Source organism: Phymastichus coffea, unplaced genomic scaffold, assembly GCF_024137745.1.
Source record: "Phymastichus coffea isolate CEN01 unplaced genomic scaffold, Cenicafe_Pcof_1.1 PCOF00020, whole genome shotgun sequence".
NCBI lineage: Eukaryota > Metazoa > Arthropoda > Insecta > Hymenoptera > Eulophidae > Phymastichus > Phymastichus coffea.
Genome location: NW_026706831.1, coordinates 405,740 through 477,828, shown reverse-complemented (window position 1 = coordinate 477,828; position 72,089 = coordinate 405,740). Strand labels below are relative to the sequence as shown.

Sequence of the window (72,089 nt, the reverse complement as noted above, 5' to 3'; positions counted from 1 at the left end):
AATTATCGCCAATAGTGTCGTCAAAAGTTATTAACTAATAAAGTTAATTAACGTGATATTACATTATTTACAATAGAAAATTATTAAAATTTCATATAACTTTATAGTTAATTAATTTTGGAAGTATTTTCCAAAATTAATTATTTAAATTAATTAATAACATTTGAATTATGACTAATTTTTCATATTTGTAACGGTTTTCTTTTAATTTTAATATGCGATTATTAGGTTAATTATATAAGATTTCTAAATCATAAAATTGTCATTATCAAGTATTAACTTAATATTTTCGTTCTATATATCGCTTATTGTTTAAATAAATTATTAGTTGTTTATTTATTAATAACAGTTGTTATTTAGCTGTTATTAATGAAACCAATTCTTACTCATGTTCTATACTTATTCATTTTACATATAAATTATTTATATTTTTCTAATATTTCATATGTTAATAAATAAATTAACTTTACATATCGATATTCGTTATAAATTTATGATTGAATAAGATATTGTGAATCTGTATGTTAAAATCTATATAATTGATACTTTGTTATATTCAAATTATCTATAATTAACATATTTTTCTCAATATTATGATTCATTATATCTATGTCTATTATTTGTGACGTCACGCTATTTGTTTTGACTCGACTCTTATTTGTATACAGTCGCGTAAACAGTGAGGTAGCTTAATGTATTGTTTTGACTAAACAGATTAATACGTTAGACTAGTTGCAGTGATTTAATAACAGCTCATAAATAGGACCGTTACAAACATATAAATAACATATATATATAATATATATCATATAAAAATCATATATTTAAATAAAATAAAATAACATATATAATATAAAAACATATACAGGGTGTTTCATTTTAATCCGACCACGCGCATAACCTAGTAAAAACAAACGTTATCAAGAAATGACCGCTACAAAAGTTGTAGGGGACTGAGTGGACTACCAAATGCTATCATCAACTTTGACCTTTAATTCGATTTTCAAGGTCATCTGAAGGTCAAAGTGCTTTTTTAAATTGGAACCCTTATTTTTGACGGAATCGTGTAGAGCGGGAAAAAATTACATTCAAAATGATATTTCAAGTTTGTATTTATGACCTGAGAAGGTCAATTGAAGGTCAAATGCTCAAAAAACCTCCTAATAACTAGTTTTTTTCATTTTTTGGTAGAATAAATATTGTCAAGATACCTTTTGAAAGTAATTGTGTAACATACCATGCTCTCTTTGAAGCCATTTTGTAAGGTCACTTGAAAGTCACAGTGCTTATTGTAACAGAAAATTTTTTTTTCAAGGATCCGAAAATGGAAAAATACACAATTTGAATATGACAATGCCCTGGACCCTATTATCGATATTCAAGGTCATTTGAAGGTCAAATTTTTATCCTACTATTAGTATCACCCAAGAACAACGACGTGGACTTAATAGGATTGGGGTGTTTGATCAGAGTAAGTCCTCTTGCACTTTTCTTCAGAATTCAACGTAGGTTTTCAAAGATACCATTTTCTTGAATACATAATTATATTCGCTGCTGAAATTGTTCTACTGTTCTGAGTTATACAGCCCTTGGGATGTTTTCACAAGCGGTTCGAATTCTTTGCATCATGTTATCTCTTGTTTTTGGTTGGTGTTTATAAACAATATCTTTTAAATATTCCCACAAATAAAAATCAGATTATGTTAAATCTGGAGATCTTGGTGGCCATCAAACATCAAAATCTGCACGCTCGGTGCGTTCAATCCACCTGTCACGATAATATTGATTGAGATATTGTCTTATTATTCGAGCGTAGTGTACAGGAGTTCCATCTAATTGAATTCACATTCTTAATCTTGTGTACAAATCTACTGGAAGATGGTGTCTCAGAAACTGTAACAAATTATGCATATTTGTGTTTCGTCGTCACAATGTATGTGTGCGAATGTGTGAGTGTGTCGGTAGGCCCACGCAAAGGCGACTAGGCGGCGTCACCGTACGGGCTTGATTCCCATGAGTTGTTACCGGCGAGCGAGAGAGCGCGTGCAAACTAACAGTCAGTCAAGAGCAAGCAGTGATCGCGTGCGCAGCTCTCATCTTTACCTCGCGAACGGAGTCTTTGTTCGTCGTGTCCGTTGGTTTTCTGTTCCAGGTGAGCAACAACGAGAACAACAGTCAACAATTCTGGCAACAGCAGCAGCTTACAACAGATCATCAAATGATCAAACAAACGAGAAGCTCACGCTTCTCAACTGGCGAGAAGCCCATGCTTCTCAACTAATCAACAACTTATTGTTATTGGTCTCCACATCGCCAATAGAACTTGTTCGGCTTCACCGAGTCGAACATCATCGTGATCATTGTCACCTTGATCGTAAAATCAATCGTGTGTGAAAGTGTGTGCGTGTAAGAGCTCTCGGTGCGTGCACGGCCACGTGGCCGGTGAATTTCTCCTCGCGCATTCTTTCTCTTTGTTCTAACAAATACCGGCGTACGTACAAGTCACTTTGTGCGGCGTTACTCGTTATTCAATCTTCTTTCGTCATCCAATCTTTGTATCAATCATTTCAGCATCAGTGCATTTTCAAATAAAAGTGGTTTTTTATGCCTTGCAGGCTTTTTCCCTAAATAGTGTCTTATTTCTTTGTCTTTCGAATAAACAATTTCATAATTAAACTTAAACCAAAAAATCGTGAAAAATTCCAACAATAAAAAACAATTGACCAAATACCATCTAAGGTATTTGGATATTATCATAACATTTGTATTTCCATCAAAAAAGTACGGGCCTATAAGGTATCCATTAATATTTCTACACCATATGTTAAGGCTCCATCGATTTTGATTATCTATCTGCCTGTGCCAATACGGATTAACATCCGACCAATAATGACAATTATGTCGATTAAGCTTAGCAATATGGAATTGTGCCGCGGCGCTTATTTTTAATGATATCTTTGATAATAACTTTTGAAAAAGACCGTTAATGTGTTTTAAAACGCCATTCGCTTCAGAATCAAATAAGTTTCATTTAGTCAAACTTTCGTGAAATTATAATGAAATTTTCTATATTATTTCTCAAAAAAAATAAGAAAAATTCACTCTTTACGGAGAAATACATAGAAATCAATTTTTATAAATATATAATTAAAAAATAACAGAAAATTTCTTTAGAATTTCGCAAAATTTTGACAAAATGAAGCTTATTCTATGCTGAAGTGTTGGATGTTTTAAAAAATATAGATAGTAGTCTTTTTCCAAAAGTTATTAACAAAAATATCATTAAAAATTGGCGTCGTGACGAAACGTCATATTACTATATAACTTCTATAATTTTTTTCTAGTTAATATGAAGACTTCATATTTGATATGTGCTTACTTGGAGTTTTGAAAAACAATGTAATAATAAAAAAATTGAAATTTCAAAAATTCTTAACAGACTTTCGTCTATCGATATTTTGTAGCTTTCTAGGTTATAATTTTTTATAAACAAACAAATAAAATTAGCGAAAATTGTGTAAAACCGTAAAAAACTAGGTACCAAGAGGAATATTTCCAATTTTTTTCATTTCAATATATAAATATCTTTCGTGATAATAACAGAATGAACTCAAGGACTTTGGTGGCGGCTGCTCGAGTGCATGCACGTGGCTCGAGCGTCTCTCGACATTTGATAAAAGTTTATTGGCAATGTGAGTTTAGAAAATTGTAGGGACGATGTAGGAATACGTAAGAAGCTAAGAAGAATAGAGTGAGTAAAAAGTTTTCGGCTTAAATAAAAAGCTAAAGTGACAAAAAGGAGTTGGCCATCGGAGCGAGGTTTGGAGGTTAGAAGGCGACGAGAGAGGTGACGAAGGCATGGCAAATAAGCCGGCCGAGGCAAACGCAAGTGAGAACGGTAAATTAAATCCTGCTTTAAAACTCACGAGACCGACAATAAATACGAGACAAAGACAACTAACACTCGAAAGAACGTTAAGCAAAACGTAAAAGAAAGTAACCTTTAGAGACGACGAGATGGAGGAATTGAAAAAAAAAGTAGAGGATTTAGCAGATCAAAATGCGAAGCTGAAGGAAAAGTGTATAAAGGAAAGTAATAAACGAGATCTGGAAAACAAAGAGATAAATAGGCAGATAGAGGAACAGAAAAAGGAAATACAGGAACTAAACGAAAAATCGGAAAAGTTAGAAGTGAAAGTTGAAGAATTAGAGAAGACGCTAAAAGAAGTTTCGGAAAGGTTAGCATCGGCACTCGCAACGGCGAACGAGACGGAAGGGGAGGGAGACGACGAGTCGCAGCCTGCGAGCGGAGATATACATAGAGCGGCAGGCTCGGTGTGGAGCACGACATGTACAAGGAGCAGACGAACCGCAAAGAGTAGTATTAGGAGAGCGGACAGCCGTGAGAGCACCTGGGCGAGCGGTATATCAGACGGATTCACTGATAAAGAGGTAACGCAAATGAAAAAATTATTATATAATAAAGATAGGATAGAAAGAGCATGCAACATAGTCGTGAAAGGGGCACAGAAAGAAATAGAGGAAATAGAGAAAAATGAAAATGAAAATTTGAGAAATGATTTCAAGGGATGGGTAGAAAAATTTTTGAGCATAAAATTAGGTATCAAGCTAAAAATAATTCACGCGAGAGTGGTAGGGGGTCGAGATAGGGTAATTATTGCTAAATTGGAGAATGAAGACGATAAGAGAAAGATTATGACAAATAAATCTAAGCTTAAAGGATCAAAAATTTATATAGAAAGTGATTTGAGTTTTGAAGATAGAAGAAAACAGGAGGAAATAAAGAAATGGTGTTATGACAGAAGGGTTAAGGGCTGGAAGGTCAAAATTGGGGTAGGCAGGGTATGTGTGAATAACCAATGGATAAAGTGGGAAGATAAAGAGAGTATTAGGAAAATTGAATACGAGGAAGCAAAAAATGACGTAGTAAGACTGCGAAGAGAAGTGCCGGAGATAGCTGTGAACCGGGTAGAAAACAATCAGAGTAAGGAAACAAATACGACGGAAGCTAAGGAGGGAAACGGAACGCGGCCCCGAAACGGACTGTAGAGAAAGGAGACGAAAGAGGAGAGAGAGGAGGGGAGAGTAGTCGTACTGAAGTAATAGTAGAAATTAACGATAGGAACAAAGGGATAGATAGAGAATTTAGGATTGAAGAGTTAGATAAGGAAACAAGGATAGCCATAAATAAAAGAGCTAGGAAAAATCTGATAGGCAATGGAACTAAGAAAAATGCGATAGGTGAAGAAACTAGGAATAAGGAAATCAATAACCAAAAACTAGGATTAGGGAAGAAAAGAGTGTTGTTTTGGAATGTGCGAGGCTTACTAGGTAAAGATATGGATTTTTGGAATTACGTAGTTAAAAATGATGTAGTGAGCCTGTCAGAAACATGGATAGAAAAGAAAAGATTTGATTACGTCAAAACGATACTACCACATGAGTTTGAATGGGAAATTATAGAAGCGAGGAGAAAATGCAAGGAAGGGAGAGCATCGGGAGGTTTTGTGATAGGAGTAAGAAAAGACTTGATAGGAAGCGGTCACACAAGGACAATAGAAATAGAAGAAGGATTGGTAAAAACGGAGATTATTAGTGCGGAGGAATCGTTCACCTTCTGGTCAGTATATAACTCGAAAAATACAGAAAAAATTATGGAAAAACTAGAAGAAATAGAAGTTAACGAAGAAGGAAAAATAATCATAGGAGGAGATTTCAACATAAGGATAGGAGAGAAAGGTAGACACATTGTTCTCAGCGGTAAAGAGGACTATATCTATAGGAAAAGTAAAGATAAGAAATGCAGCAACAACTGGGAAAAGATAGTGGACCTATGTGAAGGTAAAGGATGGAAAATATTGAATGGTAACACACAAGGAGACAGAGACGGAGAGTTTACATATATAGGAGATAACGGGGTTTCGGTAATTGATTATGTAATGGTGAATGATGAGTTGTGGGACGAAGATTTAGAGTTTAGGATAGAAGATAGTATCGACTCGGATCACGCACCCTTAGTACTAGAAATAAAATCAGAAGAACACGAAAAAATTTATCAAAATTACACAGAAGAAAAAAAAGAGATCTGGAAAAAAATGACAATATGGAACGAAGAATCAATAAAGCAATTTAAAGAAAAAACCAAAGATTTATGTAATAAGCTAGTAGAAAAAAAAGAAGATAGCGTAGAAGACAGATGGAAAGATACAAAAGAGATTATAGGAAAAGCTTGGACGATTGAAAGGAAAAAAATTAGAAAAAGGAAGCTAGGTTACAAAATATGGTGGGACAAAAACTGTTCAATATTAAAAAGAAGAGCAAAGGAAAAATATAAAAGGTGGAAAAAGGGAAAGATGCAAAAAAGCCATTACCTAGCAGCCAAGAAGGATTGGAGAAAGACATGCAAAGAGAAAGAAAGGAAGTGGAAAGAAGAGCAACTAGTGGAACTAAAGAATCTCAAAAATGAAAATCAAGTATGAGAGTACATAGGGAGGTTTAGGAGAAAGAGAAGAAGGGTAGAAAAACCGAATAAAATCACGGAAGAGCAATGGAAAACGCACTTCGAAAAACTATTGCAAGGATCAAAGGATAAAATAACAGGCGAAAAGAGAAAAACAGAAACAGAAAGAAAGGACGAGGAAAAAATTATAGAGGCAGAGATAAGAGCCGCCTGGAAATCTCTGAAGAAAAAGAAAACGCCGGGCTGGGACGATATCCCAAATGAGGCATGGATTTATGGGAGCGAAGAAATTAATAACAAACTGATAGCAATAATAGGAAAAATATGGGATGGGGAAGAAATACCAGATAGTTGGAAAACAGGAGTTATTGTCCCAATTTTCAAAAAAGGAGATACTAATGACACTAACAACTACCGAGGAATTACGCTGCTGCCCACAGCGTATAAAATTTACGCGCAAATTATTAGGACGAAACTCGTAAAAGAGGTAGAGGAAAAGAAACTTTTGCCGGAGGGACAAGCTGGATTTAGGAAAGGAAGATCAACGTTGGATAATATCTTTATTTTGGATCATGTGATAAAAAGGGCAAAAAGAAAAAAAGAAAAACTATACGCGTTATTCATAGACCTGAAGGCAGCATTTGATACGGTAAATAGGAGAAAGCTGTGGACAATCCTAGAAAGGATAGGAGTAAGTAAATACTTGACCGAAAGGATGAAAGGAATATATGAAGAAACGAGAGTCAGAGTGAGGACAACAGACGGCACAACGGAAGATTTTTGGACGGAACTAGGACTACGACAGGGATGTGTTTTGTGCCCGATTCTGTTTTGTTTATACATAAGTGAACTAGAGAAAATGTTCAAAGTGAGAAACGTTGGAGGGATAAAAATAGGTAATTCGAGAATATGGACCCTAGACTATGCAGATGACATAGTACTCCTAGCTCTAAATAGGGAAGCTATGTTAGACATGATAAGCACACTTAGATTATTTTTAGACGAGAGGGATCTAACTTTAAGTACAGAAAAAACAAAATTTTCAATAAAGCAGCAAATGAAAAGAAAGAAATTTGGAAATGGAAAGGAAAAGAAATAGAACAGGTGATAAATTTCAAATACTTAGGATTTACGTTCAATGCTCAAGGAAATTATAAGAATCACATCAAAGAATTAAAGAAGAAAGGAATAACTGCAGTTAAAGAAGTATGGGGCCTAGGAGAAAGAGCGATTAAGGGAGATATAGGTAGAAGAGAAATGTTGTTCAACTACTTAGTGAGAAGTGTGATAGAATACGGAGTTGAGCTATGGGGATGGGAAGAAAGAAAAGAGCTAGAGAATATACTCTTGACGTACTGGAGATGGGTATTAGGACTAGATTTTTGCACTGCTAGGTATTTAATATATAGGGAAATAGATATAGAAAAGATGAAAGGCAGATGGGGAATCAGGGCACTAGAATTTGAAAAAAAATAAGAGAAGACGACGAAAGCAGATTGACAAAAATTTGTTGGCTAGAAAAAGAGAAAGAAAAAGAAGAAGATGACTACATGAAAGAAAAAGAAAAGTACCTGAACACCTTAGGACTGAGCTCAATAGGAGTACAAAATCTTGAAGAGAAAGAATTAGACACGAAAGAAGAGATTTTAAAGAGGGAAAAAGCTATACAAGGACAGATAATAGTGAAAAAAATAGAAAATGCGAAGTATAACAAGAGGTACAAGGAGAGTATAACGATTGCCAGACCAGAATACTTGACCAAGGGATGCAGACATTACAAAGAACTAGCGAGGTTGAGATGCGGAAACTTAGAACAGGCAAATAAATATTGGTTAGCAGAAGAAAACAGGCTATGCCACATATGCGGTATAGGACTAGGTACGCTTCAACATCTAATTAACGACTGCGAAGTAATGAAAGAATGGGCAAACTCTCTAGATGGAAGAATAGAAATTAGGGACTTCAAACAAGTATGGGAAGGCAAAAATAATAATAGGGTAGCAAAATGGGTAAAAAAAGTAGATACAGATTCAAAGAAAAAGAAGCGAATGAAAGACTTAATAGACGCGGAAGATTAGAATAGAAAAGTTGTAGGGAGGAATGGGTAGATTAAAAATTAGGTAGACTGGGGAAAAGTATAGAAAGAATAGTACCTTATCATCCTCATCCCCCTCCCCGCCCCCCTTCACATCCCGATATAAAAAAAAAATGTACGAAAAGACTGAGATAAAAAAAAGCACATAAACGTAAAAAAAAATTATATATAGATATGCTCACGCAAAGGCCTGTATTAAAATATATGTAACAGTTCCCAAATATGTTACAAATATATGTACACAAGAATATGTAGCTGCAATGAGATAAAAATAGGAATAGTAATGCAAAGCAAAAAAATAGAAACATGTAAAAATGTATAAAAATGTATAAAAATGTAAAATTACAAAATGAAAAAATGTAAACAAACTCTGTAAAAATAAGGTGAAACAAAATGTGACTTATGTACCAAATATATTTTTGTGCTGCTGTTGTAAAGTATGGAAGATTGCGAACATGAGATACAGATTAAGCATATTTTTGTACGACTCAACCAAGTCCATTTCTGGGCCATGTAATAAGGCTGAAATCAATAAATACATACATACATACATACAGAATGAACTCAAGAAGTGCTTTTTTATTTGCGGAACCGCTATGAGAATCACTGCGAGTGAGAGATCATCCTTAACAGAATCTGTTTATCAGAATTTATTTAGTTAAAATTCTGTAGTGACTCCAAAAATAGCCTGAAAAATCGCCTGTTTTGACGAACTCGTAATTTGTTCTAATTTATGTTGGAGCTTCTTATACATGATTAGAACATGATATTTACAAAGGTTGAAGTTGAGTTCAACTCTAGTTTTGGAGTTATAAGCTATACAATAAATCGTACTCAAAATTATACTAAATACTAATCTACTTTTGAATTTACACTATACTCCAATGATTATATATTTAAAAATATATTGAAATTAAATATATTACAGAAGAAAAAAGTTAGTAACACAGATAAAATGTTTAAACTGTTAAGATTTAAGTGAAATGTTTTCTTCGGTGATAGTAATTTTCTTCAGAGTTTCTTTCCTCTGTCGCCTGAAATCTTTAACTGTCAAAAGGAAATTGCCATGATTATCGTGTTATTTTCAATTTTGCATAATGATCTGATCTCAAGTTCGTGATAAGCTACCACAAAAACCTAAATGTACCACACTTAGCATTAATTTTTTGATTTGAAAGTAGCATTGTCTGTCTTAAATCAGACATTTCGGATTATGAAAATCGAACTTCTGATTCGTAATAAATTCTTCAAAGGGTCTAAAAAACCACTCTGATTTTAATTATAGGTCATCAAAAAAAAGTGTATTTTAAAAATTTTAACTCCATGTGTAAGATATGCCAAAGTAAGTGTACGACGCATTGTACAGCTTATAACTCCAAAACTAGAGTTGAACTCTACTTTAAACTTTGTAAATAACTTTTTCTAATAATATACAATTGGTTTCAACAGAAATTGGAATGAATTACGAGTTCGCCAAAACAGACGATTTTTGAAGACACTCTTTAACTAAAATTTAATTTTTACCTGTAATATAAAATAAAAAAATAATTTACCTGGTCTGTAGATAATGAGTTTTTCTTCGAAAGTATAGTTTGCTTCAGAGATGCAGATGAAATTCTGAAAAATAATAACAAAGAATCAAATTCTTTACTACCAAGTTACTAATAGACATGGAATTTACAATACTAATCTGAAATTTAACATTTTGGTCGTTCGCATGAAGAAGCGCATGTAGCAGAGGATAAATTTGTCGGATGCCAAGTATATTTTCGAAATGATGTTATCAGTCATCGTATCTGAAAAAATTTATATATATAATATTTTCTAAATAATCGATAAATATAAAGATCAATGAGGACTAAAGTTAGACTAAGTTTAAATAAATAATATGCATAGAGTATTCTGCAGGGATGGAATGATAATGAATATTTACAGAAACAATTTCATAATAATTGCTTTACACAAACTGATACGACAATAGCAAAGTGCTACGAACTTCCCAAGATACACAAAGTAATATTTCATTGCGACCGATTATTACTTCGATTTATAGCCCTACTCATATATGATAGCCAAAATTTTATATAGTTCTCTAAAACCAGTTAAAATAAAGCCAGCGTCATTTATCAACAACGGTATCCATTTAAAAGAAACATTAAGCAAGATCAATCTAAAAGATAATGTTTCTATTTTCTCTTTTTAAAGTGAGTTCGTTTGAAACAATCAACTATTGCCATTCCAAACAACATGAAAATATTCAAAAAGTGTAAATAAATTTTGCATAAATGTAACATTACATAGCTTCATTATTAAATAAACCTCTTTGAGGGATAATACGTCTAGGAAAAGATTAGTCCAAATTAACAGACGGAACAGGAATAGTTTACAAATTTCATTGTAAACAATGTTCCGCTACTCATGTTAATGAAAGTAAAAGATCATTAGAAACGTGATTGAAAAAACACCAAAGAAATATTAGAGGTGACACGGTTACTACACAAAAAAATCCTTTGCACATGATTTTGTTGAAACGTTGTTTTTTAAAATTGACTAAAGATTTTTTATTTCGTCTGATTTCTGCTCTCATAGAATGTTATATTTATAGATTATTTGTGAAACATGGAGGGTGACAGCCAAATTTTAATTGAAATAATTTTTTAATTTTTAGTCGTTAAAGACGGCGACCTCGCCTTTAACTGTGAGGCACACTGTTATTGCCCCTCCAAATTTTCGTTTACAGGTGTAAAATTTTATTATATTGTAAATTAGTTAGTTTATTTATTTACAACTTATATGTTACATTTGGTTTACATTTCTTATATTACTATTTGTGTCTCGTATCCAGTTTGTGTAGTTGATTATGTATGTGTTTTGTGTGTGTGTGTGTGTGTGTGAGTGCGCGCGTGAGAGTGTGTGTGTGTTGTGTAAATATGTGCATTTGTAGGTGTGTCTGCAACTCTTGTGTCCCTGTCTTCTGCGCCTGCCTGTTCCTCTTTTCTTCTCATCTTTCTTCTGATTAATCTTCTCTTCCTCTTTCTCTCTCCAAGATCTGCCTTTTCCGCTCTTCTGTGTTTTTCTCTTTCTTGCATATTTTCTTTTCAGCTTTTCCTTTATTACTTTCTTTTGCCTTTTCATCTTTGCCTTTCCTTTACTTTTGCTCTCCATCTTGCTAATCATTTCATATATCTTTCTCCTTATTAAGGCTTTGACACATTTTTCTTGTTTCCTATTGCTCCCTCTGCCTTTCGTTTCCTCAACCTTAATTATTTTTCCTTAGTATCTTATGCTTTGTCTTCTAGTTTACCTTTTTCTTTCTCTTCTTCGATTCTTCTTCTTTTCCATTTTGCTCCATCCTCCAATACCTGCTTCCTCTCGCTTGTGTAGTTGCTGTTACTTGTGTCTTGTGTGTGTGTGTGTGTGCATGTGTATGTTTATGTTTGCGCGTATGTTCGTGTTTTGTGTGTATGTGTGTGTATGTATGTGTGTGTAGATGTGTCTGCGAGTCTTGCTTCTCTGTCTTCTGTTTCCGTCTCTCCTTAGGGTCTTGCAGCTTCGTCTTCTTGCTTTTCTTTTTCTTTCTTCTCTCCATTTCTTCTTCTTTTCCATTTTATCTCCATCATCCACGCTATCTTTTCTTTGCTTCCTATTATTATTTTTTCCAATTCTTCCCCTTCCTTTCTGCTTTTTTCACATTTTTGTACCATGTGCTTCCAATTTTCTTCCTCTTTCATACACATTCTGCATCTCTTATTTTCTTCTTTTTCCCAATACCTGCTTCCTCTCGTTTCATTACCTAACCTAAACCTTTCCCTTATTTGCAGGCCTTTTATTTTTCCCTTTCCTTGAATTTCCTTTAACCTATACCTTTTCATTTCTTCTGTCAGCTCTTTCCACTCGTTTATGTATCTTGATTTTTCTAGTTTTTCTTCTAGTTCTTTTTCATCTTTTTTTCTTTAGCTCATCTCTTATTTCTTCCCAAAACTCTTCCCTCATTTCATCTCCCTCTTCCCTCTCTCTGTATATTTTACTTTTTTCCAGCCTTTCCTCTCTCTCCTCCTTCTTACCCTTTTTATCTTTTTCATTTCTTTCCCTTTTCTTTAATTCTCTCCATGCTTCTTTTTTTGAGCCATCTTTTTCTTCTCTTATTTTGTTTTCATACTTCATTGCTCTTTCTAATGCTGTTCCTTTCATTTCTTGTCTTCCTGTTTCCCATCGTATTAGGTAACTTGGCGTGTTTCTATCTAATCCTAATACCCACTTTATGTATTTTAGTTGTAGTCTCTCTATTTCTTCATATCTCTTCCATCCCCAGATTTGTGCTCCATACATAATAACGCTTTTCGCCACTGCATCGAACAGGTTCATCCTTAGCTCCCAATTTTCTCTAAATAGCTTTTCTCCTAGCCCCCATAGTCTTCCGAGTCCCATATTTATTTTCCCTTCTACCTTCTTTATCTGCTTTTTATTTCCGTTATTTCTGCTTATTACATATCCCAAGTAGTTGTACTCTTTAACCATCTCTATCTTCTCACCTTCCCATTCGAATTCTTCTTCCTTCCCCCTTCCTCCTCCTCTCCAGCATTTCATCATCTTTGATTTTCCTACATTTAACTCTAATCCCCTTTCTTCCAGGTATCTTTTTAATTTTTTCAGCATTGCTTTCATTCCACTTTCACTCTTTGCCATCATCACTATATCATCTGCATATCCTAATGTCCATATTTTCTTCCTTCCTATCACTACCCCTCCTTCCAGCACCTTACGCCTTTGTAAGTCTCAAACTCCCCAATTATTTCTCCTCCAACTTTTACCTTACTCCCTGTTTTCTTGTATATTTCTTCTATTCTTTTCCTAATTTTTCTATTTATCCCTTTCTCTTTCATTGTTTCCCATATTTTCTTCCTCTTTATTTTATCAAAAGCGGCCTTCATGTCTGCAAAGAATACGAACAGTTTTCCTCCTTTTTCCCTTATTTCCTTCCCTATTATTGTTTTTAATATATATATTGCGTCCATTGTTCCTCTTTTCTTCCTAAATCCCATTTGCGTGTCGCTTAGCGTTTCTTTAGCTTCTAGTTCTCTTTCCAGCTTTTTCCTCAGTATTTCCGCATATATTTTATATCCCGTATCCATCAGCGTTATTCCTCTATAGTTTCCTACTTCTTCTTTCCTCCCTTTCTTATATATTGGTACTATTATTCCCTTCCTCCATTCTTCCGGATATCCTACTCCGTTCCATATTCCGTTGAAGCATTTTGTCATATCTTTTATCAAGCCTTCTGTGCCTTCCACCCACGCTTCATTTGCTATACCATCTGCTCCTGTCACCTTTTTCTTTTTAATTTTTCTTATTACCTCTTTTACTTCTCTTTCTTTAATTTCTTCACCTTCCTCTCCTTCGCTGTCTTCGGTTTCTTCCCCTTTGCTTTCTTCCTTTTCTTTCTCTCCCAATTGTTCCTTGAAGTGCTTTATCCATTCTTCTTCTCCTATATTTTCATCTAATCCAATTCTTTTCTTCCTATTGCCATTCACTTTATCCCAGAATTTTCTTCTCGTCTTATCTTTTCTTATTTCTTCTGCAACTCTTTTCCCTTCATCTTCTTTTGCTTTTCTTATTTCCTCTCGGTATTCTCTCTTTGCTTCTAAGTATTTGCCTCTGTCTCCTTCCCCTTTTCTTACCTTATTTAACTCTGCCATCACCCTATCCCTTTTTACCTTACATTCTTTTCTCCACCAGCTTTTTTTTGATCCTTTTTTTTTCCTTATCTTCTTTTTTACAACTGCGTTTTTCACTCTATTTTTTATATCTTTCCATTTTTCTGTTCCCTCTATTGCGTCGATCCATCTCTGATACTCCCTTATACCTTCTTCGCTCCAGTCGTCTATCATTCTTTCTTCCTCTTCTTTTCCTTCTTCCGCTATTTTTTCTCCCAATTCCACCTCTATTGGTAAGTGGTCCGACTTTACCCTCTCCTTTATTTGAACCCTTTTTATCGCCTCATCACCTTCCTCGTTACCTACTACATAGTCTATCGTTGACATTCCTCTCGCTCCTATATATATTATTTATCCCTCTTCATCTCCTTCTTTCCTCCCATTCGTTATCACTAAGCCCCTTTCTCCTAGCCATTTTATCATTTCTTCTCCCTATGCGTTTAACACTTTATCCTTGGCCTTTATTTCTTCTAGGTTTTCTTCTGTCTCCCATTCTCTTCCTTCGTTTCCTGTTCTTGCGTTGAAGTCTCCTCCTATAATTACACAGGCCGACAGAATTTGACAAAAATATTTTACCAAGAACCCGAGTATAGTTTTCCGAAGGTTTTTTGCGCGCTGAATCCGAATCCGAGGTCAGAATTACTCTGGTGGCTCCGGTTTTCGAGATATCCTAACCTTAAAGTGCAAAAAACGCGATTTTTGCCTATATTTGAGGTTATGTAGCAAAGAAAAGAAATTTTTTTTCAAAAAACTGTATACATCAAATTAAAGTATGAGTTTTCTTCTTTCAAATGCCGTTGAGTATGCTCGGATATCTTTTTTTTCACGAAGTTACACAAATTTGAAAATTTCAAATTTTATGAATTTAAAAAGCACCACATCATTCAGCCCAAGCTATCTAACAAGTAACCATATTAAAGAGCCACTCATCAATTTAAACCAAACTTGGAAATATGACAAAACACTAAAAAATATTGTGAGCATCGTGCTTCTATTTACAAAATGCTCTCTTACGGGTAGAAACCACCCCTGCCAACCCCTAAACAGGCTCACCCACATAACCCTGGGTAGAGCAAGTTTAATTAACTGCTTTTTGATAAAAAAACTCATTTTCTAATCACAGGTATGCGTACTAATATGATCTAGATAGCCCTCATCCCCAAATACCTCCTCAACCCTTTAAAACCAGCCCTCCCAACCCCTAAGCAGGCACACCCACATGACGCTGGGTAGAGCAAGTTAGCCAAGTGCTTTTTATTTCAAATTTGTGTAACTTCGTGAAAAAAAAAGATATCCAAACATACTCAACGGCATTTGAAAGAAGAAAACTCATACTTTAATTTGATGTATACAGTTTTTTGAAAAAAAATTTCTTTTCTTTGCTACATAACCTCAAATATAGGCAAAAATCGCGTTTTTTGCACTTTAAGGTTAGGATATCTCGAAAACCGGAGCCACCAGAGTAATTCTGACCTCGGATTCGGATTCAGCGCGCAAAAAACCTTCGGAAAACTATACTCGGGTTCTTGGTAAAATTTTTTGTCGGCCTGTGTTATTGTTTTTCCTCTGTTCTCCTCTATCTCTTCGCTTAGGTATTCATAGTTTTCCTTCTTCTCATGTTGCATATTCACCGATGCTATCATGTATTCCCTCCCTCCGATCTTTATTTCTCCTACTATTACCTCACTTGTCCTTTCTTTCTTCCATTCAACCTTACTCCTCCCTTTCCTCTCTCTTACCGCCATTATTCCTCCCCCTATTTCTCTCCCCCTTCTTCCTTCCCTTCTTGAGTCCCTCCACTCTATGCTGTACCCTTTCAGTTGTTTCTCCACATCAGTTCTTGCCCCTTGCTTCTTCACCCAGGTTTCCGTTAGCCCTATTATGTCGAATTCCCTAACATATTCTCAGTCGTCTTCCTCCATGTTCCTCACCCCCGCCACGTTCCAGAATAGTATTTTTACTGCCTTTCTCCCCTCTCTCTCCCTTCTCTCCTCTCTCTCTTTTATCCCTATTGTTTTCGAAACCCTTCCACCCCCTTTCCTACCATTTTTCCCTCTCTCTCGCTCCACCACCATTCTTCTTCCTCTGACTTCACCCCGTTATGCCATATCTTTACCTCTTTACCTTTACTTTTTATTTCTTTCGCTTTCCTTCTTACTTCCTCTCTTATCCTTCTCTGCTTCCACGTCCAGTCCTGATCTATGTTTATCTTTTTCTGTGCCAGATTCTTTTTCTTCTTCATAATTCCTTCTTTTTGTTCCCACGAAGCGCATCTAATTTGCCACATATTTTTTCTTCTTTCTCTCCGATCATCCCTCTCCGCTGTTCCTCCTATTCTTCAATTCTCCAATTTTGACGAGTTTTGATCTATACACTTCTGCAAACAACACAAACAACAACACAGCCTCCACTCCAGGACCGCTACACTCTACACACTACACACTACACATCTCACCGAATGCAACACTTCCAACATTTTTGCTGCTAAGTACCAGTGTCAACTATTTTTACCGTTATCCACATATTTGAATCTTCTCGGAGAGACTCCTCATAGCCGGTGCTATTTCTTCGCCGCATCACTACTCTTCACTTAATTTGTTCTTGCGCTCAGTCATCGCGATGGCTATTTTAATTTTAAGCTTATTTTAATTTATATTTATTTTACAACATCTTGTTTTGTTTTATTTAGTTTTATTTAATACTGTTGTATTTTCATCTAGCGCTATCTACACGCTAGACAATTTTATTTTTAATCTTAATTTTAATTTTATTCTATCGACTGTGTCAAATCGCGTTTACTTTCTTACTTTTTCACGTAATTTGTAATGTAATTTTTCTGCGTTCGCGTCATCAATCATTTTCTCTCATTTCATTCTTGCGTCTAAGTTACTCATTTATTTTTGCGTTTCAATCATCTCTAGGTTAATTTGCGAATTCCCTTACCGTCTCTTGTAAATGGCATCATTTAACTCCCGTGTCTCCCGCCAATTTTGATCCTTAACTAACTGAGTTGGTGCCACTGAGGCGCCAATTTTCAAATCTTTTAAATCCAAACTTTTCACAACTACCGTTTAGGACTGGTCAGTGACTCAAATTTTCGCGCGAAATTCAAACTGCTCAATTTGTCGTGTCGATCGGTCCTTTAAACTATCTCACTTGTTACAGTTTCTTGCGTAGTTTTGAGATCCGGAGAGGAGATATGGGAAACTTTTTTACACAATCTATGAATTTTTATTTTTTGTTTTAACTAGTAGTTTAATTTTCAAACCTTTCACTTTTATCAAATGGTCTTGTCTTCATGCGCCGAGTGTGGTGAAGCGCTGAGTGATCTGGTGCTAATATCTTGCAGTGCGAGTCCTGTGACAGATCTTTCCATCGTCACTGTTTCCATTTAACCTCAAATCCTGATCTTGCGACCTTTACTTGTCGTGCCTGCTCTTTTCAGTCCGCGGTTTTAGCCAACTCTCGTCAGTCCGGTGGCGATTTTTTTTGGAATCCCCTTCTTCCACCCAATTTGACTCTGCTTCTGCTGGTACTTTGCCTTTTATCGAAACCTCAGGCCGTAAGAGACAGGCATCTCCTTACGAGCTTTTCTCATCGAAGACGTCGAGAGTGGAATCCCAGAGTTACTAAAACTATAAGTATATGGATGTTATGCGTGTGTGAAATAATGTATACTCCGAATGTGTATGCGTGTGACAAAGATGGCAAACAGGGAGAGCGCCAGCAGCGCTGTGCTCCGCATCGCGGCTGTCGCCACGCCTATGACTTGACGGAGAGAGCTGGTAGAAGCCTGACGCGCTTGTTGCTACTTGAGTGTATTTCTTCGCGTACGGCTGTGAGCCGTATACTTCATTGTATTTCTTTATATCTGACCTAACTTATTTTGCTACAATAAAGATAACTCCACATACGTGTCCGCTGTTTATTTAATAATTCTCACTAGACGAAAAAGTCCGTTTAATAAGAGTGACTTCTGTGGTGCTGACCGATCGGCTGTCCTTCCCACTGTTTCTCCCTCCAGTGAGGACCAAACCCACTTGCTGGATAGTATGGCATCTACCACGGGCGACAAACCGCCAGCATGGTTTTCTGGCTTCGTGAATAATGAATTCACTGAATTTCGGAACGAGATCAGAGCCACCCAGACCTCCATTCTAACAAAAGTCAATCGTGTTGCCGACGAGGTGAAGAGCCTCAAGTCCGTGGTGGGTCTCAAGGATCGTTTCGAGCTCCTTATTATGGGCCTATCGCAGGGTTTCCAGGGTTCGCTGGAGGATGCCGCCGGGATGCTTTTTGAGGCGATTGGCTGCCCAAACGCTGGTGGTCGCACAGTGGCCACCAGAAGATGGACTGCCACTCGCTCTCGTCCAAATCCGACCGATACGTCCACTTAGGTCGTGCGTATCGACTCAACGGTGGTGCGTGATGTCATACTGGAGCGCTCGGGCAAGCTCGCTGGGAAGACGGCGAGGGACATTTTTAAGTGCGGTCACGGAAATCCCGTCTTCATCCACCAGCTGTTACTGCAGCCGATCCACAATCTCTTTGTAAAGGCGCTCGCGCGTAGTCGTGAGCTGGGTTTCGCGCGCCCTTTCGTCTCGGGCATGGTCGTCCATATGCGGGAGAACACACGTTCCACCCCGATCCCAATCACGTCGGAGAGTGACCTTGACACCTGCGCGCCTTTGCCTACTGGTCAGCCTCCTGCCCAGGCCGCTCCGCGCTCTGGTGCCATGTCAGTGGCTGCCACTCCGATCGGCACTCGCAGACATGCTCCACTCAACCTTAACTTCGCGCCCCAGGTTGTCAAATCGCGACCTACTGCCTCCATCCCAAAAAATCCGGCTCCGCAACTTAGCAAAACAGACGGTTGTTTCAGCCCGACAGTGTCTGTCTTTCCGGCCCAGCTATCTCAAGCCATCCCAACTTCGTCTCCTCCAGTTTCTGGTCCATGATGCCAACTAATCTTGGACCATACCCCGCCCTTTGCTTCCTTCGTTGTCGGCCACATCAATATTAACAGACTAAATTCCCCCTGTCACTTTGCTCTTCTCGAAGCACAAGCCCTTTCTACACATTTTGATGTCATAGCCATTACTGAAACTTTCCTCTCGCCTGATATCTCTGACTCCCACCTCTCTCTCTCCGATTTCAATTTTTTCAGACTTGACCGAATTGGAAAGCAGGGTGGCGGTGTTGGTCTGTACGTCAGATCTCACCTTAAATTCAGCTTTCTAGCTACTTCAGATCCAGTTTTTGATAACACGCCTGAATTCATCCTAGGTGAAATAAAGTCCGACAACACCAAGCTTTTGATGGCGGTGGTTTACAGACGTCCCTCTGCTTGCTCTCCCACACATTTTTTCAACTGCTTGGCCACTTACCTCCCCCTCTGTACGGAAATGTCATCATTACCGGTGACTTTAACGCGGACCTAGGTTCCAGCTCCCTGTCAGACGTTCGAGCTTTGAGATCTCTCGTCGACCTGCACAACCTCCACTTCGTATCCACTGCTCTCACACATCACTATCTTGATACAAATCCCCCTTCTCATACTACTCTTGACCTCTTCATAGTGAAAGACCCAAATGCTATCCAGGCATTTGGAAAGTCTGATACTCCTTTTATTGCTGGCCATGATTTCATCACTATCGCTCACCTATCGCTTCGCTTCTAACAAGCATATCACCAGAGTCATTAGGTCCCGCGGTTTGAATCGGGTGGACGAAGCAGCCTTAAATGGGACCCTCAGCGGCCTTCTCTCGTGTCTGGTCGACAAATCTTCAACACGACTGCAGCACTCTTTTGACCCGTCGATCGAAGCCGACGCGCATTCCCTTGACAACTTGGTGCACTCTTTCACTGAAGTCCTCATAAAATCCTTTAACGAGGTAGCCCCTCTCAGGTGCATCAGGTTGTCTTCTAGGCGTAAACCCTGGGTGACTCCGAGCATTCTTGCCCTTATGAAAAAGCGTGACGCTGCCTATAAACTGGCATCCTCCTCCCGCTCGGGCAGTGACGTCGCTGGGTATCGAAGACTACGCAACGAAGTCTCAAATGCCCTCGACTCTGCAAAAAATTCGTGCATTTCAGGCAGACTGTCTTCCGCAGCCACCAGCAAGGCTAGATGGAGAGAGTTACGAAACTTGGGAGTCACAAGGCGCGCTCTTCCATCCCCGTTTCAATTTTTTTCCCCAGCCGTGCTAAACACCCACTTTGCCAACATAGTCAACTCGTCCCCTCTATTAACACGTGACTTTTTGGACGCCCTTTTAGTGAGTCCCCCAAACGCTCCTCACGTCCACTCCCCATTCAATTTTCGTGAGGTCACTTGCCGGGAGGTCTTGGATGCACTAAACTCGTCCACATCCAGAACATTCGGTCCTGATGGTTTGTCTGTCAAGATGCTTAAACTCGTCTCCTCTTCTTGTCTCTCATCTCTCACGCATCTTGTCAACAAATCATTACTGTGCGGCGTCTTCCCGACCTCCTGGAAACAGTCTCTCATCACCCCTCTTGCCAAAGTACCTTCGCCCGCTCTTTTATCGGACATCAGACCGATAGCAAGGTTATCTGAGGTATCAAAGGTGCTTTAGAGGCTCGTTCATTTACAACTCTCGTCTTACCTGGACCGCCGCAAGCTGCGTGATCCACGGCAGGCGGGTTTCGTGCGGTTTCACAGCACCCAGACTACTCTCCTGGGTGTCCTGGATGACGTCCGCAGGGCTATTGAGGAGCGTAAAATTACAATCCTCGTCCTTCTGGATTTCTCCAGGGCTTTCGACGTTATACCCTATGGTCGTCTGATGGTCAAGCTCAGGGACCTATGCCTGTCTGATACTGTCTTGGGATGGTTCTTCAGCTATCTGACCGACAGGTTTCAGGCTGTTATGGGGGAGGATGGCAGGGTGTCGGATTGGCTCAGGGTTGCTACCCGAGTACCACAGGGTAGTATCCTGGGACCATTGCTATTTGCAATCTTTATCTCGGACCTGCTTTCTGTTCTCTCCTTCATGAACTATATGCTATATGCCGACGACACGCAGGTCTATCTCCATTGTCATCCTAGCAGCCTTGCGGAGGCTTTGGGGAGGGTGCAGCTTGATGTGCAGGCTATAGCGGATTGGGCACTAGGAAACGGTATCTCCCTTAACCTCACCAAGACCAAGGTCATGATACTAGGCAGCGAACAGTATGTTAGGGCTATCAACGTGAATGACATCGTGAAGATCACCATCAACGAGGTTCCACTCGACTATGTTACTAGTGCTCGTAATCTGGGTGTGACACTTACTCCCACGTTAAACTAGTCCGAACATGTGAGAAGCGTGACGAGGAGGGTATACAGCTGTCTGGCTTCACTCCGTTTCCACAGGAAATCTCTCTCGACTACCCTCAGAAAAGTTCTCGTCGAGCAACTCGTTTTCCCACATTTCGATTACCTCTTAGTGGTTTGTATTCAGCTTGATGGAGAGCGCTCGTCTAAGCTTCAAGTTGCACAAAACGCCTGCGTACGCTTCGTAATAGGATGGATCCCTTTTATACCCTCTCTATCCTTAAACAGCCACATTACGCACCATAGTCTAGCCCTGGGCTGGCTATCCCTTACCCCAAATAGGTATAGAGCCCTTGCCGTTCTGGCCTACTCTGTTGTGTCCAGAAAATTGCCGCACTACCTGGCTAGAAACCTGTCTGTCCTGCTCGATGGCGTCATTATCCGGCGCTCGGGTCGCCACCCGCCGTCGGCGTTTGAATACAAGGCCCCTCGAACTGAGGCATGGAACCATTCCTTCGCTATCCTTGCTCAGAGAATACTAAACTCACTGAGCGTGACTCTGTTCTCCATCGATCGGATCCCTGACTTCAAGGTTTGGACCCGTGATCTATTCTTAAACTACAAGGCTGGAGCATGGATTGAGAGGGCGACTCGCGAAAAGTTAATGCCAGTGCCGGCACTGTCCGATTACACTCGCATACCAAACAGAGTCAATCCAGTCGCGTTCTCCCAAAATTACCCATCGTCTCACACTTACCCCGCTATCGACCTATGGTTCATGAAATAGCTAATTGAACGGTTATTTTCTGGCCAAACGCACGTCGATCCACCTTCTCTCTCTCTCTCTCTCTCTCTCTCTCTCTCTCTTCTTTCTGTCTCTCTCTCTCTCTCTCTCTCTCTCTCTCTTCTTTCTGTCTATCACTCGCGTACGCGCTCTTCTTCGGTCGACTCTCTCTCTCTCTCTCTTCTTTCTGTCTATCACTCGCGTGCGCGCTCTTCTTTGGTCGACTCTCTCTCTCTCTCTCTCTTCTTTCTGTCTATCACTCGCGTGCGCGCTCTTCTTTGGTCGACTCTCTCTCTCTCTTCTTTCTGTCTATCACTCGCGTGCGCGCTCTTCTTTGGTCGACTCTCTCTCTCTTCTTTCACTCAATCACTCATATACGCGCTCTTCTTCGATCAATTCACTCTCTCTCTCTCGTGCGCTCTCGTGCGCTCTCGTGCGCTCTCTTGTAATGTTCAAATGGCAAGTCTACAATTTACTTTTCAAATTTTCATGAACATTGCTTATTGATGAGTATGCTAATGTAAAAAAAGTTTTTTGGATGATTAATACATATCATTTATATATATTTTCTTCTTCTTCTCATATATTCAAGTACTTCCATAAAATAATGGCCTAATTCCACTAATTATAGTTAAAAGTCTATCAATTCTCTATTATTTGCCATCTTATAGACTGCAATAATGTAAAGGTTAGATAGGCGTTCATTAAATGTGGTCCGTTCGGCGCTACAGTTTTAAACAACAGTCACTTTTGCTCACTACCGGTAGTGTTGGTAATAAATAACCGAACTAGATATTTTTAGTGATGTTACTAGAGTTGCGATTCGCGTCCGTATCCGTCCGCATCCGTACGTACCTATGGGACCGGGGCCTATGGGATCCGTGCTTCTCCCCGACCACGGGTCCGTCCCTATATGAGTTTCTGTATGCGCACACCATCTCTATAATTTCGAGTTCAGTGGTGAATTTCATATTGAATGCGAGAAACACATCTATGAAGTTGTTATACAGGGTGTTCCAGACCACCCGTACACCCCCTCTAGAATCCAAAATAATGGATTAATCAAAAACTGCTTCAGACAAAAGTTGCTGGGCTTCGAGGGGGACATATCCGTACGACCTTGGCTTTGACCTTGGAGGTCATGTTCAAGGTCATTTCAAGGTCAACTTTGTTTTTTTAAATAGGAACCCCCATTTTTGACCCCGGATTCGGAAAGAGCAGGAAATTTTACGTCCAAAACGGTATTTTTAAATTTTTTTTCATGGCCTTGAGAAGGTCGATTTAAGGTCAAATGCTTGAAAAACTGCCTAAAAGCGTTTTTTTAATTTTTAAGATATCGAAAAATGACCTCTACAAAATTTGTTCAGAATAGAGAGGGCCACCCAATGCACCAAAAACCTTTGACCTTTAACCTCATTTTGAAGGTCATTTCAAGGTTGAAGTGTTTTTTGTAATGGAAACCCCTCTTTTTGACCCCGGATTCGCACATAGCGCGAAACTCAACACAATACCTTATCCAAACGTCGGATTTCGCGCTATGTGCGTATGCGTTATGTCATTGAGAGAATGTGGAAGTCATTTACAGTTTAATGCCTACAAATTATTATACTTATTTGTATTGATAGATGTAAAGTACTTCGATTTATTATTATGATCGATTTACTCATAATTGTGACACACGTGTTAAATTCAGTCAATCAGGTCATAAATAAAATTATTCCACTCAGCATCACTTTTTCATATAGGAAAATAAAAATATATAGGGTTAGATACACCTTACGCGTTTTTACCTTCTTTTTTATTTTTTATTGTTATATGAATATTTAACAAATTACTTTTTTCAAAGGTAGATTTTTCAATTTTTTTTAAAAACCCATATCACAGCGGAAAATGTGTATTAGTGATGAAACACGTTTTCAAATTTATGATTTATTATATCAAAAACTGCAATAAATATAATCTTATACTATTTTTTTCTCAACGGGTTAATTTATTATTAAACTTTTATTCTACTTTTTGAGTAAAGATTGCAACATTACAACTTTTATTTTACACATTCAAAAACCAAATTTTCGATTATTAATAGAAAATATTTAGAGCGATTTCAACCTATATTATTTGTATGAAACGATTTCTTCGTTTTTAGTTTCATATTATGAGTGTGTAAACAATATTATAGTCTACTTTTTTTACTGCCTTATCTTCAAAATTATCCGTATGATAAATTATGATGATTTGAACTTTTATTAGTAAAATCACAACTCAAAACCATACCTATATGCTTATTTTCCGCCACATAAGTATATCACGCAATTATATCTCAGCCATCAGATCACTATATGCTTCAACGTGGCATCCATCACTTTTTTATAAGGGATAAAACTGATAAACAATGCACTACATTATGATCATAATGGAAGAATGAAAGATTATATTTTTTATATTTTATTTTTTTGCGAAAAACAAATTTAATTAATTCTAAAATAAAAAATCAACTAAAATCAATTTAAATTCTCGCCTTTTTTTTTTTATTTGGGCCAATCAGGTCACGAATAAAATGCTTCAATATGGCTTCCATCACTTTTTTATAAGAAGATATTGTATTACTGGGGAATTCTAAAATAATTAACTATGTATTTAGCTATGAGTGGGCATTTCTAAAGGCTGTAGGGGTAAGTATGAGGACGTGCGACAAACGAATCTTGGCATGCATATAGATCTAACCAATATCTATTAGAAAAACCATCTTTAGAAAAAAAAATTGTGTTGCTAGGAAATGCTATAAATAATACTTTGAAATTCGCTGGAAATGGCCGTTTGAAGTAGCTGGAGGGGTGGTTCTTAGGGAGTGCGACAAACGAAACTTGCCGCGCAAGTAGATATTATTGTTATACAGGGTGAACTATTTTAATTGAGGTGGCCAATTATTTCATTTCGGAAGCATGATAGCGAAAAAAAGTTCGGATAAAAGTTTTAGGGTTTGGAGGGGGACAGCCGATGGTGACCTCCAACTTGACTTTAAACTTGAGTTTCAAGGTCATTTGAAGGTAAACTTTGTTTTTTTTTTAATGGAAACCCCCTATTTCTTATCCCGGATTTGGATTCTGCGTTAAATTCTACGATCAAATCATGTAATATGTGTGGTGTCCAAATAACCCCCACCCCACTCCCCAATCGTTTCGAGGTCAACCTTATTTTTTAAATGGAACCTCTCATTTTTCGTCGCAGGTTTGTATTCTACGTGAAATTGTACGTTCAGATGATCGAATAATTATGGGGTCCGAATGACCCCCACCCCACCCCCAATGTCATTTCAAGGTTAACCTTACTTTTTTAATGGAAACCCCTATTTCTCACACCAGATTTGGAAGAAGCGGGAAATTATTCGTCTGGAATAATATTCAAAATTCATATATTTTACCATTATTTTATTTAACCTGTTAACCGGGGAAATCCCTTTCTAATTACGCAACATATAACAGGCGCGTCCTTTTCCACTAAGACGTGTATGAATGACGTATTACCATAGTAGTAGTAAAATATACGTCCCGCCCGTTCCAGGGCGCAATATAAATATCGAGGACGTATTTATATGTCCTATCCATACCCGATATTGTTTACTTTTGACGTATTTATACGTCCCGCTCGGTTAACAGGTTAATATAGCATCAACTGTACTTTATAAGCACTCATTTGTCATATCTACAAACTGGTATTTTTTATTTTCATGTCGCCTATATCAATTCATGTCTTAATCAATCAATATTTTTTGTTGACAATACCGCACATTAACTCACGTCATTATATTTTTTTTCACGAATAAGTGTGCTAAAATATTTTTAATAATAATTGCTGAAACTGTAAGCAAACAACGTAATGGTATATTTAGACAATCTTCATTGTCATGTAATGTTCCATCTGTAACATAATTATAATTAGAATATTAGCAACTAATAGTACTAATTCACATTAAAATAATGTACTTCAAATTGGAATTGAAAAATATTAATGAAAAACTTTAAATATCTCACTAATCGTACGTCGTCACATCACGTGATCCCTCAATCGCCTAACGCGAGCGATGTGACGATACGCAGAAACGGGCGTGCCGGTATTGCGGACAACACACTCCGGATAGACAACGCGACAACTTCGAGCCCCCCTCGCTACGTCCCTTCCGATCCCCTCGTCAAGATCCCAATAACCACCTCTTCAACTAACGCGGTGAAGCGCTCGCGAGGGAGACCTCGCAAGTACGCATTAACCACACACACTACACCACATCGACAGAATACACGGGCTCCCCCTCCCATCGTCGGGAAAAGGAAGAGGGGTAGACCACCGAGAACGCCAACCGTAGATGCATGAGGCCCAGCGAACGAAGGACCTGGGAGACCGACGCCAAGGACCCCACCTTCAACCCCGGCGACGAAGGCCCTGGGCAGCCGGACAGGCGCCCACCTTCGATACCCGAGCAAAATATTCTGGACACTGATGTGTGGGATTGTTACAGGATGCGGTTCACGCTCGAGCAATTCGAGCAGGCGGCGGCCGCCCTCATCGGGCTAGATTTGGGCCCCGCCGTAGAAGGAGTGGTCCACGCCGCTCTACACCTCCTCAGCATCAGGCTTGCTCGTCATCCGTGCTTATAGAGAAGCTCCCCACGGATGAGACCACCACGCGCGCGTCGATGACGACCGGCATCACGCGTGTCGATACCGTGCCGCTACTTGGGCCCCCAGCGGAAGCCATCCCGCTGAAGGCCCCACCAACCTACGTTGGTACCCAAACGGAGGAGGGCTTCGCCAACGCGACCTGGCGCCCCAGGTTCACCAGCCAGACGCCCTCGTCTGTCAGACGAACCTGGGAAGAGATAGTGGAGGGGTTGAGGGAGGTCGAGCAAGGCTGGACGACTCTAAACGCTCTCCAACGAGCCGTGTACGTAGAGTATGACGCGTACACGGCTGCGGGACACCGCCCCGATGATATGGACCATTGGAGTAAGGTGGTGTCCCGCCGACGTCAGTTCGCGCTGACCCTAAAAGGAGTCCAGCGCCGTCACCGCCAGGCCCTCGAGGGCCCGGCGAATGACACACCCGTGGACCTCTCCCAGTCTCCAGTCATCGGAGCCAGACCAACGGCTCCGGGGGCTGGGTCGGGGGCCAAGACGCACCAGGGCCCGCGGACGTGCGGGGTGAACCTGGTGGTTAATGTGGACGGCAGCAATGGGGGTCAAGCAACGGGACCCATCCACATTAACCTTGTGGTAGGGTCCACGGGTGAGGACCACACGGTCGAAAGGCCGTTGTGGTCCGCCCCGAACCGGCGGGACGGGTTGCTACTGACTCCCAGAGAGTGAGGCCTCCCACGGGGCACCCTCTCCCGCGCTCAGTGGGAAGGGTGCAACGTGTGCCATTACCCCGGGGTGACCCGCACAGACCGCATGCCTCCGTGTACGGCAACACGCCGACCTGGTCCAGGAGAGGCTGGGATGGGAGGCACGCGGGCGTCCTCCGTTAGACGATGAAGGCCGGGAGGAACCAGCGAGACCAGCCAGGTGATCGTCCCCTGTTCCCGTGGGTAGGGCCGCACACGCCCAATTTCACCGAATAAAAACTGTTCAAAATACCACATGGTCTACGGCCCTTTATTATCCTTTCTCCTCTCCACCTCGGAAGGGACAGTGCTAATATGGCTATCGTCGGTATAATAGGTAGGTCCAGACTGGAAGGGGGCTGTGACGGTAAACGTCAAATTAGCGCTAATAGTCCAACCTAAGTGCTGCCTGCGGGGGCAGCACTTACCGGGAGATGAAAAATGTAACGAAGGAATTCGGCACACGACGAGGCGGAACGTGCGCGATTGAAAAACGAACCAGTACAGAACTAGCTACCGGCGCGGAGGTCGCGAAAATCGAGACTCGCAAGCTAATTACCCGTGCGCACCAGTGAGATCGAGTGGTTGTCTTTACCAAGTTATCCGGAGGGTCGACCGAGTCAGCAGAAGCAGCGTCATCTCCTGCGGAGTCAAGAGTGAACAAGGTGTTTCGCCATAGAGGGGAAAACCACGTGCGTGCGAATTCGCGATCCGCGATAAACAAAAGACAGACTTTATCGCAACGAAAATGTGACTTGTTATTCTGCCCTGCGTACGACTGCTAAAAAGGTAAGCTGGCCAGCTTAATCTCGCGACCACGATTGCCTGCATGATGATTAATTTTCCGTACTCGAAGCGAAGCGTGCATGTAATAGCTCTGCTAACAAAGAGTGGCGAGCGATTCGACTCTGTATGTCGTCGTCGTGCGAGCGCCACTGTAAACATAAACACGCGAGCCAATTCTAGTGTAGCATTTAAGAGATAATAAAAGATTCCGTCAGCGATATTAACCTTATTCACGCCGTGTTGATTTCACTCCTGTAGATAGTTGGTTGACTGACACCTGTTCCCCTTTGCTCTTCGACTTCCGTATTGAATATAGATAATTACGTGCGTTTCTTAATACGATTACGCGGATAAAATTAATTAAACGGTAGCAACCCCGTTACACACTATAACATTAATTTTCATTCTATCACTTCTTCCAAAACTTTATAAATATGGACCATACTTTTTTATAATGATTGTGAACAGTAAATTATTTATTTGAATATTTATTTGAATAAAATTAGCTATGCTAAAGTTAACTTACTATTCAATAAGTTATGTAGAGCATCTGAAAGTAATTTTTTATAGCATCCGTGCCGCCTTTGGATAGATTTCACTACTTTCAAAGCTTTAAAAACAATATTTAATCAAATTCGATATAAATGGTTATTTCTGAAATAAAGTAACGCCACATTTTACTTTGTAAAAATTTGTTGGGATTGAATAAGATAGATAAAAAATAATATACTTCAAAGATAAGTAATAAAAAATTGTAATTGATACTATTACTATTAAAAATGGATTTAAGTAAATTAATTACTTAATTTTATTCAATAAGTTATGTAAAGCATCTGAAAATAATTTGTTATAGCATCCGTGCCGCCTTTGGATAGGTTTCACTACTTTCAAAGCTTTAAAAACAATATTTAATCAAATTCGATATAAATGGTTATTTCTGAAATAAAGTAACGCCACATTTTACTTTGTAAAAATTTGTTGGTATTGAATAAGATTGATAAATAATAATATACTTCAAAGATAAGTAATAAAAAATTGTAATTAATACTACTACTATTAGAAATTGATTTAAGTAAATTAATTACTTAATTTTATAATTTTACAAAAGCATTCATGCAACTTTTTACTTTGTTAAAAGTGTTTTTTGTTAGATTTCACTTATCTCAAAGTAAGCTCTAATTAATAGATTCATGTAAAACGTAGTTTATGGTTGTTTGCTAACTAGTGAATTTTTTTGTATAATTATTAATTTATTAATTATTAATAAATTAATATAAAATTAATTATTAATTAACATTTTTTAATTTTACTTTGAAAACTACTTAAAAATGTTAATTGATTATATATTTTTGTTATTACATTGCTTTTTTCAATTATACACTGTAGAAATATTGAAAAAAGTCGTACATAAATAAACACATATATTACTTAATAGAATAGAAAATGGAAATTTATTAAAAATGCATGTTTCCCTAAGGAAAAAAACTAAATATATATGATAGAATTTTACATAATAAATCATAGAAATGAAATTATAATTATTATGTTCTTTACAAAATTAATCACTTTTTTTTTGGTGCTTTAATTTGTTCTAAAAATATTATATATATATCTTTCGAGCCTTTAGGCCATGATTTTTTTATACATTTGGAATCAGAAGTATGAAACCAGTAAGTTTCTTCGCGTAATACATTAAAATAATACCCACTTTCCAAACTTGGTCCAGAATGAAAAATTGCACTTATTACCCTAAAACATTTATTATCAATAAAAAGTTTCGTCTTTGGCACATCATTAATCTTGAATCCGGTGAATTTATTATTGTGAGAAAACAACGACAGCCTAATTATTAAAATTTTTTCCAAATCGATACTGAGATATACTTTTTTTTGTTTTTTATATTTACAATTATTATGATAATTTTCTTGAATGTCGCGCCATACATTAATATTTTCATCAATAATTTGCTGCACCGTACACTGGACTTTACTTAATTCGCGACGCGGGAAATTTAAAATTGGAAATAAGCTACGTCGTTTGAGCACCACTGTACCCGACCGAGGTTAGATCACAGTTTTTACCTATGAAGATGCAAGGTTTATGCTTCAAGTATAATAGGCTATTCACGAGTTTTGGTTGGCAAGAATTAAGACAAATTTGGCGCATAGATTAAAAGAGAAGCAGCAAACAGTGCAGGGCAGCAAAGGACCAAAGAAGAATTCAACAGTCAGATAAGTATCATTAATTCACATTATTACAAAGTTTCCAAATAAGATAAATTTACTTTGTGTGACTTTGCAGGTCTCGAACGGAGAGAGTATTTAGAAAATATAGAGCACTTGGTACCAGCAATTCCTGGCAACAGATCGATTCTCTGATTAAGACTAATCAGAGTCATTCAAGAAAGCCTAGCCATATATCAAGAAACTGTCAGTGGTAGTAGCAGAGAGAGAAGCAAATAATGGAGAAGATAATGAAGAAGACAGTGAATCATTGGAGAAAGCTGTGCTTCAAGACTTTCTAAACAACAGCAATGCTTCAGAAGAAATAATTGAATTTGTTCATAGACTGTAGAGGGATTCGTGTCAAGTACAATTATTATGCAGTGTATTTGTTATAAAAATGTACGACTATATTATGTGGTTAGTGAAAGTATGAGTGACAAGTTAGTGATAGAAAATGTATCATTTAAATTACGTTATTTATTTCTTAGCTACCTTTTATATGAAATAATAGAATACATTTTGAATGCATGGACAATGAAATCTTGTTACATTTAGAGTGATCTATCTTTGATGTTGTAGAATTCTTGTCCATGCATTCAAAATGAATTCTATTAGTTTGTATAAAAGGTAGCTAAAAGATAAATAACGTATTAAAATGATCCATCTTTTTATTACTAACTTTTTTATCACTGCATAATAATTATGCTTGACTCGATGCTCTCTACAGTGTATGAAAAAATGTAATATACTTCTCTATGAAACACATTGCTAGAAGATTTTTCAGTGTTGTCACCAGGAGTACTGCACATGGACAGTCTTTTCTCTTAAATCTTAAATGCCTATGAATTAATTAATTATTAAAAATCATTTGTCAGTGAGTGAAAGCTCTACTATTTAGCTCTAGAAACACTAGAAAAAAATTCCATTTGTTGAAACTGGAACATATGTTATGAAATGTATCAATATTTGAAATAAAACACTTACAATTCTTAAAAACGTGTAATATTTATTCTTCATTAAAATTACATTTTGCAATTTAGTTTTTAGTATAAGGTATTTTGAATTAATAAAACATTTGACCACGTAACTGTACTTTACATAAAAATTTTTTGTATATCAATATAAAATAATATATCAAATGAACATTTAATTTATTTAATCAAATTCTAATTGCGCCCTGAAAAATATTTGTTGGTTCATCTCACATAATCCAGATAATGAATGAAAGAACATCCCTTATATCCCTATTGGTATCAAGTAAATTCTCAATACTGTTCGCTCTGCAGGTGCTTCTGGACTGGAACTTCAAGCTCTGTATACAAATATAACAATATATTAAGTTTTAATAATTTATATTCGGTATGCATTAAATGCTTCATAAACATACTTTGGTGCGGTACAAAATTACGATTCCTGGGGCCATCTATGCCCGACAATCCTTTAATATATTATTGGATTATTTTATTTAAAATAAACCGATTTTTTAATATTTTGTTTGTCCACCTGATGCATCGATGGCATTTTGAAACCTTCTTGGCATCGAGTCAGTTAGACGACGAAAATATTCTTTATCGTCAGCTAAGGCTAGCCATGCATCGACTACTTTCTGCTGTAGTTGTAGTTGTTGCTCTTGCGGTGTCCAGTTCTTAACCATTTTTGCCCAAACATTTTCAATATAGTTGAAATCGGGGGAGTTAGGCGGGTGAGGTAATCGCACAATATTTGGATGCTCCTCGTACCAACGTTTATTATTCGAGCTGTTACGTCGCAACACGATACATATGTATTAACGCATACGTATACGACTCAGACATGTATTTTTAAATTAAGTTAGCTGCGCGCGCAGCTAAAGCGTGTCTGTGTGTGTGTGTGTGTGAGGTGCTAGGGCCTTAAGCCTAGCGTGGTGGCAGCACCTTACGGCGCTGTGCCACTCGCGCCAAGCATGGCGAAATTTGCCGGTGTAACCGGCAGTCGTCGACGACATCGTCTCACGTGCGGAGCTCCCTCGCGCCTTCACGTTCTCGGCAACGTTCTCGTGCACCCACGTGCAACATCACTTGTATTACCCACGTAATACAAGGTTCTCGTCCACTCACGTGGTCCATTCTATCATTTTATTGTAATTCGGATGCGTGACAGTGATTGTGAATTCATCGTGTATCAATTTTCTTTGTGTGAGAGCGTGTGAGTGCGTGCATGGTAACGACCATTGTCTCCGCGCGACGTCTCTATCCCGCGTTATCTTCACAAATGTAATTTCCAGTTTTCATTTAATTAAAGAGGGTTTTTTATGCCGTTACGGCTTTTTCCCTTAAACAGTGTTCAGTGATTTCCCTCTCATCATTCTAATAAATCAAAAAATCTAACTACGATAACTAGGTCAGCAATCAAGGACAAATTCAAAAACTAGAGCGATTTACTTCGCCAAGGAAGTCGTTCGCGATAACTTATGGTGCCTCCTGTGAGGTAGTTTTCTACCTCTTTCTCTCCTTTTTTTTTCATTCTCGGAAAAGGGGACGTCGCGCGAGTGCAAGTGTGTGAGAGTGTGTGGGGAGGGAAAAGTGCATATAAAAAAACGCGCGCAACGTGCACCGACAAGTGCAGCCCGCCAAATTTATCTTCTCTCTCGCTCGCTCTCCCGCCGTTCATTTGCACCTCGTGCAATTGCCTACACTCGGCGCGCGCGACAGCGCGCGCAAACACTCAGCGTGCGCAACAGCCTGCGCAGTCACCCAGCGTGTGCAGCAACCTACGCAGTCGTCAGTGCCGATCAGCATTGCCATCGCTTCCGACTAGGGGGACTTGCACGCAGCGGCCACCAACATCGTTTTCCATTAACTAAGATAAGTGTTCTTCTTCCTTTTCTCGCTCTCTCTGCTTCAATAAATAAACATACGCTTGCGAACAAACGGTTTCGCTTTCCACTTATAATGATTAATTCCATTTTAATTGAGTTAATTCTAGCGTTTTGGTTTCTTTTTTGATTTTTGTTGTCTGCTTCTTGTCAAATTAAGTAAATCAATCAAACTAAAATTCGATCGCGCATTGATTAGTACTCGAGTCATTGTTAGCATTTCATGTTTATTCGAATTTAGCAAGCAATTTACAATCCACTAGGGATTAATTACCATTAAATAAGTTTGTAGACAATTGTTTGACATTGTTTAATTATTCAGTTAGAATTTCGTTGTCCGTTTCAATCATATGTTTTTTCTCTTTTCTTCTTTGAAACCTCAATTAACGTCAATTTCAATTTGATTCATATCGCGTTATTTTGATCCAATAAATACTCAAAATGAATAACGACGAAGTTATTCCAGTCAGCGGCAACGCAGAAAAACGCTTAATTTATATCGAACAGAAATTTAATAGGTTTACAAAAACGTTGAAATCCCTCAAAGAATACTTAGCAAGGGGATCGCCAGATGCGACGAACGCGGAGTTACGAATAAATTCCCTTTCGACCATATATCAAGGTTATTCAGCGAATCGCGAAGAACTTCTTTCGATGCAACCCGAGCATCCCCACATTGCTGTATTCGACGAACTCGAATCAGAATATTTCGAAGTAGCGAGTCGAATATCGAAAATGAACAAACCCCAGCGATCCCTCTCGCGAATTCCACTATGCTCAACGGAAATAACACCGCTACCTTCATCGAGAGAACTGACGTGGCGAAACTCGCACCGTTGACGGTACCCAAATTCGATGGGAACCACAAAAACTGGGTCCCCTGGAAGGCCAACTTCCAAGCGCTTATACACGATCGTCCAGGAATGGCGGGAAGCGTCAAACTGTCCCAACTTCAAAATGCAGTTCAGGGTTTAGCAGCGACCGTAATAAAGGAATTCTGTCTTGACCCCAGCGACGTCAGCTACGGCTTAGCTTGGGAAGCGTTATGCAACGCTTACGATCAACGACGTGTTCTGGTCAACGAGCACTTCGACGCTCTGCTAAAGTTAGCTCCCGTTCAAAATCCAACAGCCGAAACCACAGCCACCCTTATGTACACCGTCCGTCAGCACGTCAGCATGCTCAAAACAATGAACATTGCGATCTGCGACGAGTTTGTCTTGCGAATTCTCGAGAGATGCCTGCCCGGGTATCTCCTGTCGCGATGGATGGATAAACACTCAAATCGCGAAATCCCCAAATTGGAAGAGTTATACATCTTCGTTCAGGATTCAATATTTAAACAATGAGCGATAGGTGAACTTCCGAAACGAGACTACCAGTCCAAAAGAAAGGGGGCAGGCAGCAAGGCAGAACCCCCGGCAAAGGTCTCCAAAAACATTGCCAACACACTCGTTACTACCTCGACGACCAGCAACAACGCGTGCGTCCAATGCGGTCAATCCCACAGGCTCTACAAATGCGAAAAGTTCAATAAAGCGAAATTGAACGAAAGGTGGGAACTCGTCAAAGCAAAGGGGTTATGTCGCAATTGCTTATACGTCCACTCCGCTTCCTGTACCAGCGAAAAAAGGTGCAAAAAATGTCATAAGGATCATCATACCCTTCTACACGCAGATAAAAAATCAGGTTCATCTACCCCTCAACCCGCGAACGATTCAAAACCGTCCGGGACGTCTCAGTCATGACTAAGCCACCAAACATTCGCGTCAAGCGCATACCTTCCCGATTCTCAACTTATGACTACAGCAGTTTTAAGCTTTCAGTCAAGCCGAGGAAAACATCTCATGGCACGCTCACTACTAGATTCATGTTCTAACGCAAACTTAATGACTCAATCTCTTATCAATCGTTTACAATTACCAGTTAAACAATGCTTTGTGAATATCGGAGCAATAGACAATGCGAATATTGTCTCAGAAAAATACACTACTGCCACTTTCTATTCTACATATAATGATTCTAAATATCAATTAAACTTTTTGATTGTACCTAAAATAGCTGAGAAGGTGCCTAATGAGTCTTTCCCTCGGGAGAAATTCAACATCCCCAAGAACATCAAATTAGCAGATCCCCAATTTCACATACCCAGACCGGTCGATGTCTTGCTAGCGTCAGGTCCAACTCTGTCTTCTCTTGCCATAGGGCAAATCAATTCCCAACTCCGTTTCGTGCAATACAGTGAGGTTAGATTCACACCTAGAAAGATTCATGGCGATGGAAGAAATGGATTATCAACCCATCAAGTCAGAAGAGGACGTAGCATGCGAAAGGTACTACGTTCAAACCACGACACGCGACGCTTCGGGTCGCTATATCGTTCGTCTGCCGTTTCGATCAGGCAAATTCGAACTAGGTTTGTCAAAACACCAAGCGTTACAGCGTTTTCAGGCGTTGCAGCGCAAATTTGATGCTAACTCCAGGTTCCGAGCAGAGTACGAAAGGGAATTCAACGGGTACCTGGAACTTGGCCACATGACGCTGTGCGAGGACGACAACAACGATGGTTACTACTTGCCTCACCACGCGGTGATCAAAGAGTCCAGCGAAACGACGAAATGTCGTGTCGTTTTCGACGCTTCTGCAAAATCCTCCACGGGCATTTCGTTGAACGATATGCTGTTGACTAGACCGACCATTCAGGAAACTCTGTGGAAGCAAGTTTTGCGATTCCGTTCTCATCCCTTCGTCATCACTGCCGACATCGAAAAGATGTACCGACAAATCTGTCTTCATCCCGACGATAGGAAGTTCCAGAAGATCTTGTGGTACCACGAAGGCGAAGTTCGAACCTTCGTTCTCAACGTTGTAACTTTCGGGGTGAAGTGTGCTCCTTTTCTCGCAATTCGAACATTGCATCAATTAGCCGTTGATGAAGAGAGCAGATTCCCAAGAGCGGCAATGCTACTTCGTCGAGACTTCTACGTTGACGATTTCCTTTCAGGTGCAGACACGCTGGAGGACATCATGAAGATTCGCGACGAGATGATCAAACTTTTAAGTCGTGGGGGGTTCGTGATACGAAAATGGTCTTCGAACCATTCGTCGGCTTTAGACAACATCGATAAAAACATCTTCGATTTAGATTGCGGCATACAAGGGAACCCCATAAAGAAGACTCTCGGAATCATCTGGGACTCACAACGAGATGTCTTCACGTATTCCACGAGCCCTGATGCGTTAGCTTCTACCAAAAGAAAACTCCTTTCCCAGATTGCGAGGATCTTCGATCCTTTAGGCTTATTAGGTCCTTTAACCCTGTATGCCAAAACATTAATTCAGGAATGTTGGAAAGCTAACATTACCTGGGACGAATCTCTACCTCAAGACATCCACACCAAGTGGATCGCTTTAGCTGAACAACTTCCCTTAGTGCGAGAAGTCGCGTTACCAAGGTATCTGCGATATGACGTTGCGAACCCAGTATCCACCGAGATACACGGTTTTTGCGACGCGTCGATAAAGGGATACGGCGCGTGCATCTACATTCGTTCCGTTGACTCTGCGGGAAATGTCACTGTTAGGTTAGCTTGCAGTAAATCCAAGGTTGCTTCGCTTAGCCATCACACCATACCTCGTTTGGAACTCTCTGGCGCTGCCCTTCTGAAGGGACTATATGTCGAACTGGTGACCCAGCTGACTTTCAATATCGCGCGAACAATTCTTAGAACAGACTCAAAAATCGTTCTCTGCTGGTTAGGCAAAGCTCCTCATCTACTTAAAACTTACGAAGCGAACAGAGTCGCTGATATTCAAACGCTAGGTGAGAAGGTCGAGTGGAAACATGTTCGTTCGAAAGACAATCCGGCTGATTCACTATCCCGAGGACTGCTACCCAGGGAACTTTTAACTGACCCCCTCTGGCATTCGGGCCCTTCATGGTTAGCTCTTCCTGAAGATCAATAGCCTTCATCGGAAGAATCCTCGTTAGGTCATCCTCCAGGCGCGACAGAGGGAATTGCTTTATTCACAGCCTCTTCTGGAAGTAACGTCTACTCTCGTTTCTCCGATTACGGATGCCTTATTAGGTCCATCGGATATCTTCTCCGTTGGAGTAGAAGGGAATCACTACTAGACGATACCCAAGATGCGAATAAATCGCAACGAGGGATTCGTTACCTCTCCCAAGCCGAAATAGCTTACGCAGAACGCAAAATCCTTCTTGTCATCCAAAGAGAATGTTTTAGTTTCGAGATAAGATTGCTCAAGTCGACTACGAAATTAATTTCCAAAGGCCCCAACGGCGCTTATGAGCTTGAAGTTTCGAACGTTCGAGTTGAACGAAAATATCAAAAATAAAAATATAAATATATAATATAAATTATCGCTTCTAGAGAACGCTATACTTGTGTAGATGATGCAAATAATTTGATATATCGATTATACCCCTCACAACTACCCTTACAGTTGTCCATACATACCATGCTACACGTACATATAAAATTACTAGTCGTACTTTTCTATTAGACAAAAATAAAGTACTAAGAGGGACTGTTTCATAAAGTATATAAATATTGAAATATACGAATAAAGTTTAAGCGATCGCCAACCCTTAGTCTCACCCCCACAGCAGGCTATTTAGTAAAAATAAAAAAATTTACAAGTTATTTTGAGATGGTTTGTTATTAGACAAAAATTATTAACTAAAAGTGGTATATATATAAAGGATATCCATATATAGATGTGCGAAAAAAGTATAAGCGATCGCCCGCCCTTAGTTTCACCCCCATGGCCTTATTTACAATGGAAATTCCTGAAATTTACAAGCTATTTTATTCCGGTTTGTTATTAGACAAATATTTTTAATTGAAAGCGGTATAAATAATAAGTACATCCATATATAGATGTCCGAAAAAAGTTTAAGCGATCACCCGCCCTTAATTTCACCCCCATGTCCTTATATACAGAAGCAATGCGTGAAATTTACAAGTTATTTTATTCTCATTTGTTATTAGACAAAAATTTTTAACTCAAAGCGGTATAAATATTGAGTACATCCATATATACGAGGTGTGTTAAAAAAATAACGAGAATTTTCGTTTTATGAAAAAAATATTTATTTATTCATCTACATTAATGTTGTCGCCTTCAAAGTAGTCCCCTTCGGATACAATACACTTATGCCAACGCTTTTTCCAATCCTCGAAACACTTTTGAAACTCGATCTTTGTAATAGCTTTTAGCTCTTTCAGCGATTCGCTTTTAATGTCATCTATGCTTGTAAAACAACGGCCTTTTAATGTTCTCTTTATTTTTGGAAATAGAAAAAAGTCACATGGAGCCATATCTGGCGAATATGGAGGCTGAGGCATCGTTACAGTTTCGTTTTTGGCCAAAAATTCACGAACAAGCAATGAAGTGTGAGCAGGCGCATTATCGTGGTGCAAAAGCCATGAATTGTTTTGCCACAAATCCGGGCGTTTTTTTCGGATTGCTTCACGCAAACGACGTTGAACTTGTAGGTAGTACTGCTTATTGATTGTTTGACCTTGTGGCAAGAATTCATAATGCACTATGCCATAAAAATCGAAGAACACAGTGAGCATAACCTTCACATTCGACCGTACTTGTCGAGCCTTTTTCGGTCTTGGCGATCCAGAATGCCTCCACTGCGACGATGGAGCCTTAGTTTCGACATCATATCCGTAAACCCATGTTTTGTCACCTGTTATAACACGTTTTAGTAGTTCTGCATCGTTATTGACTTCATTTAGCGACTCCTGAGCAACTTCCATTCGCCGCTGTTTTTGTTCGAAATTCAACAATTTTGGAACGAATTTTGCTGCCACACGTTTCATACCCAAAACATTCGAAAAAATTTGATGGCATGAGCCAACTGATATGCCAACATCATCAGCGACTTCTCTGATTGTGATTCGGCGATCGTTCATAACCATTTCTTTCACTTTTTTCACGTTTTCATCGGTTGTTGATTTGCTTGGGCGCCCGGGTCGTTCGTCATCTTCAACGTTTTCGTGGCCATCTTGGAAACGCTTATACCACTCATAAATCCTTGCTTTACTCATAGCAGACTCACTATATGCCTTTGTTAACATTTGACAAACTTTACTACACTTTATTTCATTTTTTACGCAAAATTTAATACAAATTCTTTGATCCATTTTTTTTCACAAACGAAAATCGCCGAGCTCGAAAAACACGTCTAACGTTAGCGGCTGCCACTTAAAAAGTAAGCAATGAATATTGCTGAAAATTTTATCGTACTTCAGGGGCATGTGTACCAACATAATAAAAAAAAATTTTATACAAGCGGACTCTCCAAACCCGCGAAATTTAAAAATTCTCGTTACTTTTTGAACACACCTCGTAGATGTGCGAAAAAAGTTTAAGCGATCGCCCGCCCTTAGTTTCACCCCCACGGACATATATACAAAGGCAGTACGTGATATTTACAAGTTATTTTGAGATTGCTTGTTATTAGACAAAAATTTTTAACTTAAAGTGGTATATATATAAAGGATATCCATATATAGATGTGCGAAAAAAGTATAAGCGATCGCCCGCCCTTAGTTTCACCCCCATGGCCTTATTTACAATGGAAATTCCTGAAATTTACAAGTTATTTTATTCCGGTTTGTTATTAGACAAATATTTTTAATTAAAAGCGGTATAAATATTAAGTACATCCATATATAGATGTCCCAAAAAAGTTTAAGCGATCACCCGCCCTTAGTTTCACCCCCATGTCCTTATATACAGAAGCAATGCGTGAAATTTACAAGTTATTTTATTCTCATTTGTTATTAGACAAGAATTTTTAACTCAAAGCGGTATAAATATTGAGTACATCCATATATAGATGTGCGAAAAAAGTTTAAGCGATCGCCCGCCCTTAGTTTCACCCCCACGGATATATATACAAAGGCAGTGCGTGAAATTTACAAGTTATTTTATTCCGGTTTGTTATTAGACAACAATTATTAACTAAAAGTGGTATATATATAAAGAATATCGATATATAGATGTGCGAAAAAAGTTTAAGCGATTGCCTACCTTTGGTTTCACCCCCATTATTATTAGAAAAATATTATATTTAGGCAAATAATCCTACCAGTTGTGTTTTAGTTTTATCATATTTTACGACTGCCCAGCCTTACATGAGTCTGAAGTTTGTAACGTTATTCAATAACGAAAAAATCAAAAAAAAAATGACTAATTAATTATTTTTATTGGTTCAAAAGATTATTATAATGATATATATCAAGGTGATACATCGCAATTACTAAATTTACCCTTAAAACGGACCCTTAGGATATTTACATGGCAGACTATAGGGACATGGGATAAAATTGTATGTACATATTATTAACAAAAAAATATCGAGTAAATGAAAACTTTCGTTGTACATATTGATTATATGCACTTGCATACTACGTTTCATTTATCACCCTCAATATTAACTACCCTTACGGCCCTTAGAAATGCCAACTCCCAGCGAATTACAAAGATATTTCCTTCAGCATTCCCCAGCAACACAATATTTTTACATAAAAGGTGGTTTTCCTGATAGACAAAACTAAGGGCTATATGCATGCCAAGTTTCGTTTGTCGCGCTCCCTAATAACCACCCCTGCAGCCCTTAGAAATGCCAACTCCCGGCGAATTTCAAAGACATTTCCTTCAACATTCCCCAGCAACACAATATTTTTTTATAAAAGGTGGTTTTCCTGATAGACAAAACTCAGAGCTATATGCATGCCAAGTTTCGTTTGTCGCGCTCCCTAATAACCACCTCTGCAGCCCTTGGAAATGCCAACTCCCGGCGAATTTCAAAGACATTTCCTTCGGTATTCCCCAGCAACACAATATTTTTTTATAAAAGGTGGTTTTCCTGATAGACAAAACTCAGAGCTATATGCATGCCAAGTTTCGTTTGTCGCGCTCCCTAATAACCACCCCTGCAGCCCTTAGAAATGCCAACTCCCGGCGAATTTCAAAGACATTTCCTTCGGCATTCCCCAGCAACACAATATTTTTTAATAATTGGTGGTTTTTCTACAAGATCAATCTAAGGGCTATATGACTGTCAAGTCTCGTTTGTCGCGCCTCGGAACAATCACCCTTACAGTCCTTTGAAATTCCCGCTCAGAGGGAATTTCAAAGATAATTATTGCAGCATTCCCCAGCAACACAATTTTTTTCAACGAAAGGTGGTTTCATTAATAAATATTGGTAAGGTCTATGTGCGTGTCAAGTTTCGTTTGTCGCGCCCCTGAATAATCACCCCTTCAGCTTTCTGCAATATTCGCTCATTGCTAATTCAATGTAAGTATATCTATATTTTTTATTACTGAAATTTATTTGTCTAAATATTCCGCTTAGAATTATTAAGTGAACAAGGTGGCAATAAAAATACCTTATCAGTTCCTTCATTTATAGTGGGGTTGGTAGGGCCTTCGGCATAGTCGCCGCTGCTGCTAGAGCGACTATAAACAGAGTTATGCCTGGGAGAGAATCGAGCAATATCATCGCAAATAATTATCTATTATTGATACTATTCCACATTGTTAATGATGTTGAATAATTTATAAAAAATTTTAACATATAGTTAAATAAATTTATAAAATATATTGTCATATATATATATATATATATATATATATATATATATGGTCAGAGAAGTATCCTTTATTCTGAATGATATTTTTTGTAGAAAAATTGTATATATATATTACATATACAATCATTAATTAAGTTATCTTCCTCTAAATTTTTCAGGCATTGAGACCTGCACATTATGTTTACATACTTATAGAACTATTACACGATTTTACGTTTCGATATGTCTCCGTCATCTTGCCACTCATATATTTCCATATAATCTTTTCGACATAGCCCGAAATATTATATAGGTTAACTAACTCAAATTTTGCTATGCTTTGACAAAATTCATAATTTTACGTTTACCAATCTCATTCAAACTAAAAATTACTGTGATAATACGAATTGTCCTAATTGGGTGTATTATCTTTAATCAGTTTTAAAAGTAAGATTATTAAAACCAATGATTATTAATGAATTTCAGTAACATGCATGTCAATATGAAAATTAAAGTTAGAATTGGATATTTTTTCAATAAAGTGTACATCTTATTGTAAGATTTCTAATGTAATTTTATGATTCTTGCAAAAAGGAATATGTTATAGTGTTTTATTGAATCTTATTTTATTTAATTGAAGTAATTTCAAGCGACGTATACCTAATCATATATTTCATTTAATCAAATTTAATAAATTTTAATAATTTACAATATAAACAATACCTAATCATACATAATAAAATTTTACTTTATTTAGATTACTGAAGAATTAATGAACTATCAAATCTCATCTGTCCGACTGTTTTTTAATAAATTTTAATAAATGGCGGATGAAGCAACTTTTTATATTGGTCATATTTTATTGTAAAGGACTTACTGAATTATTTTCCGTAAATATTAAGATGATGAATTTCAAATTATATTTAATTAAATAGTTTTTTTTATTATTATTAATGTTTTCGATGAACGAAAGCTATACCCAATCGCATTTAAATTAAGCATTTTTTATGAAATCTACTATTTCTTACGACTAGTGTTATTTAGCCCGCTTCGCGCGCTCTTTTTTTTATGTTTTTCTATTATTTCTTACGTTATTTGAACCTTTTACATATCAACTTCAAGATTTCAATGGACATGAATAAGTCATGCTGTTTAAAATAGACTACATACGTCAATATTTATTGATGAATAAAAATAGAACATGTACCCATTTTTTCTTAAAAATCGATGAACTATTACTCGTCCTAAGAACGCATTATACTATTATACTATTATACAACAGTAAACTTACATATTCAATAGTAGTGATTATGGCTTCAATCTTATATTATTATGAGTAATATTTCAAAGTATAAGAAAATTCTAAATTTCCCGTTCTATTTTTGCATCGACAAATCACAACGCTGGATGTCAGCGACTCATCTTTTTTTAAAGATAAGATAGGAATAAAATATGTAAAAAGTATAAAAATAAAAAATTAAAATAATTATGAGGCAAGGATAAGGATAGGATAGAACCATTATCTGCGCCTAACAATTTAATTTTGTTGCTTTTTTAACGTATTGGTTCATGGTATCAAGTTTTCCATAGGATTCCTGTGTACCAACAGATATATTATTTTAATTTAACTGTTTTTTCCATTGTTCATCTGAAATCATTTGGAGAGTTTGTTTACATTTATAAATTACATTTCAAAATTTAAATTCGCAGAATTTCATATAAAATATCAATTTACCATTCTTCTCAATATTTATCATATTTATCCGAAGCTAAACTTTACAATAAAGATATATTCAATTAATTTATATGAACAATAAATAAATGCAATTGAAGTGCATTAAAATTACTTTATCGTATTTTTTTAAAGTTTTTTAATTCCTACAAATTATTATACTTATTTGTATTAATAGATGTAAAGTACTTCAATTTATTATTATGACCGATTTACTCATAATTGTGACACACATGACGAAATTCAGTCAATCAGGTCATAAATAAAATTACTTCATTCAGCATCACTTTTTCATATAGGAAAATAAAAATATATAGGATTAGATACACTGTACGCGTTTTTACCTTCTATTTTATTTCTTATTGTTATATTAATATTAACATATTTAACATAAATTACTTTTTACAAATGTAGATTTTTCCATTTTTTTAAAAACCCATATCACAGCGGAAAATGTGTAATAGTGATAAAACACGTTTTCAAATTTATGATTTATTATATCAAAAACTGCAATAAATATAATCTTATACTATTTTTTTCTCAACGGGTTAATTTATTATTAAACTTTTATTCTTACTTTTTTTCAATTGTAACGGGGGGATTAACCTGCAAAAATGGGAAATTTATATAAGAGCAAACTCCCACGATGCAGAGCAAACCGCCGCTCCGTTAACACGTATGTTAGTACGTGTATTCGCCTTAACGTCAGCTGATTTAACTTGGTTGTCTTCGATCAAGCAGATTTGAACTCACCTTAAGTCACGTGCTTTGTGACACACGATGAGTTTGAAGTGTGAGCGACTTTACTCCTTCTCCGCTTAATCCCCTAGACGTAATAGGATTAACACCTAAGCCTATTTCAATTTCTTAAACTATTAGGAAAATCATATGACGAAATCGGCGAATAAGTTTGACAAAGTTTATTCATAAAAAATCTATACAGTCTTTGTCGGGCCGAAAGACTGACGCACGCGAATAGGATTTACAATTAAATAATTTTCCGGTGAGAAAGAGAGAGAGAGAAGATACGAAAATTGGCGCGATCTAACGCTCGGCGCGAATACAAATAATTAACGCTATTACGATCGGACAAAATACCGATTGTATTTTGTGACGCGATAATTAAGGGAGGTGCACCTACCCTGCGGTGCAATTACGGTGATCGGCCGTAATTGTTGATGCCAGTAAAATTATCAACCGCCTCCGGTTCTGATTTATCAACTGCGCTGCCTCGTATCGCCTATCAGCTCCAAATCTACTGCTACCTTAATGTTGCAATATGTTGACTACGTTGTTGCACTCGCGCACGTAATTGATCTAAAAAAACTATCACTTGGCGAGAAAAATAGTGTAACCAAAATTCGGCGATATCCACACGTATCAACAGCTGAGACGTAACTGCTAATTTGAAAGATCGCGCGCCCCCTCTCTCTCTCAAAACTTAGAACTAACGCGCGAAATTCAGAATCGCGAACGGTTCGATTAATTGAATCGACTACCGTTGCACAATATTAATATCAACAATTGGTTCCTGTGTCATGGTACAAGCGAAAAACTGTAAAAAAATGAGTAAGTGGAAACCGACCTTAATACGCCGAGCGCTCTTGCTTCGTTAACGCGCAACGTTGCGAACTTCAAACTCATGAAAAAACTACGCGCACGTAACATAGCATAGAGAAAGCGCGAGCGAGGGAGAATGACAGTACGCGCCTAAAGGAGATGTATGCGATTTAAAGAGAGAGATTGATTGATTGATTGAAATAGCTTTATTAGTGCTAAAGCCTGCTGAGGCCATATAGCACGAATCAAAATACAATGTTAAGTATAATTAATTAAAATTAATTAAACGAAAATAATAACTAGAAATAAATGGATATAAACAACAAAACAAAAATAACAATAAGACAACTTAAAGTTGGCTAAAATAGAAATATAAGCCCAGAAAAATAAACTACATGAGGTATAATAAGTATATTAAGTAGGCCCAGCGCAGTAAGACAGAGAAGTCAAAGTAATCAGTATCATGCAGGTGTAAATATTATATTTAAACATTATTGTATTCAAATCAGTGGTTACATATTTAAGATTAGGAATGCAAGAAACACTAAAGTCAATGTCAAATCTCAACACTGACGATCTTAGTATTTATTCACCGATAGAACAATGAGACATAAATAATCAAATCCAATATAAAATTAACATAAACTCCAATCTAGCAATACACTTAATCTAATCCGCTTATAATTCTCCGCATCGTATATGAATATATTCATTCATCGCACACTCACTTATTGTCCTATTCATTATTTTGCTCATTCAAATTTAAACATTTTCTCAACTCATTCATTTCACACTCACATACTAAGTTAAATAGGCATTATTCTTCATAAAAATTCAAATGTTCGTTATAAGTCATATATAAAATAATATCAATTGGTTTAATTCTCGATAATTTGTTCTTTCACACAACTAATTAAATACGCGTTGCAGCTATAATCTTTTCAATTGTTACATTTTTAGATTCTAAATAATCTTAGTTATTTGTCATTTCTGTTTATTCTCTTTTTCGCGCGAACGGCCCTTTCGTTTCCAATTAAATATTTTTAAAATTCAAATAATTCGAAGTTAGCAGTTCATGTTCTCAGGCGGCTGACGTAAATCAGGTTACTTATCTCTAAATTCGTCGAATCCACGCCAATAGCAATCATGGAGAATTCTTCTGCGATGATGAAATGCTCCAATTGTCCATTTGTCCTTGATCCAAGAGACTGCAACAAACACTATTTGAGGAATCTCCTTCTTCTTTTACTATGCAAATAGTATGGAGCCCTCTGGAGCTGTTGTTGCGTCGGCGGCGGGAAACAGAGTCTGCCGCGCTCCGCGGCCCGAGCAGCTCCTTCAGCCAGCCTCGGCATGAAGTCGCTCGCGAGACCGCATCGAGTGAGCCATCGATTATATCGATTCGTCACACAGGCTAGATTTGCCATGTTCAGATCGAGCTAAGATCTAAGTTTATATAGGATCATCCAGCAAGTTGAATTTGTTCTTAACCAAATATTCGAAATAGGCCACTTTGAATGAATCGACTGAGGGCTTTAGTCTGATATGGACCGGAATTTTGCACCAACACTTCATAGCCTGCATACTGAATGACCTCTCATAGGTACTAGTACTGGCAAACGGCAAATCAAACAACGACGACGCAGTTTTCGCACACGCTCTTTCTGAGCGCTTAACATCAGTGCTTAGTTTCGGGAAGGCAGCAACCAGATATTCGGGTTTTCCAATGACAAGAATCTTATACGTCAAAACCGCCATAAAATACTCCCTCCTTCGTTCAATAGGCAGCCAAGATGCCTTTTTGTAGAACGGTTCCAACTTTGACTCACGGTTCAATCCGAACACAAAACGTACAATATTGTTTAACATAACCTGTAGCTTTCCATTAAGGCAATCCGGCAGATCACAATATACGAGGCAACAGTAGTCGAAGTGAGGGAACAGAAGAGCAGAAGCAAGCTGCTTTTTTAATTGCCACGACAGGAAGGCGGCCCTGTGTTTGAGTCGCTTCAGATCACAAAAAATCCTCGCACACACCTGCACTACGTGCTTGTTCCACTTTAATCTATCCGTCAGGGTGATGCCCAGATCTCGAATTTTGCTGACAAGTTTGATTGTAGAACCATTAATGAGTATAGGAGGAACAGCATTTAGGTCGAGGCGCATCATGTTCTGCTCAGACCGATGATGATCGCTGTGACCTTGGAATAGTTGAATGATAGGAGGTGCTCATCAGCCCATTCAACCACTAACCTAATGTCCTCATTTAGCCGCTCAACACAAGAAGGTATCTCGGTCCTCTTGCACTGCAAGTAGATCTGGAAGTCGTCAGCAAATAGGATAGCCGTATCCTTGCAGTGCTTTAGGCAATTTATGATACCATTGATGAGTATTAAGAATGCTATAGGACCGGGACTGGATCCCTGCGGTATGCCCGAAGTGAGGTCGAGAAACTCGGTGAGTTCACCATTTAGGTCAATAACCGCTTGAGATCAACCGGTCAAGTATGAGTGGAACCAAGTGATAAATCGATCGGAACAGTTCAACAAACGCATCGATTTCAGCAAGATGACGTGGCTGACAGAGTCGAAGGCCTTCCTGAAGTCAAAGAGGACTAACAGGGTGACCATCTCCCTATCAATTCCTCGCCTAATGTCGTCAGTCAATCTCAACAATGCTGTTTGTGTACTATGGTGCTTCCGAAACCCTGATTGGGAATTTGACAGCAGCATATTCGCTTCCAGGAATTGGATCAATTTGTTAGTGACTAATTTGTCAAAAACTTTAGCGAAATAGGACAGGTTCGAGATCGGGCGTGTATCTGACTCGGTAGTGGGCTTAGGTACCTTTTTTAGAGGAATAATTGTGGCCCTTTTCCAAGTGTCGGGATAGCATGAAGTAGCAAGCGACGTATTAAAAATATCCGTCATAAATTTGGAGATCACCGGTAGGATATCCCTAAAATAGACAATTGATAAGCCGTCATAGCTGGCCCCTTTGGCCTTCGAAATGCTAGCCAGTGAAGACTGAAGAACCTCGTGATACGATAGGGGCAGCATATCGAAGACCTGTTGATCATTCATTAACGGAATGGTCAAAATGGAATTTAGATCATCCTCGGTGCACAGAGGATGAGCCGTTGCAGCAGAGGCATAATAGCTATTTAATTTGGCTGCATTAAATTGGGTCAAAGGCGAATTTGAACGCGCTCCCGTAATGCCAATCTTACTTAGCAACGACCACTTCACAGAGACGCAACTAGTCATGTTTATATGTTCAGTAATGAATTTGTCTCTGGCTCGAGCTACGTCTCGCTTCAACCCCCTACGACTCCGCCTAAAATTAGCCAAGATGCTATTGCTGTTTGCTCGGATTGCCCTAGTATATAATTTATTTATAGTTTTGGATCGTTCTTTTAACATATTATTGAACCAAGGAGCAGGACATTTCCTGACCGTTCGCTGCGTCAATGGAGCATAGCGATCCAGCAGAGTGACATCAAGGTTTCGAAAAATATCAAGTGATAGACACGGATCATACTTGACCACAGCGTCGAATTCTGTAGCTTCCAACCCTGCTATCAACTCCGATGCATATACGCCCGATTCAAAGTTTCTAAAGTCACGAGTTCTCTTAAGAACCGGAAGCAATTTTCTGGATTTGACTTTATAGTCAATAATCAGATAATCATGGTTGGAGATGAAAGGCGCATCAGATTTTTCGAAATGCTCGATTTTCTGACTTGAGTCAGTTAAAATAACGTCGAGCCATGTGCCGGCTGCAGTGATATGGTATGTCGGGCCAAATGGAACGTTGAAGAGATTATAATTATTTATAAGGTCCTTTAATGACCTACTGTAATATGTAGAGCCCATTAAATTCGAGTTCAAATCTTCCATGATAATTAAATTTGCGTATTTATGAGAGTAAAGACTGAAAATATGGAAGAAATTGTTCAAAACGTGGCCATTTGGGTGTCTATATACCGATGCTACCAGGAACCGTTCATTGCTAGATAATGAAAGCTCTGCTATTATAAACTCCGTTTCATCGACACTTTTATTTGATGTATGTGATTTAAAGAGAGAGAGTGTGTGTGAGAGAGAGTGTGAGAGAGAGAATAGAATAGAATAGAATAAGCTTTATTAAGCCGTGGGGTATAACCCCGTAAGCTATGAGCAGAATACAATGCAGATACATTAAATTAGAGCGCAGTAATAAGCGATAAAGTTATACAAATAAATATTAATTTAAGATGAACATAAGTTAAACAATATAATTAAGGAGTATGAGTGTGAGATTATGAAGCATACATAGCAATAAATGATACAATATTCGCATGAGATGGAAAGAATAGAGATATATTGATTGACAATAGGTTAGGTGACAAGATAGATGAGATCACAGAGCAGGGCGTACTAAATGGGATGTGATGAACTTAAGTGACTAGTGGTGAACAGGCAAGCATAACACAGTACGTTATGCTGAAGAGGCCAGAATAAACACTAAATAAAATCACCGGCCAAAGAGGGTAATTGGAGCCAGCAAACAAGTTAACAAGCATGGTGGTCAAGCAGATTCAAGACTAAGAACTAACTCGTAAGGCCTGGAGAGATGACGAAGTGACAGTGAAGGTAGATTGTGGATCAGGGTGGAAGTGTTGGTCGGTGTTACAACTTGGAATTGAATGGGGGAAAATTACAGACCAGGTAGCGACCAGGTGATAGGAGGTACTCTGATGAGGAAGTGAAGGCGGAGACGTTGAAAGGAAGAGGGATAGAAGGAAGTTTCAGGAGCAAGGGAAGATTTGTGAGGTGTTCGGCGTTCACCCTATGGCGAAAAAGGAGCTGTTCGATCACCATAAAATAGTCATAGAGCCAGCGCCTGAGCTCTACATAGCGAGTAATATCAAACTCAGTTATGGCCAGCTGGTTGAGAAGATACATGCCATAGGCCGCCGCCGAGAACCTCCAAGCCTTAGTTCTTGGAGCGGGATAGGAGAAGGCCATCGGGGGATTGCGGGAGGAGTGCTTAAGATTAGGAGGATTTGGGGTTTTGACATAAGTCGTAAGGTAGCACGGGTGTTGACAGCATACGGTTTTGTATATACGAAGGATGAGAGAGATGTTGCGCTGATTCTCAAGAGATAGCCAGCCCAGACGCAATCTATGGAAGGACACATGGGAGTCAATGTTTGGTGTGGGGATGAAAGGTATAAAGCCTGTGATAAATCGGACACAGGCATTGAAAGCTGTTTGAAGGGCCAGGGTTCTGGACTTATCAAGGTGCATGAAGGCTATGGAGGCGTAAGAAAAGTGGGGAAAGATCAAAGTTTGAACCAGGTATTTCCTTGTTTCAATGGTGAGTGATTTTCTGTAAAATTTAAGGGAATTTAGACCAAGGTGAACTCTCTTAACAATGTCGGAGATGTGGGGTTTCCATTGAAGGGTCGAGGTGATAGTAAGTCCAAGGCTTTTGACCGATGATGAGAATGGAATCTCAACATCATCAATCTTGAGCCTGGACAACGAGTTTAGGTCAATAGCGAGGACGTGAAGTTCGCTACTAACGATCATGACCTTTGTTTTGGCGACGTTGAGTTGGAGACCGTTCGCTCGCGCCCAGTCCGCCACCGCCTGTGCATCTAATTGGACCTTCTCAAGCCCCTCAACAATCTAGGAAGGGACGCAGTGATGGTAAATCTGAGTATCATCAGCGTAAATTAGATGCTTGCAGAAAAAAAGAACTCGTGGGAGGTCATTAATGAAGATGGCAAACAGTAGCGGACCAAGGACGCTTCCCTGCGGGACACCCGTCCGGGCACGCTCCCACCGCGAAACAGTGTCCCCATGGTCAATGACAGCTTGCACCCTGTCGACAAGATAGCTAAAGAACCATCGTAAGACGGAGTCACCAACGTGACAAGCTCTGATCTTATTAATAAGCAAGTCATGTGGAATTCCGTCGAAGGCCTTTGAGAAATCAAAAAGGACAAGGATGGTAATTTGCCTCCTATCAATGGCAAACCTCATGTCGTCAAGGACGCCCACTAAAGCAGTCTCAGTAGAGTGTCCCTTACGGAAACCAGCCTGTCTGGGATCCAGAAGGTCATTAGCTTCCAAGTGGTCAGAGAATTGTCGGTGCAATATTCGTTCAAGGATTTTTGAAGGTTCAGACAACTGTGCTATGGGCCTAGTATCAGAAGGAGACTGGGGTGATCTGACCTTAGAAAGAGGACGAATAAGGGTGCGCTTCCACGTGGCTGGGAAAGTAGATGTTTCAATGGACTTGTTATATATATCAGTAAGGTTGCAAGCTACGGTGTCAAGTCCAAGGAGAAGCATCCCTCCCGTAAGTCCATCACAACCCCTGCCCCTAGAACGCAACACCCTGATCTCGCTCTCAACATCAGCTTGTTTAATTTTTGAAAAGACAAAAGGAGGAAAAGTAAAGGTCAAATGCAAGGGGGAACTGCAGATATTGTTAAATGTAGTGAGGGTTAGGGCTGGAGATCTGTTAACAACTGTAGCAAAGTATTTATTGAGTTCGTCAGCTAAGAAAAAGAGCAGTGGTGACGGCAGAAGTCGATTGGTTAGGCCGATGTCATGGAGAGTCCTCCACTTGGATTTGGAGCTATTGGCGTGTTCAATATTATGACGGATATGGTTATTTTTCCCAGTATCGAGCTCGTTTGAAATGGCAGTTCTTAGGGAGCGATCTTGTTGAAGGGCTAAGGATGAGTTGGAGGCTCGAAAGCGTTTGTAGGCTGCGTCACGGATCCGCATTTGGACACGCAGCTTATCAGTCACCCACGGCTTCTTTTTGGAGGAGATGGTAACCAGACGAGAAGGGGCTAGTTCGTCAATAGCTCCACAAACCGCAAGGGTGAAAGTTCGCTCAAGTTGATCAACTGAGGGAGTGTCTCGACGAAGAGAATCACCCAGGTAATCCTGGGAGACCGAGAGCTTGGTGGTGATAAGAGAGTTCAGGACAGATTTATCAAGACGATGGAGAGAGCGGGAGGCAAAGGTTTTAGGTTGTTCTTGGGGCGAGGAAAAAAGTATGGAAAGCTCAATTAGGTCATGATAAGGTACAAATGGGGAGAGAGATTTGGTGAAACTAAGGATGTGAGTTGAGAGATTTGTTATGAAAAGATCCAGCGCTGTATGTGTGGTCACTCCACTCTCAGTAATGGGATGGTGTGTAGGCTCGGTGGAGACAACCCTAAGTGCGTGTGAATCGATGAGATCGCGCAATGCCAGGACGTGTGGAAGATGTGATGTAAGGTCGGAGTTGAAATCACCAGTCATAATGACATCATTGAAGAGAGGAAGAAAGGAAGAGATGGTGTTGAAGAAAAATGATGGGATTTTGGCGGATGGGCGGCGGTAGACAATTGCAAATAAAAGTTTTAGGTGGCTTTTATTTTAAATTTCGGCTATCATGAATTCAGGTGAGTTGTTAAACGTGGGATCAGAGGCAGCGAGTAATTTTACTGTCAAACTATTGCGGCAATAGAAGCCAACTCCACCACCCTCCTTGCCCTCGCGATCCAGTCGGAAAAAATTGTAATTGGCTAGTACGAGGTGGTCATCAGAGATGACATTACAAAGTTTGGTTTCGGAGATGGCAATAATGTCATATGAACTTGTATGTGCCTGTGCTTCTAGGAGAGAGAAATGCCACGGTATGTTTAGGCCGTTTATGTTGATGTGCGCAACGGTGAGGGAAGATCGAGATGGGATGGAGGTGGTAACAGAATTATTTAGTGGGACCGTTGAATGTCATGAAGTTTGAGCTGGGTTACGGGTTGGCGACTGAGAAGAAGAGGCAGATAAAGTGAAGCTTGGTGTATTTGCAGCCGGTCGGATATGAAGATCAAAGCGAGGGAATCGGAGATCGTGACGGGCACCGGTAAGAGGAGCGGAAGGCGCGGCCGAAGGGTGAGGGTGGCCTGGGGCTCCCGCCGAGCATGCGACTGGTTGGCGAGATGCCAGCCTCGGCAAACCACGTAGGTCAGCCTCAGAGACAATAGGGATGAGCTCCGATTGCGGCGTGGCGCGGCAGAAGACCCGCAAGTTTCGCACCACAGGCCACGCGTATCCGAGGTCATCACTCACTTTTCTGGCCTTGGATAGCAGCTCGAAGACAGGCTTGGGGTAGATTGGACGCAGTAGTACTCGTAAACCACCTCCACAGCCAAAGATCGTCTAGGCAGTATGCTCCTTCAGTCTGGACGAAAGCTTGATTATTCTGTCCCGAGAGGATGGCGAATCCAGCAGGAAGGTGAAGGACTTCCTTCGTGCACCTTGGGTCGAGTGAGAGAAGGACTGCGACTGATCTGTGGGCGCAGTAGAGCGAGTGGCAGCGGTGGGATTCCACTCCCTTGTCGCAATAATCGCAGGGAGGTTGTGCTCTCCACCAAAGCCCAGCGCAATGAGGACAGAAGTAGCGGCCTGGAAGAGGGAACCTTGAAATTCCGCTGGTAACCCTTGGACCAAGATTTCAGGCTCGTCGACTATTGCGAAATGGACGTCACGCTCGCGAAACTCATCCTGCGTTTTAGTCCAGAGTCCGCAAAGTTTCTCAAAGCGCTCAGAATTGAGTTGAGCTTCCCTCGCATGCCGCTCCGCGTTAAGCTGCGACTCCCTGCGGAACCACTCAGGTGCCTCAGACATTGCCGAATAATCGGAGTTCCGACCTGTAGTCGGAGGTAGCTCAGATCTGCAGGCTTTGGTGATCGGCAGCGGTGATGGCTGAGTTGGTGAGGCTAGACGTTTCCTGGCGTGTGTGATAATGGAGGGGGAGTGTCCTTTTGGCGTAGCGAAGATATCCAAGACGGTATTGGCTAAAGTAGTATCAACGTTCGGCGAGCGGTTGAGGCAGCAGTTAAATTCTGCAGAGTTGTGATTGGCTGGTCTTGAATTGGGTGAAATGCAACAGTTGTGGTACAGGGAATTACAGGAGTTGCAGAGGAGGAGTTGATCAGGTCGTCGCACGATCAATCCGCACTTGGCACACACGCGGCTTGACATAAATAGGCGAGATAGGTTTAGAAAGAAATGAAGTGTCTATAATAATTTGAATGTTCGCGCGCAAATTCAAGTGGCGCGGATGCGCACGCAACCAACCAGCTATGATAAACTCGGTAGAGTGACCTCTACCGAGGAAAAGCGAATTATCACAGAGGGTGTGGCGGGAAATTCAAAATGCGCGCGAAGATGATGCTCACAGTAATGCGGAACGCGAAATAGAAATTAGGGGGAAAATTTGGCGCGGAAAATTCGCAAGATGACGCAACCCGACTTAAATATACGTTACAACTTAAGATTAAAATGAATGATTATGAAAATAACAATAAAGATGAAGATGTGAATTACACTAGATGAATCGAGGTGAGATGTAGTCTTAACAATTAAAATGATCGATTACAGGTTCGCAGTAATAACAAATAATAAAAGAAAAATGAACAATACAGAGTAGTCGCAAAATGTAGGTAGGACAAAATATTCCTCACTTAACCGACGAGAAAATAGTTGTTCTAGCGATGATATTCGTTGTTGGTAGAGCTAGAACGGCCAGGTAGGTGATGAGATGTCCTGGTGCAATTGTGATTCAGCAATTGATTCTGTTAGTAGAGAGACGTATGCAGTGTTGATCCAGGTGAAAGAGGTTAGGTGATGCTGGTTGCACAAGTAATGCAAATTCCAGGGCAGAATGCAAATAATTATGCATGAAACAGCGTACACTTGTTAGCCCCGTGGAAGATGCACTACCTGGAACAGTTTGCTCGAAGGTGTGATGCCAGATGATTAGATAAACTAAATTTGTCGAAGAGCCGTTGAAAAGATGCTGTGATGCTTACCAGAGAGAGGGAGAGAGAGGTGTGCATTGAATACTTTTGATAAAATGTTTGAACTATTACACTCCGTCACTTACATCTATGCTACTTGTGATGTTCGTATCACTTATAAATAAAATAATTCGAACTCTCGTAATCTAGCTAATGAGTAAGAATTTGTTTCCAATGATTTTACTCTAATTGTCAAGAAAATAGATAAATGAATCAAGTATAATAAATAAGTAGATCAAATATACATAAGTAATTGCAATATATCGAGGAAAGTCAGACAATGCCCTAGTTTCTTATGGTGCGAATTGTCCCATAAGCAAAGCTAAAGTCTTTCTTTGATAGGATATAATTCGGCCCAAGTTTCTTATAGCGCGAGATGTTCTATAAGTCGAGCTCAAATTATAAGGAAAGGTTAGTCTTGCTTAGTTAATCACAATGAGAGAAAGAACTTAGGTATTAATCCAAGTTTATTCAGACTCATGCGCTCACCTTGCAAGGCTAGAAGTGAATGAATCTAGTCTGTGCAAAGGTGGGCCTATTTATACATAGATTTTCCCGCTTATTATTGCAGGAGAGATTTCATCGAAAATTCAAGAGACATTCGCGAATTTTGAGAAATGATTTTTCTTAATTTACAAGTAAATAACCATTAATATTAAGTTTTTAACACATGTAAATTTTACAGAATTAGTTATTTGTTGATTTTATACAATATACAATTATCGCCAATAGTGTCGTCAAAAGTTATTAACTAATAAAGTTAATTAACGTGATATTACATTATTTACAATAGAAAATTATTAAAATTTCATATAACTTTATAGTTGATTAATTTTGGAAGTATTTTCCAAAATTAATTATTTAAATTAATTAATAACATTTGAATTATGACTAATTTTTCATATTTGTAACGGTTTTCTTCTAATCTTAATATGCGATTATTAGATTAGTTATCTAAGGTTTCTAAATCATAAAATTATCATTATCAAGTATTAACTTAATATTTTCGTTTTATATATAGCTTATTATTTAAATAAATTATTAATTGTTTATTTATTAATAACAGTTGTTATTTAGCTGTTATTAATGAAACCAATTCTTACTCATGTTCCATGCTTATTCATTTTACATATAAATTATTTATATTTTTCGAACATTTCATATGTTAATAAATAAATTAACTTTACATATTGATATTCATTATTAATTTATAATTGAATGAGATATTGTGAATCTGCATGTTAAAATCTATATAATCGATACTTTGTTATATTCAAATTATCTATAATTAACATATTTTTCTCAACATTATGGATCATTATATCTATGTCTATTATTTGTGACGTCACGCTGTTTGTTTTGACTCGACTCTTATTTGTATACAGTCGCGTAAACAGTGAGGTAGCGCCGCTTAATGTATTGTTTTGACTAAACAGATAAATACGTTAGACTAGTTGCAGTCATTTAATAAACAGCTCATATATAGGACCGTTACATACTATTACTTTTAGGATTGAAAAAGTTGATCGGTTGCCACTCGAATTTGTTGTATGGTTACGTCTTGTACTGATATAAGAAAATATTTAATGAGCAAAATTGCACGAATGTGAAATAAGGAATGTCTAGACAGTTTGAAAAACTATAAAGCGACTATTCCAGAAGTAAAACTACAGATGACTCGATTGCACCGTCCCAGTGTACCGATCTACATACTCAAAGCTCAGTTGGACTTTTTTTCCCCTTTGCAATAAAAATCATTAGCTCGCACCTGTTACAATTTTAACGATGATTGCCCCGGAATAGAGAGAGCGAGAGAGGGAGAGAGAGAGTGTGAGAGAGAGTGTGTGAGAGAGAGAGAGAGGAGAGAGAGTGTGTGTGAGAGAGAGAGAGAGAGAGAGAAACAGTACTTACGGTTGTCGACCATGCTGCCATCGCCCACGTCTATTATTTTGTCCATTCCAACGACCCAATGGAATGGGCGGGTTATTTTCATATGGCCCATTCCAATGGGCCATTGGAATCGGCAGGTGGACCACTTGTTCATTATGATTGGGCAGCGACAACGGTTCTTCATTACTTGGCGGCGACAACGGTTCTTCACTACTTGGCGGCGGCAACGGCTGAATGTCATTCGGTGGTGATTTTGAGAATATTTCCTCCACATCTTCCTCCTGAAAATTAATCAAAGAATTGAAATATTATTATAAAAAAAATTATTCATATGATGATATAATTTTAATTACCTTCAACGACGACTGGCTTTGTCCTCCCATCGCAGAGTTTCAGCACGTCTGGACGCGTTGAGAGTAGCGATGAATATGACTTCACTATAAAAAATGAAACGAATAGCGCGTGTGGGGGGAGGGGCTGTGCTATACTTGACGCATTTCAATCTTCGCGGAACCTTTGTTTTCGTAAATTTGAAATTGACCGATAAGCAGAGATTTGTTTGACGTCTACTATAATAAGAGATCTGTCCCAAAAGAATCAGACTTACCTCGATGTAAATTTCAACATGTGTTGAATTAAAAATGATTATAGGGAATGAAATTGCATGAAATTGTCTCTTACGATTGCAAAAAAATCGTAAGCTCTTGAGGGATAGCTTCTCGTATTTCTGCTTCTTAATATTGGTCAGAGTGATAATAAAAATTTTTTCATTATGAAGTTTGGAGGGATATGTTATTTTGTCCACATGGATTAATATTTAGAGGCAGAAAATTCAGAAGCTATCCCTTTGCATTGATTGTCATCTTTGACTAAAGTCCTGACAATAATGACAGTGCAAGAGGAGCCTGTTGCTTAAAAAAAATTACGTCAACTCAACTTTTTAAAAGCTTAAAATGCTTCAGGCTCTTTCATTACGTACAGGACTTTTGTCAAAGATGACAACCAATGCAAAGGGATAGCTTTTCAATTTTCCTGCTTCCCAATATTGGTCAGGGTAATAATAAAAATTTTTTCAGTATTCAGTTTTGAGAAATATGTTGTTATGTCCACTTAGATCAATATTTAGAAGGATAAAATTGAGAAATTATTCCTTTGCATTGATTTTCACCTCTGACTAATGTCCTGTGAATAATGAAGCAGCTACAAGTTTTGTTTGCTTTTAAAAAGTTGAGTGGACGTAACTTTTTTGAAGCGTCAGGCCCATCTTGCACTCTGACTACTGTCAGGACTATTGTCAGAGATTACATTCAATGCAGAGGAATAGCTTCTCCTATTTTCTGCTTCTTAATATTGATCAGAGTGATAATAAAAATTTTTTCATTATGAAGTTTGGTGGGATATGTTATTTTGTCCACATGGATTAATATTTAGAGGCAGAAAATTGAGAAGCTATCCCTTTGCATTGATTGTCATCTTTGACTAAAGTCCTGACAATAATGAGAGTGCAAGAGGAGCCTGTTGCTTAAAAAAAATTACGTCAACTCAACTTTTTAAAAGCTAAAAATGCTTCAGGCTCTTTCATTATCTACAGGACTTTTGTCAAAGATGACAACCAATGCAAAAGGATAGTTTCTCAAACTTCTGTCTAAATATTAATCTAAGTGGACATAACAACATTTCTGAAGACTGGTATTAACAAAAAATTGACTTTACATTGAGTGCATGAAAATTACTTGAAAATTACCCATTTATTTGATCTGAAATTCCAAACTCTTACAAAAGTAATTCTTTCTTTTGCAATAAATATATGCCTACAACTTCCTTTGACATTTTAATTATCGATTTACACCGTAGATTTTGTCGTGTAGAATAAAAAAGACTATAAATCTGTGTTCAATGAAAGGTTGAAAATTATTGCATGAGCTCAATGAAAATTGCTCTTTTAACTTATTAAGTTTAATTTTGACTAAAGATTCCAGGTTTCATATACATTTCAATCAATAACGTGAGCCGATGACTGCATAAAGTCAAGATCAATTGAAGACACATTTATTTTAAAATAAAAGAATCACTTGTATAAGATTTTACGCTTTCATTGCAATCGTAAAACAATTTCTTGCAATTTTATTCCCTATCATTTTTAATTCAACAAAAAATTTCAATAATAAAAAAGTTATAACCGAGCAAATTTAGTAGAACTAATGGGCTTATCGACCTTTCAATATCACTAACTTGTGAAATATGCTTTTTTTAAAAAAGTCATTGGAGACATTTTCGCATTAAAATGAGTCATATATAGAATATATACTATATTAAAAATAAGAAAAATACCTTTCGACTTAATGAGTGAGGGCGAGATAATTGAAGATTTACTTCGTTTATATTATTTATATTATCTGCAATAATTGCAGCGACACGAAGTACAGTTTGCTTATTCATTTTTCCAAATAATGTAATATTCTACACTTGTAAAATAATCTAATTAAAATAATAAATGATATTTAAAAATTAACTAAATATTTCTTCTAAATCACGTATTTCTTTAAAAAATCACAATATAATGACACTGTGACAAAACTGGATATTCGATGTTAGCTGTTCAAAGTCAACTACTCGACTAATCCTTGTGAGAGAAGTGCCGTTAGATGAAAGAGCGATAAGCGTCATTTGTTTTGGATGTTTGCGATAAGGAATTAAATTCGTGAAAATCAACAGGTATATTTAATGTGAAGAATGAAGGGAAGAAGGAAATGAGAAGAAGAAAGACCGAACGACACGCGCTTTTTTGTTTCTACAAGTCATTTGAAAACGAATCGCCAAACGGGTAGGATGTAAAAATTACAAAATACATAGCTTCAATCGACGAAAGTTTGTTATGAAATTTGAAATATTATAATAACCAATATCACATTTTTTCAATGCGCGGGAGCTGCAGTTGAGGACCCAGACAATAGGGAATCTCCTTAAGACGCGCCGACACGCGAGAGAGAGAGAGAGAGAGAGAGCGAGAAATCGAGAGAGTGAGAGAGCGAGAGAGCGAGAGAACGAGAGAGCGAGAGAGCGAGAGAACGAGAGAGCGAGAGAGCGAGAGAGCGAGAGAACGAGAGAGCGAGAGAACGAGAGAACGAGAGAGCGAGAGAGAGAGAAAGAGAGAAAGAGAGAGAAATAGAAATGACGATCGCAACACCGCCAACACATGATATGGCATAGTTCGCACTCTCTCGATTTTCATTTCTTTCCAAACTCTGACAACAGACGCACGGACGGAAAAATAAAAATGGGCCAGAAGCATTCAAAAGACGAGGTAATTATAAGATTTCTTTATTCGTTTCCATTGTAAGTAAGGCCATGAGGGTGAAACTAAGGAAAGGCGATCGCTTAAACTTTTTTCAGACATCTATATATGGATGTACTTAATATTCATAACGCTTTCAATTTAAAATATTTGTCTAATAACAAACCGGAATAAAATAACTTGTAAATTTCAGGAATTTCCATTGTAAATAAGGCCATGGGGGTGAAACTAAGGGCGGGCGATCGCTTAAATTTTTTTCGCACATCTATATATGGATATCCTTTATATATATACCACTTTAAGTTAAAAATTTTAGTCTAATAACAAGCAATCTCAAAATAACTTGTAAATAACACGCACTGCCTTTGTATATATGTCCGTGGGGGTGAAACTAAGGGCGGGCGATCGCTTAAACTTTTTTCGCACATCTATATATTGATATCCTTTATATATATGCCACTTTTAGTTAATAATTTTTGTCTAATAACAAACCATCTCAAAATAAATTGTAAATTTTACGCATTGCTTCTGTATATAAGGCCATGAGGGTGAAACTAAGGGCGGGCGATCGCTTAAACTTTTTTCAGACATCTATATATGGATGTACTTAATATTCATAACGCTTTCAATTTAAAATATTTGTCTAATAACAAACCGGAATAAAATAACTTGTAAATTTCACTTATTGCTTCGGTATATAAGGCCGTGGGGGTGAAACTAAGGGCGGGCGATCGCTTAAACTTTTTTCTGACATCTATATATGGATGTACTTTATATTCATAACGCTTTCAATTTAAAATATTTGTCTAATAACAAACCGGAATAAAATAACTTGTAAATATCACGAGTTTCCATTGTAAATAAGGCCATGGGGGTGAAACTAAGAGCGGGCGATCGCTTAAACTTTTTTCGCACATCTATATATTGATATCCTTTATATATATGCCACTTTTAGTTAATAATTTTTGTCTAATAACAAACCATCTCAAAATAATAAATAAATTTTTTTATTTTTACTAAATAGCCTGCTGTGGGGGTGAGACTAAGGGTTGGCGATCGCTTAAACTTTATTCGTACGTTTCTATATTTATATACTTTATGAAACAGTCCCTCTTAGTAATTAATTTTTGTCTAATAGAAAAGTACGACTAGTAATTTTATAAGTACGTGTAGCATGGTATGTATGGACAACTGTAAGGGTAGTTGTGAGGGGTGTAATCGATATATGAAATTATTTGCATCACCTACACAACTATAGTGTTCTTTAGAAGCGATAATTTATATTATATATTTATATTTTTATTTTTGATATTTTCGTTCAACTCGAACGTTCGAAACTTCAAGCTCATCGGCGCTTTCAGGAGTCGAACGAAGTTCGATGAACTCAATCCCTTCTTAGACGAGCATGGACTGATCAGAGTAGGCGGTCGATTGAAGAATTCAAATCTTCAATTTAATCAAAAATACCCTATTTTGCTACCCAGCAACCATCACGTGTCAGATCTCATCATCCGCGATGCTCATCATCGAAATCTTCACGGAGGGGTCCAATCCACTCTTTACAGGATACGCGAAAGGTTTTGGATTCTCAACGGTCGAAACCAGATTCGACATGTCTTGCGCCGCTGCGTACCCTGTCTTCGGCAAAAGCCAAAATTCTCACATGCCAAGATGGCAGACCTTCCAGAATCTCGAGTAAACCCTGCGTTCACTTTCGCGAAGACCGGCGTAGATTTTTTTGGTCCGATTATGATCAAAGAAAAAAGGGATCGAAATCGAAATTTCCTTAAGGCGTATGGGTCCGTTTTCGTTTGCATGGCCACCAAGGCTGTCCACATCGAGGTAGCTTCCGATCTCTCAGCTGAGGGCTTCCTCGCGTGTTTTCGTCGGTTCGTTGCCACGCACGGCAAACCGACCACCATGTACTCTGACAATGGTACTAACTTTGTAGGCGCTAATAGCGAACTGCAAAGGATTTATCAATTACACCATTCACCCGAATTTAAGGACGCGATTCAAACTTTTGCTGCAGCCGAACGGATTGAGTGGAACTTTAATCCACCTCTCTTACCGCACTTCGGCGGTTTGTGGGAGGCGGCAGTTAAAAGTTTCAAACACCATCTGAATCGTGTCGTCAAGGACCAAAAGCTCACGTACGAGCAATTGGAAACATTGTTAAAGGAAATCGCCGCCGTGTTAAACTCTCGACCATTGTACGCGATTTCTGCTGACCCAAACGATTCCCTTGCGATAACTCCAGCTCATTTTTTGATCGGGCGTTCCTTCAATTTCTTACCCGACCAAAATTATGTTTCAGTTCCGGACAATCGCCTCACTTCCTACTAGCTCGTCTCTAAAGCTAGACAAGCCTTCTGGAGTAAATGGCACAAGGAGTACTTGCATGAACTGCAAACTCGTCAGAAGTGGTTGAATTCCGGAACCGTATTAACACCTGGATCTGTGGTTGTGTCTATGGAGGACAACCCTGCTTGCGCAAGATGGCCGCTGGGTGTCGTCGTGGAGATCCACCCTGGGAGCGATGGCATTGCTCGAGTAGCATCGGTGAAGATGGCTTCCGGAATCTACAAACGAAACATTACTCGGCTCTGTGTGCTCCCTGTAGATCAGGAAAACGCGGACCCGTCGGAGTCTCAAGTCACCCTCCCGAATTCGTGATTAGCCCCAGATGTGTGCTCTTTGGTTTGCCATAAACGAGTCGAACCATGGGGTATTCTGGAAGTGCTTGAAGCCTGGCCCGCGAAAGGTAGAGTACAAAGTGCTCTACAGCCAGATGCCCAAAGAATCAATCTTTGGAGCGCGATACCTGTCCGGAAATCAGGTTCCCACAATCGCGGAGACTCCAACCTTTCGTCAACGTTAATTTAGGACAAGCGTGATCAGCGAAGTGTCAAACTTATGGCACCGGATGATCTTAAGTAGAATAAGTTGTTCATTAGATTTAAGACATTGTAAATCGTTCGTTTCGTTGTATTAGTAGTTTAAGACAAATGAAACAAAATAGCTTTCAATTAATCAGGTTGTGATATCGATGCTAATCAAGAGACCAGTCCCTTCAACGAAAACTGGCTCTTCATGTAAAGAAACCAAAGACCATCCTAGATTAGTGAGCAGGAATGGGTCAACTAGTCAATATAAGCTCTTGTTAAGTCTAACACTGCTTGACCATTAATGGTTTAATTAGTCTCGCAGCCGTGGCCGGCAGTATGTTACGTCGCAACACGATACATATGTATTAACGCATACGTATACGACTCAGACATGTATTTTTAAATTAAGTTAGCTGCGCGCACAGCTAAAGCGTGTCTGTGTGTGTGTGTGAGGTGCTAGGGCCTTAAGCCTAGCGTGGTGGCAGCACCTTACGGCGCTGCGCCACTCGCGCCAAGCATGGCGAAATTTGCCGGTGTAACCGGCAGTCGTCGACGACATCGTCTCGCGTGCGGAGCTCCCTCGCGCCTTCACGTTCTCGGCAACGTTCTCGTGCACCCACGTGCAACATCACTTGTATTACCCACGTAATACAAGGTTCTCGTCCACTCACGTGGTCCATTCTATTATTTTATTGTAATTCGGATGCGTGACAGTGATTGTGAATTCATCGTGTATCAATTTTCTTTGTGTGAGAGCGTGTGAGTGCGTGCATGGTAACGACCATTGTCTCCGCGCGACGTCTCTATCCCGCGTTATCTTCACAAATGTAATTTCCAGTTTTCATTTAATAAAAAGGGTTTTTTATGCCGTTACGGCTTTTTCCCTTAAACAGTGTTCAGTGATTTCCCTCTCATCATTCTAATAAATCAAAAAATCTAACTACGATAACTAGGTCAGCAATCAAGGACAAATTCAAAAACTAGAGCGATTTACTTCGCCAAGGAAGTCGTTCGCGATAACTCACGAGCTGTATGGATTGGGCTGTTGTCTTCCACAACAAAAATACGCTCTTGATTTGGATAGCGCTGCATTACACCCGATAATAAAAAATTATTTAAAATGTCCAGATACTGTTCAGCATTCAGTTTCCTTTGAATTTCCACCAAGTCCCCCGGTCCATCTCCAGATATCCATCCCCAAAATTCACTAGTGCAACGGCCACTATGCCTTTGAGATAAAATATACTGGTCGTGATAGCGGGAATTCGCAGGTCTCCATACACCGATTCTACCTGTAAATAAAATTTAATTTAATTATTTATTTTAAAAATGGCTCAGTGCACAAATAATAAAAATTATTCTATACCATCTTTAGAACATAAAAATATTTTTTCATCCATAAAAATGATTGACCTCCACTCTTCTATAATCCTATGAACTTGTGCATTGGCATACAATAGTCTCACCCGCTTGCTTTCATCTGTCAAAGCAGGTTTTTTGACAGCTTTATAGTATTTCAAATTCGCTCTATTTTTTAGCGATTTACGCAACGTTTGGTCTTCCACATTTAAATTTAAAAGTTGCGGCAGCTTCTTTACTGGCTGGAACGGATTATCTGCCATAAGATCGACGATTTGCCCTAAAGCTTCGTTTGAAATTTTCAAAGGCTGGTGGTTATGCCTTCATCGGTCGTATGCTTCTTCGCCGCCGTTGCCTTGAACTGCGAATCTTTTTCGCCACTTCTTCACTGTGGTTTCAGAACAGTTGAAATAGTTTATAACGGATTAGTTATCGTGACCAATATCAAATAATGCGAACATTTGGTTAAAATTTTCTTTGGTTGGGCGAAATACCATTTTAACAAATAAAATAACACAAATAAAATAAGAACACAAATAAAATAACACAAATTACAACACACAAAAAATACTTCTTTAAACAAAATATATAAAATAACACAAATTATGACACAAAAAACTACTTTATAAAGAATAAAATACGGATGAACTTTTGTCGTACAATTTCTTTAACGCTTTCCAAGATGTTTGGCTTAGTCACATTCTTTTCTGGATCACATTTCATAGTTCAGCATAGAAATTTTCCTATATGTGCAAAGCTTAATGACACACCTCCACTGCCATTCAACCAACCCCGTGCAGTGGTAAAACGCGCAGTGGAAAAAAGTGTAGTGAAAAATGTGCAGTGGATAAACGTGCAGTGAAAAAACTTGAGCGCAGTTGGTGTAACAAATTTATTTGTTTAACAATTTATGTTCATATTGTTAATTATATTTTTTTACATATTTTACAGAACATGGATGAGATCGAAACAACGATAGCTCAAGAGGTACGTGACCAAGTGTTCTTATATAATAAAAGCCATGTAACGGTCCTATATATGAGCTGTTTATTAAATGACTGCAACTAGTCTAACGTATTTATCTGTTTAGTCAAAACAATACATTAAGCGGCGCTACCTCACTGTTTACGCGACTGTATACAAATAAGAGTCGAGTCAAAACAAACAGCGTGACGTCACAAATAATAGACATAGATATAATGATCCATAATGTTGAGAAAAATATGTTAATTATAGATAATTTGAATATAACAAAGTATCGATTATATAGATTTTAACATGCAGATTCACAATATCTCATTCAATTATAAATTAATAATGAATATCAATATGTAAAGTTAATTTATTTATTAACATATGAAATATTCGAAAAATATAAATAATTTATATGTAAAATGAATAAGCATGGAACATGAGTAAGAATTGGTTTCATTAATAACAGCTAAATAACAACTGTTATTAATAAATAAACAATTAATAATTTATTTAAATAATAAGCTATATATAAAACGAAAATATTAAGTTAATACTTGATAATGATAATTTTATGATTTAGAAACCTTAGATAACTAATCTAATAATCGCATATTAAGATTAGAAGAAAACCGTTACAAATATGAAAAATTAGTCATAATTCAAATGTTATTAATTAATTTAAATAATTAATTTTGGAAAATACTTCCAAAATTAATCAACTATAAAGTTATATGAAATTTTAATAATTTTCTATTGTAAATAATGTAATATCACGTTAATTAACTTTATTAGTTAATAACTTTTGACGACACTATTGGCGATAATTGTATATTGTATAAAATCAACAAATAACTAATTCTGTAAAATTTACATGTGTTAAAAACTTAATATTAATGGTTATTTACTTGTAAATTAAGAAAAATCATTTCTCAAATTTCGCGAATGTCTCTCGAATTTTCGATGAAATCTCTCCCGCAATAATAAGCGGGAAAATCTATGTATAAATAGGCCCACCTTTGCACAGGCTAGATTCATTCACTTCTAGCCTTGCAAGGTGAGCGCATGAGTCTGAATAAACTTGGATTAACACCTAAGTTCTTTCTCTCATTGTGATTAACTAAGCAAGACTAACCTTTCCTTATAATTTGAGCTCGACTTATAGAACATCTCGCGCTATAAGAAACTTGGTTCGAATTATATCCTATCAAAGAAAGACTTTAGCTCTGCTTATGGGACAATTCGCACCATAAGAAACTAGGGCATTGTCTGACTTTCCTAGATATATTGCAATTACTTATGTATATTTGATTTACTTATTTATTATATTTGATTCATTATCTATTCTCTTGACAATTAGAGTAAAATCATCGGAAACAAATTCTTACTCATTAGCTAGTTTACGAGAGTTCGAATTATTTTATTTATAAGTGATACGAACATCACAGCCACCCGCAGTACGGAAATTGGCGAAGGCGGCGCCGAGCATGGCGAAAAATCAGCAGAGTTGTGCGCCGAGCGCACCCACATATCATCAATCATGGTAAGAATTGACCGCGTGCATCTTATTTAACATTTTATTTCATTTTGCGCGAGGACTCGATTCGTACGCACGGTCGGACAGCATAAGCGTGCAATTTATATTTTAATACTAGTGCGGGAAAGTGATTTGAATGACCGTGTGGTCGTTTGTATCCAAGCAAATCGAGGGTGAATAGGCCACATAAGGTCAAAATCACTTTCTCGCACATGTATCTAACTTAATTTTCCAATACGGCATGTGCAAGACGAAATTTCAAGTACGCTTGCTTTCCTGAGCGTGCGTAAATCGAGTCCTCCCTCGCTTTAAAATATAATATTATTAAAAAATATGTATTTATTTTTTAGTTACAGTAGCAAGAGTCAAGCGTTGCTACTACCGATTAAGGACCACCTATGGCACTATTCAGCGGCGCTACCACAGGCTGCCAGCTATTGCACGTGCCCTCATGAACTTCACGCATCGGCAGATGCAGATATTGCAGGCAATGAATTTTCTGCAATTCCACTGCTTGCGTCGCGAGGGATGGCTAAATCGAGATATATGATTCAATCAAAATATAATAAATTTATTTATAATGCCTAGCGAAGAAGCATTGCTATAGCCAATACTAAAAACTAAATTGCAAAATGTAATTTTAATGAAGAATAAATATTACACGTTTTTAAGAATTGTAAGTGTTTTATTTCAAATATTGATACATTTCATAACATATGTTCCAGTTTCAACAAATAGAATTTTTTTCTAGAGTTTCTAGAGCTAAATAGTAGAGCTTTCACTCACTGACAAATGATTTTTAATAATTATTTAATTCATAGGCATTTAAGATTTAAGAGAAAAGACTGTCCATGTGCAGTACTCCTGGTGACAACACTGAAAAATCTTCTAGCAATGTGTTTCATAGAGAAGTATATTACATTTTTTCATACACTGTAGAGAGCATCGAGTCAAGCATAATTATTATGCAGTGATAAAAAAGTTAGTAATAAAAAAGATGGATCATTTTAATACGTTATTTATCTTTTAGCTACCTTTTATACAAACTAATAGAATTCATTTTGAATGCATGGACAAGAATTCTACAACATCAAAGATAGATCACTCTAAATGTAACAAGATTTCATTGTCCATGCATTCAAAATGTATTCTATTATTTCATATAAAAGGTAGCTAAGAAATAAATAACGTAATTTAAATGATACATTTTTTATCACTAACTTGTCACTCATACTTTCACTAACCACACAATATAGTCGTACATTTTTATAACAAATACACTGCATAATAATTGTACTTGACACGAATCCCTCTACAGTCTATGAACAAATTCAATTATTTCTTCTGAAGCATTGCTGTTGTTTAGAAAGTCTTGAAGCACAGCTTTCTCCAATGATTCACTGTCTTCTTCATTATCTTCTCCATTATTTGCTTCTCTCTCTGCTACTACCACTGACAGTTTCTTGATATATGGCTAGGCTTTCTTGAATGACTCTGATTAGTCTTAATCAGAGAATCGATCTGTTGCCAGGAATTGCTGGTACCAAGTGCTCCATATTTTCTAAATACTCTCTCCGTTCGAGACCTGCAAAGTTACACAAAGTAAATTTATCTTATTTGGAAACTTTGTAATAATGGGAATTAATGATACTTATCTGACTGTTGAATTCTTCTTTGGTCCTTTGCTGCCCTGCACTGTCTGCTGCTTCTCTTTTAATCTATGCGCCAAATTTGTCTTAATTCTTGCCAACCAAAACTCGTGAATAGCCTATTATACTTGAAGCATAAACCTTGCATCTTCATAGGTAAAAACTGTGATCTAACCTCGGTCGGGTACAGTGGTGCTCAAACGACGTAGCTTATTTCCAATTTTAAATTTCCCGCGTCGCGAATTAAGTAACGTCCAGTGTATATGCTCCATTTGTTTCTGTATTTAAGTATAAATTAAGTATATAATTACGTGTTATAATTGGATCAGGTCTGAAATCACAACCCGGGCATCTTATTCCAATTGTAAGTTCATGTTCAGTAAGTTTACCTATTATTCCAAATTTCATACATATATCCGTCAAATAATCTGCAGCATCTTTTTGAATTAAGAATGAATACTTGGCAGTATTAAGAAAATTCGAAAGCGGGACTAAGAGTTAACCGAAGTCTTGGTAACATATTGTTTAAATAGTTGTAAAAGTATATCCCGATCCTTGCATTCAAGTAAATGTTTTCTTATCAATTGGCAGTGAAATAGACTCTGTATATATGCTTTTGCATAAGATAAACTATTTTTATCAAGCAATGGGTGAATGAATGAACTCAACGGACATTGTAAAATTTTATCAACATTGTCAGCTTGAATCTGCAATGTATGGCGTGATACAAACCATACACTATCAAATATTTTATTATTTTTATAAACGTTGTTAACAGGAATATTATAAATATCAAGATCCGTACGATATTGTTTTCTGTCTATTATATTCTCTTATAGCCGACTCATCAGCTTTAACACTAGAAGGATCAAAATTAATTAAATGCAAACCTTCTAATTTGGTAATTCTAGATAAAGCTATGTACGTTTGTCGTTTGTCCACAACTAAAAATGCTGTTTCCAGCTTCAACAACGGCATTTTCTAAACTTAAACCTTGGCTTTTATGAATAGTAATAGCATAACTGAGACAAATCGGAAATTGTTCTCTTGTAATGAATACTTGATCTAATATTTGGAATTGGTATTCTAATCCTTTGATAGAATACTCTTGATTTGATTCAAGTCTAATAGCAATGCTATCTATACCTGTTTTTCCTTTGTTCACTGCAATAACTGTTGCTATAGTTCCATTAACTAATCCGATAGACACATCGATATTTCTCCGTATCATAATCTTGCAACCTATTTTGATTGTGATTATTTGAGAAATTCCACAAGCGTTGTCATCATCTTCGTTTAACATTTTCAAAACACGTTTTTCTAATCTCTTTGCACATTTATAACAATCATTGGCAATTAGCTTTATCTCTTCAGACTCTAGTTTATTCAACATAGTATTATTAAGTATTGAACACATATTTTTAGTTGGCATCAGGCATACTGTGTTGCTAGGCAAATTATTCAAATATTCGCACAATTCATGAAGATAAATTGACGGAGTATGGCTGGAAAAAGAAATTTTTCTCTTCAGTAAAGTTTCTATATCCGAATTAGCTAAATAACCCAATCTTAATTTCCCTAAAATTTCTGAGTAAACTTTATCAGTTTTCTGCCTCATATTTATAGTCAATTCCTCATATTCGAACAAAGTCCACAAATTAAATGACAACATGCCTTTAATATATTTATCAATTTGTGATTTTGTCAGTGGAACGAAAGCAAATTCTTCTCGTACAGGTGGCAATTGAAGTAAATCGCCAAATACTACGATATATATCTTACCAAACCAACCGTCTTTTTTGTCCGATGTGCAAAAAATTTCTGCCAGATGTAAATGTATATAGAAAAGGGTTACGTTTGATATCATAGAAATCTCATCGATGATAACAAAATCTACATCCTTAAAATTTTGACGTATTCTTTTCAACGCATTATCGGATAAAGGTTTATATTTTGCCGTGCCTCCTTGCTCTACAGGTCATTGTAATAACCTATGGACTGCCAGGCCTTGAATATTAAATGCTGCAATACCAGTCGGAGCAGCAACAGCGGTATTTTTCTTTCTCTTTAGTTTGTTCCATATTACCAAGTTTTCAGTCAGGTAACTTTTACCAGTACCGCCAAATCATCTAACAAACAGTCTTATTACTTTATTGTCAGATAACATTGTAGATGTAATTTTATTAAATATTCTCAACTGATCAACATTTAAATTTTTGATAGATCGATCTACATCAATATCTTTTTTTTCGAAAACCCTTTCAATCAAGTCTTGAACATCATTTATAACTTGTACTGCACCAAGAGGATCAGCATTTTCCAGATGTTCTGATTTTTGGGATAAGGTTTTAACCAATTCTTGTTGCTCGATTAATTTACTAGCCACATCCATAGCATTTTGTATCACCTGCAGCTTATCATGATATTTAAGTGCTTCAGATAAATCATCTTTTATTTCGATAAAAGCATTATGATATGTATCTTGGTTCGCCTTAAGTTCCTGAGTATTTCTCCAAGGTTTAAATAATATCAGTATAGAAAAATAATAAGCCTCAGGTTGTGTTTGAGGATTGTATTTCATATGAAGAACCAAGCGAGCTTGTTTTCTTTTTCTGCAATATAAATTTTCATCCATCTTATAAAATTCAACTTTGCGAATTGGCTTTTTTTTCCATATATCAAAAAATCTTGCGAAATCATATAAACACATGGTTTCTAACTCTTTAGGGCGCTTTGGATAGTATGTATCCACTAAATTATCACAAAAGATGTCCGTTGAATCTTCTGACAATTGTTCAATTGCATCTTTTGGTTTTAATTTTCTTTTTTTCTCTAAACCAACGTCAACCTAAAGAAAAGTACTATTTGGATCTGTTTCATGAAGCGAATGACCTAATAAAGTATCAGCCGCTTCAGTAGCTCCACATTCTCTATGGGTAAGTCCGCGCAGACCTATGGTCCAAAGTCTGCTGCAAAGAGACCTGTTCAATGCTATATCAGAAAGATCAACATTACTTTTTTCACCTTTTGTCCCATAACATGTAACGTAATGTGTCAAAAAATACGTTGATTCCCCAATAAATTGAGCATCGGTGTTTCCTTCCCATAAAACTAATATGGCAGGCATGTAATCATTTGTA

At 38.1% G+C, this 72,089-nt stretch overlaps 3 protein-coding genes across 3 annotated transcripts; all 3 read left to right on the top strand.

The window, feature by feature from the left end:
* Positions 1-4,017: 4,017 nt before the first annotated feature.
* Positions 4,018-7,957, top strand: LOC131675385 (uncharacterized). Its single transcript, XM_058954354.1, has 4 exons — positions 4,018-5,005; positions 5,071-6,494; positions 6,609-7,503; positions 7,608-7,957. The coding sequence occupies exons 1-4, from the start codon at positions 4,018-4,020 to the stop codon at positions 7,955-7,957; spliced, it is 3,657 nt and encodes a 1,218-aa protein (XP_058810337.1).
* Positions 7,958-34,367: 26,410 nt separating this feature from the next.
* On the top strand, positions 34,368-34,943 carry LOC131675384 (uncharacterized). Its single transcript, XM_058954353.1, has one exon. The coding sequence runs from the start codon at positions 34,368-34,370 to the stop codon at positions 34,941-34,943; it is 576 nt and encodes a 191-aa protein (XP_058810336.1).
* Positions 34,944-36,621: 1,678 nt separating this feature from the next.
* LOC131675383 (uncharacterized) lies at positions 36,622-62,890 on the top strand. Its single transcript, XM_058954352.1, has 4 exons — positions 36,622-37,417; positions 37,586-37,862; positions 52,754-52,787; positions 61,889-62,890. The coding sequence occupies exons 1-4, from the start codon at positions 36,622-36,624 to the stop codon at positions 62,888-62,890; spliced, it is 2,109 nt and encodes a 702-aa protein (XP_058810335.1).
* Positions 62,891-72,089: the final 9,199 nt, after the last annotated feature.

Excerpts from the sequence above, each read along its gene's own strand:
- LOC131675383 (XM_058954352.1), top strand. The coding sequence starts at position 36,622 with ATGAAGATTCGCGACGAGATGATCAAACTTTTAAGTCGTGGGGGGTTC. Across the intron at positions 37,863-52,753 it reads TTCGAGATAAGATTGCTCAA|ATCGCGCAATGCCAGGACGT; the intron begins GTCGACTACGAA and ends TGAATCGATGAG. Across the intron at positions 52,788-61,888 it reads GGACGTGTGGAAGATGTGAT|CTCATCGGCGCTTTCAGGAG; the intron begins GTAAGGTCGGAG and ends CGAAACTTCAAG.
- LOC131675385 (XM_058954354.1), top strand. The coding sequence starts at position 4,018 with ATGGAGGAATTGAAAAAAAAAGTAGAGGATTTAGCAGATCAAAATGCG. Across the intron at positions 5,006-5,070 it reads CCGGGTAGAAAACAATCAGA|AGAAAGGAGACGAAAGAGGA; the intron begins GTAAGGAAACAA and ends AACGGACTGTAG. Across the intron at positions 6,495-6,608 it reads ATCTCAAAAATGAAAATCAA|GATAAAATAACAGGCGAAAA; the intron begins GTATGAGAGTAC and ends CAAGGATCAAAG.
- LOC131675384 (XM_058954353.1), top strand. The coding sequence starts at position 34,368 with ATGCTCAACGGAAATAACACCGCTACCTTCATCGAGAGAACTGACGTG.